Source organism: Onychomys torridus, chromosome 3, assembly GCF_903995425.1.
Source record: "Onychomys torridus chromosome 3, mOncTor1.1, whole genome shotgun sequence".
Classification (NCBI taxonomy): domain Eukaryota; kingdom Metazoa; phylum Chordata; class Mammalia; order Rodentia; family Cricetidae; genus Onychomys; species Onychomys torridus.
The window spans coordinates 143,636,479-143,708,567 of NC_050445.1; the positions used below are offsets into that span (position 1 = coordinate 143,636,479).

The 72,089-nt window shown below is 37.5% G+C and overlaps 2 protein-coding genes and 1 pseudogene across 2 annotated transcripts; all 3 read right to left on the reverse strand.

Moving 5' to 3' along the window:
* The window catches only part of LOC118580504, a 6,805-nt pseudogene extending 871 nt beyond the window's left edge, over nucleotides 1–5,934 (reverse strand).
* A 20,784-nt stretch (nucleotides 5,935–26,718) lies between these two features.
* LOC118580503 (NKG2-A/NKG2-B type II integral membrane protein-like) lies at nucleotides 26,719–33,371 on the reverse strand. Its single transcript, XM_036182270.1, has 6 exons — nucleotides 33,197–33,371; nucleotides 32,760–32,861; nucleotides 28,992–29,042; nucleotides 28,376–28,524; nucleotides 27,128–27,228; nucleotides 26,719–26,836 (listed from the first exon to the last, which is right to left on the reverse strand). The coding sequence occupies exons 1-6, from the start codon at nucleotides 33,369–33,371 to the stop codon at nucleotides 26,719–26,721; spliced, it is 696 nt and encodes a 231-aa protein (XP_036038163.1).
* A 20,088-nt stretch (nucleotides 33,372–53,459) lies between these two features.
* On the reverse strand, nucleotides 53,460–60,295 carry LOC118580501 (NKG2-A/NKG2-B type II integral membrane protein-like). The gene is given in 6 exon segments (XM_036182269.1): nucleotides 53,460–53,577; nucleotides 54,062–54,162; nucleotides 55,984–56,171; nucleotides 58,713–58,763; nucleotides 59,684–59,785; nucleotides 60,109–60,295. Coding segments are annotated over 6 exon segments (747 nt in total).
* Nucleotides 60,296–72,089: the final 11,794 nt, after the last annotated feature.

Below are 72,089 nucleotides of genomic sequence, written 5' to 3' on the forward strand. Positions count from 1 at the left end.
CATTTTGGCTGGTTAAATTTTTAGTCTTTGGAGCAACACAGTTCAGCTGAGATTCATTCTGGATGAGAACACAGAAGCTTGCAGTCTGAGGAAACAAGACCAGCTGAGGAACTGGCAACGTGAGGAAGCTGTGGCTTGTTCTGTGTCTCTGATCTTCCAGAATTCACCCCAATAACTGGCCTCAGGTTTGTCCTTATTAATAAGACCTGTTAAGATTCCTGCTACAATTATGTCATAGTACATTTGTTGTCTAATACAAATCACAATATTAAAGTTGAGAACACTTCTTACATTGCCAAAACATTCACATATGTAGCATAAATCTTAAAAGTTCTTATTAATAAAATCAAACATGAGGCCAGTTATTGGGGTGAATGCTGGAAGATTAGAGAAGGAGAACAAGCCACAGCTACCTCACCTTGCTAATTCCTCAGCTGATCCTGTTTCCTCAGATTGGATGGCTCTCAGCTGAACTGTGCTGCTCAAAAGCTTTAATGCTTAACCAGCCAAATGCCTCTAGTTTCTGGTCTTCATGCCTTACATATCTTTCTCTTTCTGCTGGAACTCCCTGGGATTAAAGGTATGTGTCTCCAAGCTGGCTGTATCCTTGAACACACAGAGATCTGCCTAGCTCTGCCTCCCAAGTGCTGGGATTAAAGGTGTGCACCACCACCACCCAGCTTCTGCTATGGCTTGCACTGACCTATTTTCTAGCCACCATTTTTGGCTCTGTATCTAGTGGCTGTCTGTTCTCTGATCCCAGATAAATTTATTAGGGTGCACAATATTTTGGGGAACACAATACCACCACACACATATGTGTTTAATTTTGATCTAGAGTTAACTTTTGAATGTTTATAGTTGGAAGTTTCATTCTTCTCTTAATGGGGGAATTTGACAATAGATTTATGTAATTTAATACTCATTCATGCTAACAACACAATGATACTTACTATGCAAGAAATCTCTGGATGCTGTGCCTAAATTAATCTATTTTTCTACCGTTCCTTAGAATTTGGTTATAGAAGAAAACTAATGGGTTGTCTTGAAGAAATGTTACAAGCACATACACATTTTGTTTTCTGGTGCTGCATTATTCTTTAGCTAAGTACCTGCTGTTGTCTGTCAGCATTCTGATGGGTTAAAATGAGATAGTATTAAGGTTTCTCTTGGTTACTGTGGTAAACAAGGATAAACTTGGAAAAATAATAATGGAAGGCACAGCAACAAATAGTGAAGGTTAGAAAGAAAAAAAGTTGAAAGAGTTTGGCACCTGAAGATGAAGGATATTAGAGAGGCAGGGCACTCCCTGCCCCTCATATGACAGAAGGAAATGACCTTACATGCTTTCTCTGAGCACCCAGTCTACAATAGATTCATGCTTCCTCTGTGTGGAAGGGAGTCTCAACAGCTACAATGGGCAAGACTAAAAGTGCTAGACTAGGCTATCTGTTATCACAGGCCAGCGACTTCTCAGAAGAACTGGTTTGCATGGTTAGCCACAGGGAGTGGGTTTTTTCTCCCTAAAGGACACCAGGGCAGGGCTTTGCATTGGAGTCTCATGAGTACATATAAATGTTCTGTGTAGGAAAACTCTGCACTTGAGAGCATGACTTCCACCCAGGGACACAGTTTTCACAATACATTCACATAATAATGCAGTGCTAGAAAGCTGCAGATATCAGTGCAATAACATGGGTGAACTGCCTCAAATACTACTAGAGAAGCAAAGGTAGCAACGTAAAAATGCATGCAGGCCAATTCCACTCATATATTGCTCAATGGCAAAGATATTTTATGAAAGCAAAAGTCAGGAAAATTGATTTGGGCAGGAAGACCTGATGAGAGTGTGTGCAGGGGAAGGGCATGGAGGAAATGAAAACATCTTCCTAGTGATCTAACTATAAAGACCTGAGCTCAGTTACTTTATGATCAATTTGAACTGCTACTACATGTATAGATTTCTTTGTTTACAGTAAATCTAAGTGGCAAAGTTTATTTCAGAATAAAGCATTTGTATTTGAGTGGCTTTCAAGACATAAAATAACTGGAAATAAATGTTTACTACCCATACACAGTGCAAGTAAAATATTGTAAAATAAAACAAGAAAATATTATGCAGTTATAATAAAATGAAATATGAGGATGTAAGTATATTCTTATATAAGAATATAAGGAAGGAGCAAGTGGCCATGACTTTAATCCCAGTACCCAGGAATCAGAGTAAGGTGAATCTCTGAGTTTGAGGCCAGCCTGGTCTATAAATGAATTCTATGATAGCCAAAGCTGCACAGAGAAACTTTGTCTCCAAAAACAAGAAACAAGCAACCAAAACAAGAATATGGCCAGGTAGTGGTGGCGCATGCCTTTAATATCAGCACTTGGGAGGCAGAGGCTGGCAGATCTTGGTGAGTTTGAGGCCAAGCTTGCTCTACAGAGTGAGATACAGGATAGGCACCAAAACTATACAGAGAAACCCTGTCTCGAAACCCCCCCCCCAAATAAAAAAGAATATGAATGAGGTAACAAATATCACATTGATACAAAGAAAGGTTAAGCAACATTTGACACACGTCAGCTCTTACCTACTCCTCTTCACTATCTATGTAAAGCAGAGTAGAGTTTTTGGATGTGCAGGACACTAACCTGTCATTCCAAGTTTTTTTTAATCCACACCAATGTAATAGCAATTGTGGGAATATGATATCCACTCCTTTTGGCAATGGCCACAGGGTGTGCTGAAGAAAGATTATGGTTTATTATTTAGAAGCAATATAAAAAATAATTTACGTGTTTGGATAGTTTTGAACATCCATGCATAAAATATAGCTATGCACCCCAGATGCTAGTCTATAGAAAACAGAATGCATGCTCAAACACACTCAAGCATAGTATCAACCTCTGACCCACAGTTTATGTGTTCATATAAAGCATATAAACCAAAATCAAATTCTCTCCCCACAAATTTATTCAAAAACCTTGAACATAACCTCTATTCTAGAAGACAAAATTCATTTCTGATGCATCATAGTTTGCCAGTAGTAAACTTAAGCCAATTATCCAAACTGTTGTAGTTATTTTACATGATTACTTCTTACTGCATGACAGAAGAGATTATCATACTTTAGTGATGATTTATGAGAATTTAGTGTTCATGTCTCTAGATAATTCTCTTCCTAGAAATATATTACTATCTCTGCATGGATTAAGTTAGGCATAAAATATAATATGTACAAGCATCAGAACTCTGACAAGCGAGGTGTACCTTTCTGACTTGTAATCAGGAAGAAGTGGATCTTCTCCGTTGCTTCAATATTTGGAGAGTTAAAGTAATTTTTAATAAACTTGACATCTAAAATAATCATAACAATTTTATTCCCTTAGTTGAAAATTTATGTACTATTTAAATTAGAATAATATGAGGTAGATATGAATGTACTCTGAGAATAAAGATAAAGAATAATAGGATAAATGGGTAGATCACTGAATTTACTGTAAAAACAAAAAGAGGAACTGTCGAGGTGAGGTAGCTGTGGCTTGTTCTGCTTCTCTGATCTTCCAGCACTCACCCCAATAACTGACCTCAGGTTTGATTTTATTAGTAAGTACCTTTAAGAGTCATGCTACATCTGGCACCCAATGTTTGTGGAATGAATTTGCAAAAAAGCTGCTTGCCTGTGGCCTTGTGGGCCCTTGCTCAGACCTGAGCTACCTTCAGCCAGTTGTGGTGGCACACTGGTTGGATTTGCTAATGGAGGCAGAGGCAGGAGGTTCCTGAGTTTGAGGCCAACCTAGGAGAAGCTTCGGCCAGGGCCGAGCCACAAAAGGTGGTGGAACCATGGATGCAGAGGCTGCTGCTCTGAGTTGCTGGCTTCTCATTGTGTTGGTGACTGCAATGATGCTGCTACCTGGAACAAAGGGTTTACTGCTGCTTGTTCAGAGAAAAATTGCCAGGATCATCGTGTTACAAGAGAACTTTGGCAAAGATCAGTTTGGAAAAGATTGGCAAGACAAATGGTGGTGAGAAATTGCTGTGAAGATATTCTCTTCTAGGGAAGAACATTCATGGTTCCAAGAGACAGACATTTATCAATTTATCAGACTGTGATTGCTCCAAACCACAGAGGAGGCACACACACACACACACACACACACACACACACACACACACACACACAAGTCTTCAGGGAACCATGGTTATGCCTAACAGCAACTTTGAAATCTTCAAAAGGATAATGGGACCCCCACAAAGAGATGATTCCACATGGACTATGGTAAAGCCATTAAGCTAATTAACACCATGGGAAGATCGACTTTGGACTACAAACTGCTCAGGACAATTTTGAGATGGCTAGCTAAGATGATCCAGCCTGACAGACTACTTGAGCAAGGACTTGAGACAGCCCTGCATTTTCCATTATGCAGAGACTGGACAAATGATACAGGACTTGACAACCCCAAAATTTTCTTTTCAGGATTCCCTAAAGAATTTTCTTTTCAGGATTCACCCCAAGGAAGCAGGAAGTAATTTTAAGAAAACTATGCCCATATTCCCAAGAGGTGGGGTGGGTGTTTTTGGGTCATTCAATGGCTTATGAATAATTGTCATTGTTTATAATGGTTGGTTACAAGTTGTTGATTGTTAATGGTCAGGAAAAAAGCTGAACAAGGAGATTAGCAACAGAATTTGTGTTTGAAAAAAATTAAGAAAAAACAGAATATAGATATGAGGTAGATATGAATCTACTCTGAGAATAAAGATAAAGAATAATAGGATAAATGGGTAGATCACTAAATCTACTGTAAAAAGAAAAAGAGGAACTGTCAAGGTGAGATAGCTGTGGCTTGTTCTGCTTCTCTGATCTTCCAGCACACACCCCAATAACTGACCTCAGGTTTGATTTTATTAGTAAGTACATTTAAGATTCATGCTACAATAATACAGAGTACAATTTCAATTGCTATAATATGAAAATATGGTGAACACTTTGGAGAAAATTAGTTCAATGAAATTCTAAAGTTCAGCATCTTCACAGTACAACCCACTGGATGGGGGCACTTTCAAAACTTAATTTGTTTTTCTCAGTAAAGTATTCTAAAGTGTATTGTTGAAACATAAAGCCATAATCAGTATAATAAAAGCAAACATATTTTGATACCCTGTTATTATAACTTGGACAAAATTAGAACAATCATTCCACATTTAATCCACATATGTACTTGAAAGTAAAAAGTACTTTTCCTTACTATGAAGGAGCATTGAAAGATGCTTTGTTTTTAAAGAGGAAAGCTCCCTTATAATGTCTCAAGAGCATGCTTACATGGAGGGACAACTCTGGTTGTCATCATCAAGGCGACCAATAAGGCAAACCAGGTGATGGCCAGGATCCCAGAGATGAGCTTCTCTGGAGGTGATAAAAAAATCTGCAGAGATAAATGGAAGTGAAGAGAGAGAAAGTGGACACAGATGTTCACAGTGTTTATACAGAAGAGAGCTCAGAGACAGAAGAAACACAGCCCTCAGGACCTCCTCTATGCTGTAATTGGTCTGTAGGAAATATCATTGCAATTTCATTAAACACAATGATCATACATTCTTGCAACAATGTTCTGAATGGAAACTGTGTTCACATCTTAAATTATAACACCATGAGCCAAGTTAGCGCTTCCTTTCCTTCCAGTAAGGAGCCCACTCCTGACTGCATGCCAGCCGGCACCCCAGAGCAGTTACACACTGAAAGGTCCATCCAATGCCTTACTTTTGCAGTGGCAGTGCCTGCTGATCTTGACATGCTTCTGGGAAGCATTTTGAAGGCTGAACTCCATCAGATGATTTCCTGCTGGGTTACTGAAATGGAGCTGCAAGTGCCCCTGGGTTTCCTCTGCTGCTTCCCTGGGTCCTGAGGCATGTTCAGTTCTGAGCAGATGACTCATGACTCACACTACAGCCCAATGACATGTGCTATAGTGATTCTACTTAAGAAGCTACACAATCTGATGCAGTCAACGAAAGGAGGAGCCAGAGAACTGGAGCTTTTGTACAGGTGAAATACCTAAATTTATCTTGGGCTTTGAGTTCATGTGTTATAGTTAAAAAATAAATCTAGAATTAATTCTGGCTTTGAGCCTTATAACATGTGACTGTTAAAAAGTTATTAGCATTTAGAATCTAATAACTCTGCTTATTCTTCTAAAATCTAAGTTCAAGTATATATAATATAGAGCATGTAAGGTAGTTAATACCCAGATTGGCATGTGAAGCTCTCAATCTGTGCCCTCTGGGATAAATCAATACTTTGTTATCCAAGGATCCACAGAGCACAGATTGCAACACTTAAAATCCACACTTTCACCATCAGGTCTCTGGAGGCTGTAGGTTTAATTATATTGAAAATAAAACACAAACTGTAGGTTTAATTATATTGATAAATAAGACACAAACATGAGTGGGTGACTGACTCTCCACAGACAACAAGGACAGAACTTTGAGACAACCTTCCAGTGTGTCCCATGCGCTTGGATTTATCCGAGTTGTTTAGAGCATCCACATTCCAGTTTGATTCCCTGCAGCAGAACTGTGCCTCAGTTGTTCCACATGTAGCATTTGTGGTGTCCCTTCAATGACAGGGCTGGTGGAGACAAGGGAGCAGTGAGAAGCTCCCTCTGTTGCCAGAAAGCCAGGCCTCCTGCAGTGAAGTGTGGAGTTCACAGGAGCCTGTGGGAGCTGAGCACCAACAGGTGAAAGTCAGTCACAGAAACCAAGGACAACAGTGACAGCGAACTGAACAGACTGCACTGTGAGGCTCAGAGTGAGTCAAGAGTGGAAAAGGAGATTTCTCACCAATGTGTCACTGAAGGTTGAACAGGAAATTCTCATACTCGGCTGATTTTGAAATCAGTTTTTCTCATCACACCTTTACAATGTAGGTCACTTTGGGTTCTTGTTGAAAGGACATAGTGGTCAACTAAGTGGGCTGTGTAGTGTGTCATTTTCTGAGTATCTCACAAGAACTGCTATGTGTTCTAGAAAGGTGAGAGAATTAATCACCATGCTTCCTCTTACAAGAGATTCTTAGAAGGTTGTTCTCTTTATAGGAAAACCACTTTTTCACATAATTTATTCTGATTACAGCTTCCCCACCCTCTACACCTTCCAATTCCTCCATATCCCCCCTCCCATCTGAATACAAGTGTCTAACACTTGCCCAGTATGTGGGAGTCTTCCCAGCAGAACAACAAACAAAACAAAACAACAGCAATGAAGATATTCCGGTCAATGTTGAATCATGTATAATTATCATCCCACAATATTACTTAGCTGAAGACACTGCAGCTGCTACAGTCTATTTTCTATGGCTTGTTTACACAAACATCAGAACGTGCAATGACACATTCCTAAGAATGTCATTATCATTCATTGAGTAGCTAATTGTGAAGTTCTCTGCAACCACCACAGCCAGCAGGTTAATGGTGTGAGGGAAACAAGAAGGGAATTCAGCTCAACATGGCTCAACATGACTCAGTAGCCAATGTTGCTTCAAACTTACAGAGTTTGAGCTTGAGTAGCTTTAGGCATCTTCAATTACAGCACAACTCTGAAAAAAAAAATACTTCCTGATGATAATTAACTCAGTCCCCTGTGTACAAAAAATCTTAAGACATCCTCCTACTGGGTTGTCTTGTCCAACCTTGATATGAGAGCTTCTGAATTTATTGCAATTTTTTGTCCTGTTTAGCTATTGTCTCTTAGATGCCTGCTCTTTTCTGAAGAGAAAATTGACTGATAGTGGAGCTGTGGATAGAGGAAGTTGGGGGCAGAGCTAAGAGGAGTGCAGGGAAGGGAAACTGTGGTTAGGATGTATTATATAAGGGAAGAATCCATTTTCATTAAAAAAAAAAGACAATTGGACACCTGTAGCTCCACCTGGGGCCTGGCTGGGGATTTCTGCATCCACTTCCATCAGTTAGTAGATGAGAGTTCCAGCATGACTGTTAGGGTGTTTGGCCATCTGGTCACCAGACTAGGTCAGATCAGGCTTTCTCTCGACCATTGCCAGCAGTCTACAGAGGATGTATCATTGTGGATTTCTGGGGGCCTCTCCAGCACTCTGCCTATTCTTGGTTTCATGTGGCCTTAATTTATCATGGTCTGTTATTCCTTGTTCTTCTTTTCTGTTCTTGATCCAGCTGGGATCTCCTGCTTCCCTAAGCTTTCTTTCCCTCAAACCTTGCCCTTCATTACTCCCACTGTTGTCCAGGTTGTTCATGTAGATCTCATGATGGACTGTAGGAGCTTGAATTTCTGAGCCCACGATTGGAAAAAGCACAGGGACAAATAGCCAAATGAATGGAAGCACATGAATTATGAACCCAAGGCTGTGGAGCCCCCAGCTGGATCGGGCCCTCTGGATAAGTGAGACAATTGCATAGCTTGAACTGTTTGGGAGGCATCCAGGATGTGGGCCTGGGTCCTGTCCTTAGTGCGTGAGCTGGCTGTTTGGAACCTTGGGCTTACACAGGGACACTTTGCTCAGCCTGGAAGGAGGGGACTGGACCTGCCTGTACTGAGTCCACCATGTTTAAATGAATCCCCAGAGGAGTCTTGGCCCTGGAAGAGATGGGAATAGAGGGCAGGGGATGGGGGAAAGGAGGGGGGGGGGATGGGAGGGGAGAGGACAGGGGAACCCATGGCTGATGTGTAACATTAAAACACAAATATAGTAATAAAAAAATGGAAAAAAAAGAGAGACATGACTACATCTAAACTCTTTGTTAAGTACAAGTGACATCTTTCAATAAAAGTAGGTTCTATACATTAAATAAGAAAACAGGCTCAAGATAAAAATCTGGAGGAGCATCCATGTGGCTTTGGCTACACAGACACTGAGAAAGTCACCAGGTTATTACCCACCTTTGATCCCAGCCTTCTGGGTGGAAAACAGTTTATCAAGTTGAAGAGAACACTTTGTGAGATTAACATTACTGGTTCTCCTAGTTCTTTTCTGTGAGCACAAGGATATACATGCCTCCTACAATGAATCTCTCTAAATTTCTATTAATTATACTTTATTTTTATAAATGGAATCTTATTTTTAAGTGTTTCATATATGTACTCCATAGATGTTTAATTAATTTCTCTTACATATTAGTACACTTAAGATTTAAAGCTATCAAATAATGTAAACCTTGCCATTTTTATTAATGATCCATTTCCTTGTTTGATATAGTTATATCTATTACCAGTGTAGACATTGATTTGAAGTTTTAAATTATATAATATATTTTTTATTATATACAATGATATGGGCTTTCACTTTTCTGGCATATAGCTCTATGAAATCTATGTTCAGACAATGACATAACAAAAATATAAAAACTGAGCAAATGATTTAGTATAATAAGAATAGTTAGAATTTATCTTTTTGAATATATGGAAAATTATTTTTTAAATTGTATTAAATTGATAGTTGCATTTTTTGAAATTATCCATCTCTTGGGGTAGTCCTGTTAAAATAACTTTCCTTTGGCTCTTATTAGAGGAATGCTGACACTTAAAGACGATTAATTTGGAAGTAACAAAGATGTATGTTTTACTATGATGGAGAAAGTAATTCATTTTTTCAGGAACTAGCAAAAATACAGTCACCACTTGACTACAACTAATGGAGATATTTGAAGTTCTTCTAAAGATAAATGCTTCTTCCTGTGAGTGTCAGTCTTGGAAATACAAAAAGGAAGAGTGGAAGGGACTTTTGTGTTTCCTTAATTAAATAGTAAAGGGGTGCAATAAGGATTGCAAAATACTGAATTTAAAAGTTTGTTAGCATCAGGAATTATACCATAGTATTTCAGAAAGAAATTATAGAATAAACAGAAAAAGTAGAAAGTTGTTGGAACTTTTGATTGTTTGAAAAAGAGCAAAAATTTCTAATTTATTGGATTTTAATAAGTAAAGAATTCTATTGTAAAATGTGAGACAAATTAAAAGAATATTTAAAATTAAATTAACAAATTTAAGCAAAATTAGCAAATTCATGTACTGGCACATGGTCAATGAAAATATTGTGAAAAGACAAAGAAACAGATAAAGTAGAATTCATGAGATGGGAGTGTCCAAAGTTAAATGAAAATTAGAATTAATTATATAAGAAAGCAAATGGTAAATATCATAGTAATCTAATAACACATTATATAAGGTAAATGGTATTCAAGGTGAATTAGTATGGGTTTATATTTCAACTTTCTTATACTAATAAAAAACTCTCATCATAAGCAAAAGAGAAGATGACAGTAAGAAATGAAAAATGAACCCATAGTGTACTATCATAAGATGACAATAACCATTACTGGAGATTAAAGAGTATTTAATAAAAACAAAATATCCGTACCAACCATTAATAATATTCCATTACCTACTGTGTACATGAAAATAATAAAACATAGAGTTGGAAAACAGAAGTTTAAAGCAGAATAGAATAGGACCTAGATCCTTCTGCACCATACCTCAGTAAGCATCTTAATCAGCACAGTTATGGAAATACTTAACCTGGATAGTAAACACAGAAATTTACTCACATACTCACCTCTGTGAGCCCAGGAGGCTTAGGTTCTTAGATCCACATGGGAAATTTCCTCAGGGCTGTACTAATATTTCAAAGTGTATAATTAGAAAGTTTTTAAAGCTGAGCTCTCTACACAGTAGCCATTGTAGGCACTAGCCGTGCTTGATAAGACATTCAAAGCTATATATGTTAAAATTAATTTAAAAATAAATATAATAAGTTCTTCAGTCATACTAGCCATATCGACAGTCATGTGACAGCATCATTGAAAATTCCTTTCACTTTATTGAGAAAAATCAGTAAATGATCAAAATTTTTAAGCAGGTAGTTTTTAAATATGAAGCATATTTCTAAATAATGATGGGATAAATAGATTATTATAATGGCTTTTCACGATTATAAATTATAAAAATTATAGCAAATTTTCTCTTACAAAAAACTGGATTATTCAAAGGCATTATTACAGAAGAGATATTTTTTAATAAATAATTTTTTCTTTATTATTATGTGTTTTAAATTTTATACATCAGCCATGGGTTCCCCTGTCCTCCCCGCTCCCGCACCTACCCCCACCTTCCCCCCAGCCCCTCCCCTCCATTCACATGTCCTCCAGGATCAAGGCACCCCTGGGGATACATTTAAACCTGGTAGATTAAGTACAGGCAGGTCCTGTCACCTCCTTCCAGACTGAGCAAAGTGTCCCTGTGTAAACCCAAGGTTTCAAAAAGCCAGCTCATGCACTAAGGACAGATCCTGGTCCCACAGACTGGATGCCTCCCAAACAGATCAAGCTATTCAATGGTCTCACTTATCCAGAGGGCCTGCTCTAGCTGGGGGCTCTACAGCCTTTGGTTCATAATTCATGTGCTTCCATTTGTTTGTCTATTTGTCCCTGTGCTTTTTGCAATCTTGGATTCAACAATTCACACTCTTGCAGTCCCTCCTCTTTCTCAACAGTTGGACACCTGGAGCTCCACCTGGGGCCTGGCTAAGGATCTCTGCGTCCACTTCCATCAGTTATTAGATGAGAGTTCCAAGACGACTGTTAGGGTATTTGGCCATCTGATCACCAGACTAGGTCAGATCAGCCTTTCTCTTGACCATTGCCAGCAGACTACAGAGGATATATCATTGTGGATTTCTGGGGACCTCTCGAGCACTCTGCCTATTCCTGGTCTCATGTGGTCTTCATTTATCATGGTCTGTTATTCCTCATTCTCCCTTTCTGTTCTTGATCCAACTGGGATCTCCTGATCCCCTAAGCTTTCTTTCCCTCAAATCTTGCCCTTCATTACTCCCACTGTCATCCAGGTTGTTCATGTAGATCTCATCCATTTCTCTGTCATTGGGTGATCCTTGGGTCTTTCCTAAGGTCCCGTTTTCTAGGAAGCCTCCCTGGAGTTGTGTAGCAGTCTGGTCATCATTGTTTTACATCTAGTATCCACTTATGAGTGAGTACATACCATGTTTGTCCTTCTGAGTCTGGGTTACCTCACTCAGGATGATTTTTTCCAGATCCATCCATTTGCCTGCAAACCTCATGATGTCATTGTTTTTCTCTGCTGAGTAGTACTTCATTGTTTATATGTACCATATTTTCTTTATCCATTCTTCAGTTGAAGGGCATCTTGGTTGTTTCCAGATTCTGGCTATTACAATAAATGCTGATATGAACATAGCTGAGCAAATGTCCTTGTGGTATGATTGAGCATTCCTTGGGTATATGCCCAAGAGTGGTATAGTTGGGTCTTGGGGGAGATGGATTCCCAATTTTCTAAGGAAGCACCATATTGATTTCAAAAATGGCTGTACAAGCTTGTATTCCCACCAGCAGTGGAGGAGAGTTCCCCTTGCTCTACATCCTCTCCAGCATAAGCTGTCTTCTGTGTTTTTGATCTTAGCCATTCTGACAGGTGTAAGGTGGTATCTCAGAGTCATTTTGATTTGCATTTCCCGGATAATTAGGGATGTTGAATAATTCCTTACATGTCTTTCAGCCATTTGAACTTCCTCTGTTTAGTTCTATAGCCCATTTCTTAATTGAACTGTTGGACATTTTGATGTCTAATTTCTTGAATTCTTTATATATTCTGGATATCAGCCTTCTGTCAGATGTGCGGTTGGTGAAGACCTTTTCCCATTCTGTAGGCTGTCGCTTTGTCTTGTTGACCGTGTCCTTTGCTCTACAAAAGCTTCTCAGTTTCAACAGGTCCCATTGATTGATAGTTTCTCTCAGTGTCTGTGCTACTGGTGTTATATTTAGAAAGTGATCTCCGGTGCCAATGCGTTCAAGAGTACTTCCTACTTTCTCTACTCTGAGGTTCAGAGTAGCTGGATTTATGTTGAGGTCTTTGATACACTTGGACTTAAGTTTTGTGCACGGTGACAGATATGGATCTATTTGCAGCCTTCTACACATTGACATCCAGGTATGCCACTACCAAGCTGTTTTTATTACAGTAGCTCTAGAGTAGAGCTTGAGGTCGGGGATTGTGATGCCTCCAGAGGTTGTTTTATTGTACAGGATTCTTTTGGCTATCCTGTTTTTTTTTTTTTTCCATATGAAGTTGAGTATTATTCTTTCCAGATCTGTGAAGAATTGTGTTGGTAATTTGATGGGAATTGCGTTGAATCTGTAGATTGCTTTTGGTAAGATCGCCATTTTTACTATGTTAATCCTGCCTATCCATGAGCATGGGAGACCTTTCCATTTTCTGACATCTTCTTCAATTTCTTTTTTTAGGGACTTAAAGTTCTTGTCATATAGGTCTTTCACATGCTTAGTTAGAGTAACCCCAAGGTATTTTATATCATTTGTGGCTATTGTAAAGGGTGATGTATCTCTGATTTCCTTCTCAGCCTGTTTGTCTACTGTATATAGAAGGGCTACTGATTTTTTTGAGTTGATCTTGTATCCTGCAATGTTGCTGAAGCTTTTTATTAGCTGTATCAGTTCCTTGGTTGAATATTTGGGGTCACTCATGTATACTAACTAACATGTCATCTGCAAATAGGGAGAGCTTGACTTCTTCCTTTCCAGTTTGTATCCCCTTAATCTCTTTATGTTGTGTTATAGCTCTGGCTGGAACTTCAAGTACTATATTGAATAAGTAGGGGGAGATGGGACAGCCTTGCCTTGTTCCCGGTTTTAGTGGTATTGCTTTGAGTTTCTCTCCATTTAATTTGATGTTGGCTTTGGCTTGCTGTAGATTGCCTTCCTTATGTTTAGGTATGTTGCCTGTATTCCTGATCACTCCAAGACCTTTATCATGAAGGGGTGTTGGATTTTGTCAAATGCCTTTGAAGAAGAGAGATTTTAATATGAACACAAATCCATAAAAAAACACACTCATATAAGCAAAACAAGATGAAATTCTTAACAAATGAAACAGAAAGTAGACAATAATTTACTGTATAAAATTATGACCAAGAACAAAATTGCAACAAAAACTGTCAATAAGGACCAAAGTTATTTTCATTGAAGAGACAGAAGGCCAAGCTTTGTGATACACACCTGTAAAATCTGCTCTCAAGAGACAGAATGATTGGTGACAGTTCTATGTAAGTCTGTGCTACATAGGGAGACACTGTCTCCAAAACAAAACAAAGGGTTGTGGGATGGTTAGGCAGGTGAATGTATTGCTACCAAACATTTTGACCTGAGTTTGATCCCTGACTTCGACATGGTAGAAAGACAGAACCAACTCCTCTATACTCACCCTCCTCTGACTTCTGTACATGTGAAATGGCATGTACATGTGAGTGAGCATGTGTGTGCATACACACACAGGCACACACACACAGGATGTAAATAAATGTGAAAGAGAATTTATAAACAAAAGAAGAAACAGAAGAGACATGAATCTGATTAAAGGCCCCTTAAAAAGTATAAAGAGGGTATAAACATTTTACTTCTGTATTTAAAATTTTTTCATTATATGTTTTATAGACCTAAGATATTGAAACTGTATTAAGAAATCATTTCAGGAACATAACCAAATTCATTTCATGTGGCCACAGTCAACCTGATACCCAAACCACTAAAGACTCAAGAAAGAAAATTACAAGCCAGTTTCCCTCATGAACATGGAAGCAATAATGTATTCAATAAAATACTTGCAAACTGAATTCAAGAACATATGAAAAGATCATCCACCAGGATCAAGTAGGCTTCTTCCCAGAGATGGAGGAATGTTCAACACACAAAGATCTGTCAACCCTATAAACAAACTGAAATGAAAAAAAAATCCACATGATCATCTCATTAGATTTAAACAAATCTTTGACAAAATCAACACTTCTTCATGCCAAAAGTCTAGAGATATCAGGGATACACAGGACAGAGTATAATAAAGGCAGTTTTCAGCAAACTAGTATCCAACAATGAATTAGAAACTCAAAGAAACTCTGTTAAAATCAGGAAAAAGACAAGGCTGTCCCCTCTCTCCATATCTGCTCAATAGAGTACTTGAAATTCTAGCTAAAGTAGTTAGACAATAAGAGGAGACCAAAGGGATACAATTTGGAAAGGAAGAAGTCAAACTTTATCTATTTGCAGATGATATGATCATATACGTAAGTGACCCCAAAAGTTCTACAAGGGAACTCCTACAACTAATAAACACCTTCAGTGAAGTTGCTGGATACAAGATTAACTATAGAAAATCAGTAGCCCTCCTACATACAAATGGCAGATGGAATGCGAAAGAAATCAAGGAAACAACACCCATCACAAAAGTTTTAAATAATATAAAATACCTTGGGGAACTCTAACCAAGCAATTGAAAGACCTGTATGACAAGAATTTCAAGTCTTTGAAGAAGATTTCAGAAGATGGAAAGTTCTCCCATCCTCTTTTATCAGTAAGATTAACAGTAAAAAATGACCATCTTACCAAAGCAATCTACAGATTCAATGCAATCCCCATCAACATTCCAACACAATTTATTCCAGACCTTGAAAGAACTATACTGAAAAGAACTTCATTTGAAACAGCAACAACATAAAAACCCAGGATAACTAAAGTAGAACCAAACATAACTGGCAAAAAAAAAAGTCAATGAAATGATTCTTAATAACATTCTACTATACTCATAGACAGGAGCCTGGCATAATCACCATCAGAGAGCCTATATCATGCCAAACATTAGTCAGAACTTAGTGAATCATTCTGAAGAAGGGAAGAAGGGATTGTAGGAGCCAGAAGGGTCAAGGACTGCAGCCAAAAATTTTCTCTAGTTTTCTGGAATCTCTCCCACCCACATCTCATAGCCATTTGGTCTTAAATAAACACACACAGGCTTATATTATTTTAAAACTATGACCATGGCAGGCTTCTTGCTAGCTAGCTCTTATATCTTAAATTAACCCATTTATATAAATCTATAGTTTGCCTTGTGGCTTGTGGCTTTCCAATAACTTTATATCTTGCTTCTCCTGGTGGTGGCTAGCTGCGTCTGCCTTGCTTCTCCTTTCCCTTCCTGTCTATCTGCTTGGATTTCCTAACTGCCTCTAAGCTACCTTGTCATAGGCCACACAGCTTTATTTATCAACCAATCAGAGCAAAACATATTCACAGCTTTGGCTGCTGACTCCACCCACTTCAGCTTTCCAATATGGCAGAACTACGTTTACAGCCAGCTCATTGCTGACTCTGTGAGCATTGTGCAGTTTGGAAATGCCTCTGTACTGCAGCAGGAATCTGCAGCCATGCCACTTAGCTTTTGATGGTTGGCAGCCAGCTCCATCTCACAGGCAGCTATCACGAGACAAGTTTGCTCTGCTACTGGCATGAGACTGTGAGACTAGGAAGCCCAGTGTGGCTCTATTTCTGTGCATTCAGAATCATTATGCTTTCTTAGATCTATATGGCTCAGTGCCCAGTGGTGAGCGCCAAATGTAGCTGGAAGTTTTCTGGTGTCACTGCCGGCCAGCTGTTGGGACAAATCTCTCCCATTGGTGTCCCCCAAGTCAACACACAGAGCCTTATATTAATTACAACTGCTTGGCCATTAGATCAGGCTCATTACTGACTAGCTCTTACACTTAAATTAATCCATAATTCTTATCTATGTTTAGGATTGTGGCTTGGTATCTTTCCTCAGTTCTGCCTTGTCATCTTGCTTCTTCTGTGTCTGGCTGGTGACTCCTGATTCAGCCTTTCCTCTTCAGTGAATTCTCCTCATCTCTTGTCTATACTGACTATCTGGCTACTGGCCAATCAGCATATTATTAAGTCAGGATTAAGCAAAGGATGCCACAAGTAAAACCATAGAATCAAATAACCTGGAATCAAGGGATCACTGAAACCGAACCAACAATCAGGAAACCTGCATGGGACTGACCTAGGTCATTTGCATATATGTTACAGGTGTGTAGCTTGGTCTTCTTGTGGGACTTTGACACTTTTGCCTACTTTTGGGACCCCTTTTCTCATACTAGTTGCCTCATTCATCCTTAATATGAGGGAAGGTGGCTATTGTTATATCAACTTGATATACCATGTTTGGTTGATATCCCAGGAAGACCTGCCTTTCTGAACAGAAACAGGAGGAGTGAATGGGAGGGGAGGTGCTGAGAAGGGAAGAAGAAGGCTATGTACACATATATGGAAATGTAGTTGTAGTAGTATTTTATTTGTGCTCTAACAAAGTTTATCTGAGGATCAGAGGAAAAAGCCAGCCACTATAGTAAACACAGAGTTCAGGCAGTGGTAGCACACACCTTTAATCCTAGCATTTGGGAGGCAGAGAGTCATCCAGATCTCTGTGAGTTCAAGGCCACACCGGGAATAGAGCCAGGCATGGTGGCACATGGTGCCTTAAATTCCAATACTAGTTAACCATAAAGGTCTGGAGGTCTGTACAGACAGATAGGAAGTGACAGAGCTGGGCAGGAAGAGGAAGTGATGTAACTGGGCAGCGAGAGAAAATGAGAAGGCAGACTAGAAAGGCATATAGGGGTTGGTATATAGGAAGTGGGTTCCATTGGATGCTGAGGTGTCTGTGAGGTGAGGCTGGCTGTGGCTTGTACTTTTCTTCTGATCTCTCAGGTTTCACCCCAATATCTGGCTCCAGGCTTTTTATTAATAAATTTAGCAATTTGACTTACATGTAGGGAATAAATGAGTAACCTAATTGTAGTAGGAAACTCAATGTGTAATCTGCAGCTTCCATCAAAGCAATTCTACAAAGTCCTATGACAGCACATTGAATGGCAAATTTGAAATGCAACAGTGCTGCAAAACTTTCCTAGGATATATGTAATCTGTTACAAAATTTAGTATTATAAAGAGTATCTTGAGCAAAAAGATTCAGATACAAAAGCAATATTTGAACTTTTGTGTGCTTATTATACTTCAATAATTGTTTCTGAAAAATCCATTATTGAGAACACTTCTTATACTGCCAAAGCACTCACATATGTGTTTAATTTTGATCTAAAAATTTTATTTAACTTTTAAATGTTTATAGTTAGAAGCTGTATTCTTTCATTAGTGGGGAATTTGGCAATTGATTTATGTAACTTAACAGACACTTATTGTAACAACACAAACATAACAGAGATTTAATCAAATTTCCAGAAACTTTCCACGAAGTTCACTGGGTGCTATGTTCAAATCAATTCTTCTACTGTTTCTCCTCATTCAGCATTAGTAGGAAGGTTATGGTTTTCTATTGAAGAAATGAGTGATGCAGTGGACAGAATTCTGATTTGGGGGTACCATACTAACATTAATTAGCTGATCCTCCACTCTTGTCTATCACCATAGGGGTGGATTACTGAAGGTAGCATTAAAGCTTCTCTTGGCTACTGTTATACATACAAGGGCAAACTTGAACAGCAGTTTTAAAACACAAGCAAAAATTCTGAAGACCTGAAACAAAAAGCTGAAAGGGCATGACACCTGAAGATGAGGGACTCCAGAATGGCAGGACATCTTGTCTCCTTTGTCCATAGAAGGAAATGACCTTACATGTTCTCTCCCAGAACCCAAGCAGCAACAGGTGGATTATCTGAGCTCCCTCCTCCATGTGTAAGAGAGACACTGGTTAGCAGTACTCAGGAAGACTGAAAGCACCTAATGGGGTGACTGTCCATACAAAGTGCTTCTCCTACTTGTGGAAGGATACCAGAGTGGGAGCTGGTGTAGGAGATCCCATGAGTACAGATGGCATGTACATGCCTCTGTCTTTGAAGGTGTGACACTCACTCCTTCCCTCCAGGAACACCAGATAGAGTGGGTTTTAGAATGTTATGCTTACATAACAGGTCAGTGAAAATTAGCACACTGCAGATCAGTGCAGTAAAATGGATCAATGATTTGCTCTAAGACCATGAAAGAGTCATAGTGGTGGTTCTCAACCTTCCACATGCTGCAAAACTTTAATATAGTCCCTCATGTTCTGGTGACTGAAGACCATAAAATTATTTCTGTGTTGACTTTATAACTATAATGTTACTATTATGAATCATAATGTAAATATCTGATATTTCCTATGATCCTAGGTGACCCCTATTGAGGGAGAGTCATTCCACTCTCAAAGGAATTGCAACCCATGATATGAGAAACACTGAGTTACATACAGGATGTCTATGTAACAGTGTATACATATGTTCAGGTCCTTGTCTTATAAAATTCAAAGGCATGTGTGGCTAACTATAGCAAAAGTCAGAAAAAGAGTTTTATGCGAGAAGACCTGATGAGAATATGCAGAGGGAAGGGACATGAAGGAAATGGAAATGACTACTTAATTATCAGACTATAATTACCTCTACCTAGTCACTTTCTGATCATCATTAACTATCATACATGTATAGATTTTTTTTGTGTATGATAAAATTAAATGGCAAAGTTAATTTCAGACTAAATGCACTTGTAAAAGAATGGCTTTTATAAAACAAAAAAATAAATCTGGAAATTGATATTCACCATCAGTACACAAATATAAATAAAACATTGTAATATAAAATAATGAAATATTATACTGAGTTGTAAATACGTGAAACGTGTAGGAATATGAATGAGGTCTACACACATCCCATTGACAGGAAGAAACTTAAGCAATGATTGACACACAGCAGCTCTTTCTTACCTGCTCCTCTTCACTGTCTATGTAAAGCAAAGTAGAGTTTTTGGAAGTGCAGGACACTAAACTGTCATTCCAATTTTTTTCTCCACATCAATGAAATAGCAATTGTGTGAATAGGATATCCACTCCTTTGGACAATGACCACAAGAGTGTACTGAAGAAAGATGAATTTAATAGTGAAAATTAATGTTTTCCTAGGTTTGAACATCCATGTAAAATATGTATCTACATAGCCTACAGTCTGATAAACATAAACAAAATGTACAGTCAAGCACAAAAGAAAAGAGTCTGCCCTTTGGCTCTGTGTTTATTTGTCTATCTAAACTAAACAAACAAGTCTTTATCCTTCATATTTTTCAGAGTCACTGAACATAAGCTCTATTCTAGAATAGTGAGTTTGTGTCTATATTATCATAGTCCACCAGTAGGAAGATTAAGCCAATTATTAAAAATTTATGGTCATTTTATTTGAATATTTCTTATTGTGAGACAAAGAAGTTATCATCCTTAGTATTTACTGATGAACATGTAATGTTCACGTTTCTAGATTATTTTTTCCTAGAAATCTACTATCACTGTTGCATAGCTTTAGTGGGACACAGAATATAATGTGTACAAGCATCAGAACTTTGACAAGAGAGGTGTACCTTTCTGGGTTCTATTCAGGGAGGAGTTGATCTGGGTCTTTCTTTCAGGATCTGGAGAGTTAAAATATTTATGGAGCCTAATGATTAGAATAGGTATATACATTTTTCTTTTTATTTTATAAATGATGATTCAGGTTTTTATGATAATTTTGATATGTGATAATTTTCAATGACTGTATGCTTCACGGGTACAGAATAGTATTTTGTCATATGTATAGTGATTCACTATACTGCTTTTATTTAGTTATTGCCATTAGTGTTTAAAATGAGATGCTATTCTTTAGTATGAATGTCTCAATAGTTCTGAGAAGTCTTTAAAATTTTAAAGAAACATCTATTTTGTGCTTGAAAATGTTAGTTGACATTACACTCACCCATGGAATAGACATCAATAACAAGCAGAGGGGAGTCTCTTATCTGTTACTTCAGATGTGTTTATGGCCATGAAACCTCTGGAAGACTGAGATCAAACAAATCTAAGTATTTATTTTCTAAAGTCCACAAAAATAAATTTTATAGTAACCTGTTATAGTCATTGACCACATAAAAACCTTTTTTGGCCGAGGTGGTGTCTTAGTGGCATAGCACTTGCCCAGTATGTGGGAGGATTTCCAGCAAAGCAACAAACAAAACAAACCAACAGCAATGAAGACATTCCAGTCAATGATGAATCTTGTCAATCTATCATCCCACAATATTACTTAGCTGAAGACAGTGAAGCTGCTACATTTTGCATATTTTCTCTAGGCTGTTTACACATACATGAGAATGTGCAATGACACATGCCTAAGGATGTCATTGTCATTCATTGAGTAATTAATTGTGAAGTCTCTGCAATCACCACAGCCAGCATGTTAATGGTCTGAGGGGAACAAGAAGGAAATTCAGCTCAACATGGCTCAACATGACTCAATAGCCAATGTTGGTTCAAACTTCTAGAGTTTGAGCTTGACTAGTCTTAGGCATCTTCAATTACAAGCACAACTCTGAAAAAAATGCTTTCTGATAAAAATGAAGTCAACCTCATGTGCACATCACAACTGAAGACATTTTCCCCCTGGGTTGTCTTGTCCAACCTCGATATGAGAGCTTTTGCCTTTTATTGTATATTGTTTTGTCCTGCTTGGCTGTTGTCTCTTGGATGCCTGTTCTTTTCTGAAGAGAAAATGGAGGGGTAGTGGATCTGTGGGAGAGAGGAGGTTGGGGGCAGAGCTAAGAGGAGTGGAGGGAAGGGAAATTGTGGTTAGGATGTATTATATAAGAGGAAGAATCTATTTTCAACTGAAAAAAGAGACATGACTATATCTAAACTCTTTGTAAAGTGCAAGTTATATCTTTCAATAAAAATAGGTTCTATAGGCCACACAGACACTGAGAACGTCACCATGCTATTACCCACCTCTGATCCCAGCTTTCTCAGAAAACAGGTTATCACGTTGAAGAGATTAACATTCCTGGTTCTTCTAGGGCTTATGTGTGAGCACAAGGACCTACATGACTCCTACAAAAAAATCTATTTAAATTTCTATCTATTATACTTTATTTTTATAAATGGAACCTTATTTTATGTGTTCCACATATATTCACTATACATTTTCAATCAATTTCACTTACATATTAATACAATTAAGATTTAAAGCTGTGAAATTCTGTAAACCATTCTATATTCATTAATGTTCATTTTCCTTGTGTCATATAGTTATATCTATTACCAATATAGACATTGACTTGAAGTTTTAAATTATATAATCATCTATATCTATATTTATCTATGTATCTCTCTCTATATATAATAGAGAGCATATTTTTATATTTTTATTATATACAATGATATGGGCTTTCACATTTCAGGAATGTAGCTCTATGAAATGTATGTTCAGACAGTATATAACAAAAATATAAAAATCAAGCAAATGATTTAATATAGCAATAATAGTTAGATTTTAACTTTTTAATATATGGAAAATATTTTTTTAATTGTATTAAAACAATAGCTGCATTTTTTTTTCCAAATTGTCCATTCAGGATAGTCCTTTTAAAATAACTTTCATTGGCTCATATTAGAAGAATGCTGAAACTTAAAGGTGAATAATTTGGAAGTAACAAAGAAGTATATCTATGTTTTATTATGATGGAAAAAGTAATTTACTTTTCAGGAACTAGCAAAAATACAGTCACCACTTTACTACAGCTAATGGAAACAAACTTTTGAAGTTCTAAAGAAAAATTTTTCGTCCTGTGAGTGGACTGTCTTGGAAATACAAAAAGGAAGATTAGAAGGGATTATTGATGTCGTTAAATAGATCATAAAGGGGTGCAATAGTGATGGCAAAATATCAAATTTAAAAGTTTGTTAGCATCAGGAATTACATCAGAGCATTTCAGAAAGAAAATATAGAATAAACAGTGAAAGTAGAAGGTTGTTGGAACTTTTGATTGTTTGAAAAAGAGCAAAATTCCTAATTTATTGGATTTTAATGAGTAAAGAATTCTACTGTAAAATGTGAGGCATAAATTAAAGAATATTTAAAGTTAAATTAACAGATTTAAGAGAAATTAGCAAATTCATGTAATGGCACATGATCAATAAAAATATTGTGAAAAGACAAACAAACAAAAAAGTTAGAGTTCATGAGATAGTAGTGTTCAAAATTAAATGAAAATTAGAATTAATTATATATGCAAGCAAATTATAAATGTAGTAATTTAACACATATTAAATATAAATGATATTCAAGTTAAATTAATATGGATATATTTCAACTTTCTCATATCAATAAGAAACTCCCATCATAAGCAAAAACAAAGACAAAAGTAAACAAAATGAAAAAGGAACCAATAGTGTACTATCATAAGATCACAATAACCATTATTGGAGAAGAAGAAGAGTATTTAATAATGATGAAATTACCATGCCACCCACTAATAATATTTCATTAGGTATTGTGTAAATAAAAATAAATGAATAAATAATAAAACATAGGCTTGAAAGACAGGAGTTTAATCGCGAATAGAATAGGACCTAGATCCTTCTGCATCATACCTCAGTAAGCATATTAATCTGTGAGGTTATGGAAATACTTAACCCAAATAGTAAACACAGGAAATCACTTACATACTCACCTCTGTTCGCACAGAAGGCTTAGGTTCTTAGGTCCACATGGAAAATTTCCTCAGATCCATAATAGTATTTCCAAGTGTATAATTAGAAAGTATTTAGAGATGAGCCCTCTACACAGTACCCATTAATGCCACTAGCTGTGCTTGCATAAGACATTCAAACTGTAGCTATTTAAGATAAATTAATTTAAAAATAAATATAACATAAAATAAGTTTTTCAGTTATACTAAGCAAATCCACAGTCATGTGTCAACATCATTGAAATTCCTTTCACTTTATTGAAAAAAAAAAATCAGTAAATGACCAAAATTTTGAAGCAGGTAGTTTCTAAATCTGAAGCATATTTCTAAATAATGATGAGACAAACAGAGTATCACTATGGATTTTCACAATTATGAATACTAATATAACAAATTTTCTCTTGCAAAAATTGATTTATTCAAAGGCAATATTACAGAAGAGAGATTTTAATGTGAACATGAATCTGTAAAAAATTACAACCAGAAAAGCAAAACAAGATGAAATTCTCAACAAATGAATCCGAAAGTAGACAATAATAAACTTTACAAAATCATGACCAAGAATTAAATTGCAACAAAAGCTGTCAATAAGGACCAAAGTTATTTTCATTGAAGAGACAGAAGGCCAAGCTTGGTGACACACACTTGTAAAATCCGCTCTCAAGAGACAGAATGATTGGTGACAGTTCTATGTAAGTCTGTGCTACACAGGGAGACACTGTCTCCAAAACAAAACAAAGGGTTGTGGAATGATTCAGCAGGTACACGTGTTCGCCACCAAACATTTTGACATGAGTTTGAACCCTGACTTCCACATGGCAGGAAGAGAGAATCAACTCCTGTTAACTCTCTTCTGACTTCTGTGCATGTGCAATGGCATAGGCATGGGTGCACACATGCGCATACACACACATACAAGCACAATACATATAAATGTGAAAGGGAATTTAAAAATAAAAGGAAGAATTAAAAGACACTTGAAACTGACTAAAGTCCCCTGAAAAAGTATTAGGAAGGTGTAAATATTTTATGTCTGTATTTAAATTTTTTTCATAATAAGTTTTACAGGCCTAAGATATCAAAACTTTATTAAGAAATCAATTCAGGAACATTGCCAAATTCATTTCATGTGGCCATAGTCACCCTGATATCCAAAGCATTAAAGACTCAAGAAAGAAAGAGAATTACAAACCAATTTTCCTCATGAACATGGAAGCAATAATGTATTCAATAAAATACATGCAAACTGAATCCAAGAACACATATAAAAGATCACCCACCAGGATCAAGTAGGCTTCATCCCAGAGATGCAGGGATGTTCAACATTCAAAAGTCTGTCAATGTAATCCACTATATAATCAAACTGAAAAAAAAAAAAAAAACAACCTCACATGATCATCTCATTAGGTGCCAAAAACCCTTTGTCAAATCCAACAACCCTTCATGATAAAAATCTTGGACATCTTGGGGATACAGGGGACATATGTAATTATGACAAAGGCAATTTTCAGCAAGCTGATATCCAATACAAATTAAATAGAGAGAAACTCAAAGCAATTACGTTAAAATCAGGAAAAAGCTGGACAGTGGTGGCACACATCTGAAATCTCAGCACTAGGGAGGCAAAGGCAGGTGCATCTCTGTGAGTTCAAGGTCAGCCTGGACTACAGAGCACATTCCAGGAAAGGTGCAAAGCTACACAGAGAAACCCTGTCTTGAAACAACACACACACACACACACACACACACACACACACACACACATACACAAACACACACACACACACACACACAATCAGGAACAAGACAGGGCTGTACCCTCTCTCCATATCTGTTCAATATAGTACTTGAAGTTCTAGCTAAAGCAGTTGGACAACTGAAGGAGATCAAGGGAATACAGATCGGAAAGGAAGAAGTAAAAGTATTACTATGTGAAATTGATATGATCACATACATAAGTGACCCTAAAAATTTTAAACACCTTCAGTGAAGTGGCTGGATACAGCATAGCTATGAAAAATTGGTAGCCCTCATAGATACAAATGACAGATGGACTGTGAAAGAAATCAAGGAAACAACACTATTCATGATAGCTTTAAATAAATAAAAAATACCTTGGGGGTAACTCTAACCAAGCAATTGAAAGATTGTATGACAAGAATTTCAAGTCTTTGAAGAAGATATCAGAAGATGGAAAGATCTCCCATGCTCTTGTATCAGTAGGATTAACATAGTAAAAATGACAATCCTACCAAAAGCAATCTACAGATTCAATGCAATCACTGTCAAAATTCCAACACAATTTATTCCAGACCTTGAACGAACAATACTCAACTTCATATGGAAAAACAATAACAACAACAACAACAGGTAACTAAAATAGAACCAAACATGACTGGCAATAAAAGTCAATGAAATGATTCTTAATAATATCCTGCTATACTCATAGACAGGAGCCTGACATAATCACCATAGAGAGCCTCCATCACAGCCAAACATTAGCCAGAACTCAGTGAATCATTCTGGATAAGGGAAGGAAGGATTGTAGGAGCCAGAAGGGTTAAGGACACCACAAGAAAAACCATAGAATCAACTAACCTGGACTCACTGAGTCTGAACTGACAATCAGGGAGCTTGCATGGGACTGACCTAGGTCCTTTGCATCTATGTTACAGGTGTGTAGTTTGGTCTTCTTATGGGACTTTTACACTTTTGCCTACTTTTGGGACCCCTTTTCTCATTCTAGTTGCCTCATTCATCCTTAATATGAGGGAAGGTGCCTAGTGTTATATCAATTTGATGTGCCTGGGTATTTGGTTGATATCCCAGGGAGACCTGCTTTTTCTGAACAGACACAGAGAAAGAGTGAATGGGATGGGGGATTAGGAGAGGAGGAGGAAGGGTATGCACTTCTATGTAGAAATGTAGTTAGTAAATGAGTAACCAAAGTGTACTAAGAAAACTCAATTTGTAATCTGTAGCTTCCTGCAGCAATTCTACAAAGTCCTATGACAGCACATTGAATGGCAAATTTGAAATGTCACAGTGCTTCTGTACAAATTCTCTTGGGAGATATGTATCTGTTCTAAAATTTAATATTATAAAGAGTATCTATAGCAAACTGATTCAGATACAAAAACAAATTCAATGGTTGTTTTTGAAAAAAATGTATTATTATAACAAATAATAAAATTCACTTCAAGATGTACACAACCATAAATCTATTTTCAAGATATGAAATGTAAAACTACCTGGCTGATTCCAAGTGCAGTTGTTTTAGTTTTTGAAATTACGCTTACAAACATATATATGTAAAGCTGTGCAGTCATCTGTTGTGAAACCAGGATTTGACAGCATGACACAGTTATGTTCCATATTGGAAAACCCTGTTATCCTGTAATGGTGGAAACACAAAATTCAGATATACTGTATGTGAATAATCTACTAAGTGAGTTTATAACATAAGCAATTGCAAAAGAAGGATCTCATGCAAGTTGGCAAAGTGTGGTAAGCACTGATTATTACACAAGCCAAGTAGCCTATCATTCAGATTCACATGAGCAGTTCACAAAGGTCAGCATCATTCTGACTGTTCATAATTCAACTTCACTTACTGACACCATTTTTCTGAGGTATTGTTTGTATATTTATTTTCTTGTCTATTACATCACTCATGAAATCTTACTTTGGTTTGAATGTTGAGTCTTTTTTCCAAACCCAGAGCTGATCTTTGCTCTTCCTAAAGACTCCAGTCCAAGAGACCAATGAGAGTGATTGCAGAAAGTTCTACCAGAGAAACAGGGAATTTCCATAAGTTTGAAAGTTCTTACTATTTTTTAAACAAAGTGTATTCTGTCATAGTAGAGTTATTGTCCAATACTAATCAACACATTAAAGTTGAGAACACTTCTTTTACTGCCAAAACACTCACGTATATATTTAATTTTGATCTAAAAGTTTTAATTAACTTATAAATGTTTATATTTAGAAGCTGTATTCCTTCATGAGTGGGGCATTTGGCAGTTGTTTCATATAATTCAATCTATATTAATTCTAAAATTGAAAACCATAAAATTATTTCTGTGTTGAATTCATAACTCTAATTCTACTTATTAAGAATTATAATATAAATATCTGATATTTCCTATGGTCCTAGGTGACCCCTATTGAGAAAGAGTTATTCCACTGTCAAAGGAATTGTAACCCATGATTTGAGAAACACTGAGTTACAGGATATCTATGTAACAGTGCATATATATGTCAGGTCCTTGTCTTATAAAATTCAAAGGCATATATGGCCAACTATAGCAAAAGTCAGAAAAATGATTTTGTTCAAGAAGACGTGAGGAGAATATGCATAGTGAAAAGACATGAAGGAAATGGATATGTCTGCCTACTTTTCATTATATGATTATAATTACCTCCACCTAGTGTCTTTCTGATCACTGTTCCCTATCAGACATGTATATATTTTATTGTGTATGGATAAATTTAAATGGCAAAGTTAATTTCAGACTAAATGCACATGTATAAGGGTGATTTTCTCTGGGCAGTGGTGGCACATGCCTGTAATCCCAGCACTCAGGAGGCAGAGGCAGGTGGATCTCTGTGAGTTCAAGGCCAGCCTGGTCTACAAAGTGAGTTCCAGGCCATCAACAAAGCTACTAGAAACCCTGCCTTGAAAAACCAAAAAAAAAAAAAAACCAAAACAAAACAAAAAGAATAACTTTCATAAAATAAAAAAATAAATCTGCAAATAAATATTCACCACCAGTACACAAATACAAATAAAACATTGCAAAATTAATCAATGAAATATTATACAGAGTTGTAAGTACATTAAACATGTATAAGAATATGAATGGACTCTACACACATCCCATTGACTGGAAGAAACTTAAGCAATGATTGACACACAGCAGCTGCTTCTTACCTGCTCCTCTTCACTGTCTATGTAGAGCAAAGTAGAGTTTTTGGAAGTGCAGGACACTAAACTGTCATTCCAAGTTTTTTTCTCCACACCAATGTAATAGCAATTGTGGGAATAGGATATCCACTCTGAACAATGACCACAAGGGTATGCTGAGGAAAGATGAATTTAATAGTGAAAATTAATGTTTTCCTAGGTTTGAACATCCATGTAAAATATGTATCTACACAGCCTACAGTCTGATAAATATAAACAAAATGTACAGTCAAGCACACAAAGAAAAGAGTCTGCCCTTTGGCTCTGTGTTTGTCTATCTAAACTAAACAAACAAGTCTTTATCTTTCATATTTCTCAGAGTCAATGAACATAAACTCTATTCCAGATTAATGAGTTTGTGTCTGTCTTATCATAGTCCACCAGTAGGAAGATTAAGTCAGTTATTAAAAATTTTCTTATTGTGGGACAAAGAAGTTATCATCCTTAGTATTTACTGATGAACATGTAGTGTTCACGTTTCTAGATTTTTTTTCCTAAAAATCTACTATCACTGTTGCATAGCTTTAGTGGGACACAGATTATAAAGTGTACAAGCATCAGAACTTTGACAAGAGAGGTGTGCCTTTCTGGGTTCCTGTCAGGTAGGAATTGATCTGGGCTATTTCTTCAGGATCTGGAGGTTTAAAATAATTCTCCTGAGATACCACCTTACACCTGTCAGAATGGCTAAGATCAAAAACACAGAAGACAGCTTATGCTGGAGAGGATGTGGAGCAAGGGAAACTCTCCTCCACTGCTGGTGGGAATACAAGCTTGCACAGCCACTTTTGAAATCAATATGGTGCTTCCTTAGAAAATTGGGAATCCATCTCCCCCAAGACCCAGCTATAACACTCTTGGGCATATACCCAAGGAATGCTCAATCATACCACAAGGGCATTTGCTCAGCTATGTTCGTATCAGCATTGTTTGTAATAGCCAGAATCTGGAAACAACCTAGATGCCCTTCAACTGAAGAATGGATAAAGAAAATATGGTACATATACACAATGGAGTACTACTCAGCAGAGAAAAACAATGACATCATGAGGTTTGCAGGCAAATGGATGGATCTAGAAAAAATCATCCTGAGTGAGGTAACCCAGACTCAGAAGGACAAACATGGTATGTACTCACTCATAGGAGCATACTAGATGTAAAACAAAGATGACTAGACTGCTACACAACTCCAGGGAGGCTTCCTAGAAAACGGGACCTTAGGAAAGACCCAAGGATCACCCATGACAGAGAAATGGATGAGATCTACATGAACAACCTGGATGACAGTGGGAGTAATGAAGGGCAAGATTTGAAGGAAAGAAAGCTTAGGGGATCAGGAGATCCCAGCTGGATCAAGAACAGAAAGGGAGAATGAGGAATAACAGACCATGATAAAAGAAGACCACATGAGACCAGGAATAGGCAGAGTGCTCGAGAGGTCCCCAGAAATCCACAATGATATATCCTCTGTAGTCTGCTGGCAAATGTGGTGGGTATTGTGTGTACCCCAAAATAAACATATCTGGGGTCAGAGAACAGACAGCCACTAGAACAAAGCCAAAAATGGTGGCTAGAAAATAGGAAGAGTAAGCCCTAACAGAAGTTGGGCGGTGGTGGTACACACCTTTAATCCCAGCACTTGGGAGGCAGAGCCAGGTGGATCTCTGAGTTCAAGGCCACTTTAGAAACAGCTAAGCATGGTGACCCACACCTTTAATCTCAGAAACCCAACCTTTAATCCCAAGGAGTGGGGGCAGTAAGAGAAAAGTATATAAGGCATGAGGACCAGGAATTAGAGGAGGAGAAAAGCATGTAGTTAAGCATAACTGGAGAAGTATTCAGGCTTTGGAGCCACACAGTTCAGCTGAGATTCATGTGGAGGAGGACTCAGAAGCTTCCAGACTGAGGAAAAAGGATCACCTGAGGACCTAGCAAGGTGAGATAGCCATGGCTTGTTCTGCTTCTCTGATCTTCCAGCATCCACCCTAATAACTGGCCTCGGGTTTGAGTTTCATTAACAAGTACCTTTAAGATTCATGCAGTAGGCAATGATCGAGAGAAAGCCTGATCTGACCTAGTCTGGTGATCAGATGACTAAACACCCTAACAGTCATCTTGGAACTCTCATCCAATAACTGATGGAAGTGGATGCAGAGATCCTCAGTCAGGCCCCGGGTGGAGCTCTAGGTGTCCAACTGTCAAGAAAGAGGAGGGACTGCAAGAGCGTGAATTGTTGAATCCAAGATTGGAAAAAGCACAGGGACAAATAGCCCATTGAAAGAAAGCACATGAATTATGAACTAAAGGCTGTGGAGCTCCCAGCTAGATCAGGCCCTCTGGATAAGTGAGACAATTGAACAGATTGATCTGTTTGGGAGGAACCCAGGCTGTGGGACCTGGACCTGTCCTTAGTGCATGAGCTGGCTGTTTGGAACCTGGGGCTTACACAAGGACACATGCTCAGTCTGGAAGGAGGGGACAGGACCTGCCTGTACTGAATCCACCAGGTTTAAATGAATCCCCAGGGGAGTCTTGATCCTGGAGGACATGGCAAGGGAGGGGAGGGGCTGAGGGGAAAGGTGGGGGTGGGTGCGGGAGGGGGAGGACAGGGGAACCCATGGCTGATGTATCAAATTAAAACACATAATAAAAAAATGATAGAGAAAAGATTAAAAAAAAAACAAAAAAAATAAAATAATTCTCATGAAAGTAAACATTTAATATATTGCAACAATTTTGGTTTCTTAGACTGAAGCTGATGTACTATCTTAATTGGGGCACAGTGGAATACAATTGAAATTGTCAAAAAATAATATGGTGAAAACTACTTTACTGAAAGACCAAATTTAAACATTTTTTAAAATCATATAACCTATGTAAAAATCTCTTTCAAAACAGTATCTAAGTAAAGAGTTTCCAAGGTTCTAAACTATGTTGAGTTCTGAAATCACTGATAAAGTCAAAAGTAAACATTCCATATATTGCTCTGATATTCATGATATTGACAAAAATCATAACAACCATTTCACATTTAATCCAAATATATACTTTAAATTTTAAATTAAAAGCTACTGTTCTTTTGTTCTTTCGGCTTTTTTTTCTGATATACTTTTTTCAATTTATTTATTTTTAAAAAGGTTTTTTTTTTCATTTTACATACCTATCCCAGGTCCCCCTCCATTTCTTTCACCCACCCCTACCCAATTCTACCACCATCCACTCCTCAGAGAGGGTAAGACCTTCTTTGGTGAGTCAACAAAGTCTGGCATACTAAGTTGAGGCAGGAACAAGCTCCTCTCCCTCATAGAAGCAATATGTACTTAATAATAAAAATTAATTTTATGTTTGCATAGTTTTGAACATCCATGTATAAAATATAGCTGTGCACCCCAGAATCTGGTTCATTATAAACAAAATGCACACTCAAACACACTCAAGCAGTTCATCAAGCTCTGGTCCACAGTTTATATGTCCATATTAAGAATATTAAACCAAAACCAAATTCCATCCCAAGTTTTTCTTCACAATTACTGAATACAACCTCTATTCTAAAAGACAGAATTCATTTATGAGGCATCATGGTTTGTCAATAGGAAACTTAAGCCAATTATCAAAATTGTTACATGGTTATTTTACATGATTATTTATTTCACAACAAAAGGGATTTTCATCCTTTAATGTTGATTTATGAGAATTTAGTTTTCATGCCTCTGGATTATTCTCTTCCCAGAAGTATATTACTGTCATTGCATGGCTTAAGTTAGGCACAGATTATAATGTGTACAAGCATCAGAACATGTACAGTTGAATTGTACCTTTCTCACTTGTAATCAGGAAGAAGTGGATCTTCTGTTTTGCTTCAGTAGCTGGAGAGTTAAAGTAATTCTTAGTAAATTTGACATCTAAATAATCATAACAATTTTAATCCTTTAGTTTGAAATTTATGTACTATTTGAATAAGAGTAATACAGAATACATTTGCAATTGCTATATTATGAATGATATGGTCAAAACTTTGGGGAAAATTAGGTCAATGAAATCTTAAAATTCAGCATCTTCACAGTACAACCGACTAGAGGGGGGGCACTTTCAAAACTTAAATTGTTATTCTTAGAAAAGTATTCTAAATTGTGTTGTTGAATTATAAAATCATAATCTCTATACTTAAAAGTGCACGTATTATAATACCCTATTATATGTAATTTTGACAAAATTAGGACAACCATTCGACATTTAATCCATATATGTACTTGAAAGTAAAAGCTATTTTTCCTTAATAGGCAGGAACATTAAAAGATACTTTGTTATTAAAGAGGAAAGCTGCCATATAATCTCTCAAGAGCATGCTTACATGGAGGGACAACTCTGGTTGTCATCACCAAGGCGACCAATAAGGCAAACCAGATGATGGCCAGGATCCCAGTAATGAGCTTCTCTGGAGGTGATAAAAACTCTGCAGAGATAAATGGAAGTGATGAGAGAGAAAGTGGACACAGATGTTCACAGTGTTTATACAGAAGAGAGCTCAGAGACAGAAGAAACACAGCCCTCAGGACCTCCTCTATGCTGTAATTGGTCTGTAGGAAATATCATTGCAATTTCATTAAACACAATGATCATACATTCTTGCAACAATGTTCTGAATGGAAACTGTGTTCACATCTTAAATTATAACACCATGAGCCAAGTTAGCGCTTCCTTTCCTTCCAGTAAGGAGCCCACTCCTGACTGCATGCCAGCCGGCACCCCAGAGCAGTTACACACTGAAAGGTCCATCCAATGCCTTACTTTTGCAGTGGCAGTGCCTGCTGATCTTGACATGCTTCTGGGAAGCATTTTGAAGGCTGAACTCCATCAGATGATTTCCTGCTGGGTTACTGAAATGGAGCTGCAAGTGCCCCTGGGTTTCCTCTGCTGCTTCCCTGGGTCCTGAGGCATGTTCAGTTCTGAGCAGATGACTCATGACTCACACTACAGCCCAATGACATGTGCTATGGTGATTCTACTTAAGAAGCTACACAATCTGATGCAGTCAACGAAAGGAGGAGCCAGAGAACTGGAGCTTTTGTACAGGTGAAATACCTAAATTTATCTTGGGCTTTGAGTTCATGTGTTATAGTTAAAAAATAAATCTAGAATTAATTCTGGCTTTGAGCCTTATAACATGTGACTGTTAAAAAGTTATTAGCATTTAGAATCTAATAACTCTGCTTATTCTTCTAAAATCTAAGTTCAAGTATATATAATATAGAGCATGTAAGGTAGTTAATACCCAGATTGGCATGTGAAGCTCTCAATCTGTGCCCTCTGGGATAAATCAATACTTTGTTATCCAAGGATCCACAGAGCACAGATTGCAACACTTAAAATCCACACTTCACCATCAGGTCTCTGGAGGCTGTAGGTTTAATTATATTGAAAATAAAACACAAACTGTAGGTTTAATTATATTGATAAATAAGACACAAACATGAGTGGGTGACTGACTCTCCACAGACAACAAGGACAGAACTTTGAGACAACCTTTCAGTGTGTCCCATGCGCTTGGATTTATCCGAGTTGTTTAGAGCATCCACATTCCAGTTTGATTCCCTGCAGCAGAACTGTGCCTCAGTTGTTCCACATGTAGCATTTGTGGTGTCTCTTCAATGACAGGGCTGGTGGAGACAAGGGAGCAGTGAGAAGCTCCCTCTGTTGCCAGAAAGCCAGGCCTCCTGCAGTGAAGTGTGGAGTTCACAGGAGCCTGTGGGAGCTGAGCACCAACAGGTGAAAGTCAGTCACAGAAACCTAGGACAACAGTGACAGCGAACTGAACAGTCTGCACTGTGAGGCTCAGAGTGAGTCAAGAGTGGAAAAGGAGATTTCTCACCAATGTGTCACTGAAGGTTGAACAGGAAATTCTCATACTCGGCTGATTTTGAAATCAGTTTTTCTCATCACACCTTTACAATGTAGGTCACTTTGGGTTCTTGTTGAAAGGACATAGTGGTCAACTAAGTGGGCTGTGTAGTGTGTCATTTTCTGAGTATCTCACAAGAACTGCTATGTGTTCTGGAAAGGTGAGAAAATTAATCACCATGCTTCCTCTTACAAGAGATTCTTAGAGGGTTTTCACTACTTCTGAAAAAGACTTTTTCATATAATATATTCTGATTACAGCTTCCTCTCCCTCTACACCTTCCAATTCCTCCACATCTACCCTCCCCTCTGACTCCACAGTCTAGTTGTTTCTCCTTAAGAAAACAAACAGGCATCTAAGGGGTTATAATATAATATAATATAATATAATATAATATAATATAAATGAAAAGCAAATAAATCATAACAGAAATAGAGGACCAAACAAGAAAAAGAGCCAAAGAAAAAGCACAGTAAGTACATGTACATGCAGAGATACACACATTATCACATAGGAATTCCAAAAAAAAGCCAAAACTAGACACCATAATATATATGAAAAAGGACCTATAAATTCAAATCCAACAAAACAAAAGAAAACTAAATCTGACTTAACATTATGAGTCAAAGAACCTCCAAATGTGCCATCCAGTTTGTTTTGTGTTGACCATCTACAGCTTAGATTGGGGCCTATTTAAGAATGTTTTTTTTTCCTCAGTGTGACTCCTTTGGAGAAAATTAAAATTTCATTTGCAAGTGGCCCCCAATAGAGGTAGCCTTCAGGTTAGGTAGGGGTCATGTGTCCACTTCTCCCTTCAGTTCTAGTATTTCTCTCTGGTGCAGTCCCATGCAGGTCCTGTGCATGCTGCCACACAATCTCTGTGAGCTCATGTGTGTGCAAGCCCTGTTGTGTCTGGAAGGCCTTGATTCTTTGGTGTCTTCCATCCACTCTGGCTCTTACACTCTTTTTGTCTTCTCGTTTGCAGAGTTCCCCAAGGCCTGACTGGAGAGATTTGATGGAAATATCCTATTTAGGACTGAGTGTTCCAAGGTCTCTCACACTCTGCACATTGTCCAGATGTGGGTCTCTGAATTTGTTCTCTTCTGATGCAAAGAGAAGATTCTCTGAAGATGGCTGAGCAAAACACTTATCTATGAGTATAGCATAATGTCATTTATGAGTCATTTTATTGCTACTTCTTTTAGCAGAACACGAATGTTTGATTTTCCCCCTGGTCTCTGGTCTAGCTACTCTCATGTTCTTGGTCATCAAGCAGCATTGTGTATGAGTTTCATCTCATGGAGTGAACCTTAATCAGATATTGGTTGTTATTCTCACAAGCTTTGTGCCACTATTTGCTCCAGAATATCTTGCAAGCAGGTCACTCTTTTAGCTGGGTTGGTGTTTACTTTTCTTTTGCAGTAGCAAGCAGTATCTTCTAGTATCATGAACATTAGTCAATAGAAGTGAAGTCTGTATATAGGAACCAGCCCAACCTCCTCACATTCAATGAGATCTGTGTGTCTTGTTTTCTGCAATAAAGCCTCACTGTCAGTTAGCAGAAAGCCATCCATAGCCTTGGCAATAGCTTGGGTTGTTTGGGTGTTTGCTTGGGTAGATTTTTAAATCTCTCTCTTCCTCTATCTCTGCTAGATGCTGCCACACCAAGTATAAATGATATTATATACATTTTTCTCTGCATAGCCATATTGTATCACATATATCATGGAAAAATCATGAAAACATTATAAAACTCATAGTAACATTATCAACTGAGATTAACTTGATGCTAGTGTAATCAATACATTTTTCAAGTTCTAATGACTTGTGCAAAACCCCACAAAAATGTCACGTAACATTTTTGTTAAAATTCTTGAAGTGACTACATTTTGTTTTATTTTCATAAATATGTTTCTTTACAATTCCTTTAATGAAAATAATTATGTTTAGTGGGTAAAATATTATTGATATTATCAGTGTTATACTGTGTCAGTATGACAGCAATTAGAATATTAGATAAGTACATTTATTATTCAACTATTTACTCTTAATGTAACTATATTTTAATAGGAATATATAGTTTTTTTTTAATTAGGAGATTTTCTATTCATTTTACATATCAACCATAGATTCCCTTGTCCTCCCTCCTCCCACCACCCAGGCTTCCCACCCACCCCCATTCCCACCTTCTCCAAGGCAATGTCTCCCTGGGGAGTCAACAGAGCCTGGTACTTTCAGTTAGATCAGGTCCAATTCCCTCCTCCCTGCACCGAGGCTGAGCAAAGTGTCTCAGCATAGGCACTAGGTTCTAAAAAGGCCAGATCATGCACTAAGGACAGGTCCAGGTCTCACTGCCTGGGGGCCCCCCAAACAGTTCAAGCTAAACAACTGTCTCACTTATCCAGAGGGCTTAATCCAGTTCCATGTGGGTTCCTCAGCTATTGGTTCACAGTTCATGTGTTTCTACTAGTTTGGCTACTTGTCTTTTTCCAATCATGGTCTCAATATCTCTTGCTCATATGATCCCTCTTCCCTCTCTCATTGATTGGAGCCATGGAGCTCCACCTGGGGCTTGTCCATGGATTTCTGCATCTGCTTCCATCAGTCACTGGATGAGAGTTCTATCCATGACTGTTAGAGTGTTCGACCATCAGATCACCAGAGTAGGTCAGCTCAGGCACCGTCTTGACCATTGCCAGTAGTCTATAGTGGAGTCATCTTTGTAGATTCCTGGGGACCTCTCTAGCACTCTGCTTCTTCCTATTCTCATGGTGTCTTCATTTATCATGGTATCTCTTTCTTGTTCTTCCCCTCTGTTCCTGTTCCAGCTGGGACCTCCTGCTCCAATAAGCTAGATTTCCCCTGACCCTTGCCCTCCATTTCCCCCCTTACCCCCAGTTGACATATGTAGATCTCATCCATTTCTTTGTTGTTGGGTGATCCCTGTGTCTTTCCTAGGGTCCTCTTTACTTGCTAGCCTCCCTGGAGCTATGAGTGGCAGTCTGGTTATCCTTTGCTTTACATCTAGTATCCACTTATGAGTGACTACATACCATGTTTGTCTTTCTGAGTCTGGGTTACCTCACTCAGGATGATATTTTCTATTTTCATCCATTTACCTACAAACCTCATGATGTCATTGTTTTTCTCTTCTGAGTAGTACTCCATTGTGTATATGTACCACATTTTCTTTATCCATTCTTCAGTTGAAGGACATCTAGGTTGTTTCCAGCTTCTGGCTATTACAAATAATGCTGCTATGTACATAGTTAAGCATGTGTCCTTGTGGTATGATTGGGTATTCCTTGAATATATACCCAAGAATGTTATAGCTGGGTCTTAAGGAAGATTGATTCCCAATTTTCTGAGAAAGCACCATACTGATTTCCAAAGTGGCTGTACCAGTTTGCATTTCCACCAATGGTGGAGGAGTGTTCCCCTTGCTCTACATCCTCTCCAACATAAACTGTTTTCAGTGTTTTTGATCTTACCCATTCTGACAGGTGTAAGATGGTATCTCAGAGTCATTTTGATTTGTATTTCCCTGATGATTAAGGATGTTGAGCAATTTCTTAAATGTCTTTCAGCCATTTTAGCTTCTTCTGTTGAGAATTCTCTGTTCATCTCTCTAGCCCATTTTTAAATTGGATTGTTTGGTATTTTGATGTCTAGTTTCTTGTGTTCTTTATACATTCTGGATATCAGTCCTCTGTCAGATGTAGGGTGGATGAAGATCTTTTCCCATTCTGTAGGCTGTTGTTTTGTCTTATTGATAGTGTCCTCTGCCCTGCAAAAGCTTCTCAGTTTCAAGAGGTCCTATTTGTTAATTGTTGCTCTCAGTGTCTGTGCTATTGGTGTTTTATTTAGGAAGTGATCACTGGTGCTAGTGCATTCAAGACTACTTTCTACTTTCTCTTCTGTCAGGTTCAGAATAACTGAATTTATGTTGAGGTCTTTGATCCACTTGGACTTAAGTTTTGTGCATGGTGACAGATATGGATCTATGTGCAGTCTTCTACATGTTGACATGCAGTTATGCCAGCACAATTTTTTAAAGATGCTTTCTTTTTTCCATTGCACAGTTTTGGCTTCTTTGTCAAAAATTAGGTGTTCATACATATGCGGATTAATGTCAGGGTCTTCAGTTTGGTTCCATTGGTCCACATGTCGGTTTTTATGCCAGTACCAAGCTGTTTTCATTACAGTAGCTCTACAGTAGAGCTTGAAGTCAGGGATTGTGATGCCTCCAGAGGTTGCTTTATGTACAAGATTCTTTTGGCTTTCCTGTTTTTTTTTGTTTTTCCATATAAAGTTAAGTGTTGTTCTTTCCAAGTCTGTGAAGAATTGTGTTGGGTTTTTGATGGGGATTGCATTGAATCTGTAGATTGCTTGTGGTAAGATTGCTATTTTTACTATGTAAAAACTACCTATCCATGAGCATGGGAGATCTTTCAATTTTCTGATATCTTCTTCAATTTCTTTCTTCAGAGACTTAAAGGTCCTTCACTCGCTTAGTTAGAGTTACCCCAAGATATTTTATATTATTTGTGGCTATTGTAAAAGGTGATGTTTCTTTGATTTCTTTCAGTGCCCATTTGTCATTTGTATATAGGAAGGCTAATGATGTTTTTGAGTTTATCTTGTATCCTGCCACATTACTGAAGGTGTTTATCAGCTGTAAGTGTTCCTTGGTCAAATTTTTTGGGTCACTTATGTATACTATGATGTCATCTGCAAATGGTGAAAGTTTGACTTCTTCCTTTCCAATTTGTATCCCCTTTACCTCCTTTTGTTGTCTTATTGCTCTAGCTAGAACTTCAAGTACTGTATTGAATAAATATGGGGAGAATAGACAGCTTTGTCTTGTTCCTGATTTTTGTGGAATCACTTTGAGTTTCTCTCAATTTACTTTGATGTTGGCTGTTGACTTGCTGTAAATTGCCTTTATTATGTTTAGGTACATTCCATGTGTTTCTGATCTCTCCAAGACCTTTATCATGAAGGATGTTGGATTTTTGTCAAATGCCTTTTCAGCATCTAATGAGATGATCATGTGTTTTTTTGCTTTCAGTTTGTATATATGGTGTATTACTTTGACAGACTTACATATGTTGAACCAACCTTGCATCTCTGGGATGAAGCCTACTTGATCATGATAAGTAATTGTTTTGATGTGTTCTTGGAGTCTGTTTGCCAATATTTTATTGAGTATTTTTACATCAATGTTCATGAGGGAGACTGGTCTGTAATTCTCTTTCTTTGTTGCATCTTTGTTTGGCTTGGGAATCAGGGTGATTGTAGCCTCATAGAAGGAGTTTGGTAATATTCCTTCTGCTTCTATTGTGTGGAACAATGTAAAGAGTATTGGTATTAAATCTTCCTTGAAGATCTGGTCCTGGGATTTTTTTGATTGGGAGACTTTTAATGGCTGTTTCTATTTCCTTAGGGGTTATTAGTGTATTTAGATGGTTCATCTGGCTTTGATTTAACTTAGGTATGTGGTAACTATCTAGAAAATTGTCCTTTTTTTTTTTTTTTTAGATTTTTCTACTTTTGTGGAGAAGAGGTTTCTGAAGTATGACCCGATGATTCTCTGGATTTCCTCATTGTCAGTTGTTATGTCCCCCTTTTCATTTCTGATTACTAATTTGGATGCTTTCTTTCTACCTTTTGGTTAGTCTGGATAAGGGCTTGTCTCTCTTGTTGATTTTCTCAAAGAACCAACTCTTTGTTTCATTGATTCTTTGTATTGTTCTCTTTGTTTCTATTTTATTGATTTCATCTCTCAATTTGATTATTTCCTAGCATCTATTCCTCCTGAGTGACTTTGCTTCTTTTTGTTCTAGAGCTTTCAGGTGTGCTTTTAAGTCACTAGTGTGAGATTTCTCCATCTTCTTTATGTGGGCATTTTAGTGCTTTGAATTTTCCTCTTCACACTGCTTTCATAGTGTCCCATAAGATTGGTTATGTAGTATATTCGTTTACATTGATCTCTAGGAAGTCTGTAATTTCTTTCTTTATTTCTTCCTTGACCCATTGGGGATTCAGTTAAGCATTATTCAATTTCCATGAGATTGTAGGCTTTCTGTAATTTTTGTTGTAACTTTAAACTATGGTGGTCTGATAGAATATAGAAGGTTATTCCAGGTATTTTTTTTGTATCTGTTGTGATTGAGTATGTGATCAATTTTAAAGAAGGTTCCATGGGGTGCTGAAAAGAAGGTATTTTTTTGTTAGGATGGAATGTTATGTAGATATCAATTAAGTCCATTTGAGTCATAACATCACTTAAGTGCCTTATTTCTTTATTAATTTTCAATCTGGCAGATCTGTCCAGTGATGAGAGTGGAGTGTTTAAGTTTCCCACTATTAATGTGTGGGGTTTTATATGTGGTTTAAACCCTAGTAATGTTTCTTTTACATATGTGGGTGCCCTTGTGTTAGGGGCATAAATGTTCAGAATTGAAACTTCATCTTGGTGGATCTTTCCTATGATGAGTATGTAATGTCCTTCTTGATCTCTTTTAATTGATTTTAGTTTGAAGTCTATTTTATTGGATATTAGGATAGATACACCAGCTTGCTTCTTAAGACCATTTGATTGGTAAGACTTTTCTTAGCTTTTTGTTCTGAGATAGTGTCTATCTTTGAAACTGAGGCGTGTTTCTTGTATGCAGCAGAAAGATGGGTCCTGTTTTTGTATCCATTCTGTTAGCCTGTGTCTTTTTATAGGTGAATTAAGTCCACTGATATTAAGGGATATTAATGACCAGTGATTGTTAGTTCCTGTTATCTTTTGGTGGTAGTGTGCATATATTTCTCTTTTTTGGGATTTACTGCTATGGGGTTATCTATTGCCTGTGTTTCTGAGGGTGTATCACACTTCCTTAGGTTGGAATTTTCTTTCTAGCGCTTTCTGTAGGGATGGATTTGTGGTTAGATATTGTTTAAATCTGGTTTTGTCTTGGAATGTCTTGATCACTCTGTCTATGGTGACTGAAAGTTTTGCTGGGCATATTAGTCTAGGCTGGAATCCATGGTCTCTTAGTGTCTGCATTACACCTTTCCAGGTCCTTCTGGCTTTGAAAGTCTCCATTGGAAAATCAATTGTTATTCTGATGGATTACCTTTATAAGTCACTTGGCCTTTTTCTTTGCTGCTTTTAATTTTCTTTCTTTTTTTTGTAGGTTTAGTTGTTCGATTATTATATGGTGAGGGGACTTTTGGGGGGGACTAGTCTGGTGTTCTATAGGCTTCTTGTATCTTCATAGATATTTCCTTCTTTAAGTTGGGAATGTTTTCTTCTATGATCTTGTTGAATATATTTTCTGTGCCTTTGAGTTGGTATTCTCCTTCTTCTATCCCTATTATTCTTACATTTGGCCTTTTCATGGTTCCTGGATGTTTTGTGTTATGACATTGTTGGTTTTGGTATTTTCTTGATTGATGAATTTATTTCTTCTTTTGAATCCTCTACACCAGAGATTCTTTCTTCTATCTCTTGTATTCTGTTGGTTATGCTTACCTCTGTTTTTCATGTTCATTTACTCAGATTTTCTTTTTCCAGCATTCCTTTGTTTGCATCTTCTTCATTGTTTCTATTTCCCGTTTATGGTCTTGAACTGTTTCCCTCACATGTTTAATTGCTTTTTCATGGGTTTCTTGGTTTTCTTGAAGGGATTTTATTGATTTCTTCCAATTTTTTGTTTGTCTTTTGTTCAATTTCTTTTTTTCTTGAAAGGCCTCTAGCATCTTCATGATGCTATTCTTAAGGTCACTTTCTTCTGATTTTTCTACAGTGTGATGTTCAGGTGTTGCTCTTGGAGGAGGGCTAGGTTCTGGTGATGCTGTATTGCTCTTTATTTTGTTGCATGTAATTTTGCCTTGATGTCTGCCCATCTCATCCTCTAATAGGTACAAGAGTTGCCTGTGTCTGAACGAGTTGCTATTGGTCCACTCTGTGCTTGTTGTGTCTGTGTCTGCTCTTGGGTCAACCCAAGCTTGTTGATTCTGTGACTCACAGTGCCACACTTGGTCTTATCAGGGCTCTTGGTCCAGTCAGAGCTGACAGAGTCTGTGTTTCAGGAAGCCTCTCTTTGTCCAATGAGAGGTGGCAGATTCTACATCTCAGAAAGACACTCTTGGTCTAATGAGGCATGGTAGATTCCCTGTCTCGGGAGGTTACTCTTGTTCCAATGAGGGCTGGTGGTTTGGTTTCAGTGCCTCAGGGAGTGGCTGGGTTCTCAGACTGATGGATATGGGGGCAGGGCATGTAGATTGCAGGGTCTGGTGGGGGGGGGGTCTTGGTGTGTGTATGTGGGGCTTCCCCAGGTGTTCTGCCTGCTGGAGGGCAACTGGGACAGAGTTTGGAATATTTAGTTTTAAATGACACAAATTCAAATATAACTATGTAGTAAATAAAGTAAATCAAAAATTCTCACCTATGTGACACAGAAGAATTATCTCAATATTTTAAGGTTTGTTTTGTGTCCTTTATCATGATCCTATTTGAAGGTTTTATCTGCCACTGAGAAGAATCTTCATTTCTTATCTGTCAATATTATAGTAGTAAAACTTTTCCATATTCTTGTACATGTGTTTCTTTACTTATTTACAAGTCTCTGAATATATATTTCCCTTTTTGGCTTCATAGTATTTCATTTATGTTTTATATTGCTGAGGTATAATTGACTATTTTCAGATCATGAATGAAGGACTCATATGCCCACAACTTGTTTATGTCACAAAGGTGAGAAAATCGGTTGCTCTATATCTTCTACATTGAGGCAGGTTCTCTGGGTGACCCCAGAACTCACTGACATGGCTGCTCTAGTTGCCCAGCTTACTCTAATAATCTCTGATGTCTGCCTCCCATACTCTGAGATTACCTGCTGTGAACACACTTCTCAAGAATGTATATGTTTGCTGGAGATCCAAATGCTGGTCCCCAGCCATGCACATCAAGTATGTTTGCCATTAATCTACCCCACCTCAAGCCTATAAAGCATAGTTCTTATGGGGGCAGGAAATCAAACTCTCAATTCAAATTTTCTTTCTACACTAATGTGACAACAACTACTGTAAGATGTTAACCACTCCTTTGTATCACAATGGCATAACAAAGATTAAAAATTATCTTCCAGTAACAGAATTTATATCTAATGACTTTGAATTTACAGAATGATACACAGCCATGTACAAATTGCAGTCTTACACATTCATAGGCTGTTACATATCAGACAGCACACACACTAAATACACACATGCACAGAAAAATCAGGCACTCATTCCTAAATCTGTATCCATATGATGAAAACAAAGAAAAACTTACTCTACATATGTCCCAAAAACCACAGCACAAAAATCACTCTTTTGAAACAGAACAATTATTTAAATCCTGCCAGGTAGAAACAGTAGAAAATTTGAGGCAAGCTATACCAAAGGACATACCGACTTTAAAGTTTTTCTTTTATATTGTATAAGAATAAATGTTTTCCTAAAGTCTTTACTTGTGAAGATTTATCGACTAATTCATATTGTTTATTACACCTAAATGTCATGATCACTTTTGAGTAGGCTGAGATCAAGACAAAATAACACCTGTGCAAATATTGTAACTTTGGAAATTATTGTGTACTTTGCTGAGGTTTATTGAAGAGGCAATGTTCTGTGCTTAATTACGATAGTTGGAAAAAGTAGAGGCTATGTGAAATAATTATTATTTCTACAAATCAGAATTTTAATTTCTTTATTTGAAATCTTTTCATATTAAAATATAAAATAAAATTAATTTATGTGGAAAAATTATCACAGAAATGAACCTTTGGGGAGAAATTATTATAAATATCTAAATACTTCTAAAAGTTCAAAACTGATCAAACTTTGCAATATTTAATGTAACCACTTACAAATATTAATTAGCATCTTTTTTTTTTTTTTTTTGAGACAAAGTTTCTCTGTGTAGTTTTGCGCCTTTCCTGGAACTCGCTTTGGAAACCAGGCTGGTCTCGAACTCACAGAGATCCACCTGCCTCTGCCTTCCGAGTGCTGGGATTACAGCCATGGTCCACCACCTCCTGGCTAATTAGCATCTTTATAAGGGCTAATTTTCAAGAGGCATGTATTTGAGTTACAAAATAACACATAGACATTAAAATCACTGCAATATCTATATTATTGTACTTTTAATAAATTCAGAATAAACATTTGACCAATTTTAAAATTATGCAAATACAAAAATACATTAAATGTGTCCTCTGATGATTATGTACAAAGAAATATATACAGAGACTTTCATCTGTCATAATGAAAACATCCCTATAATCATCCCAAAACACTCTTACAAGTATTAACCATGTTTGTTACCACTTAGTAGAATGTTTAGAGAGAGCAGATTATTCTTTGGATTCCAGCCACAAGTTCATCTGAAGGGAACAGGAAATCTGCAGCGGAAATGGAAACAATGAGAAAGATGGAGGGAGACAGCTCCACATGGTGTTACATGTGCGTGGAACAGAAAAGATAATCTTGGACCAAAATGCCACATCCACACATGTAATTTTCTTTTTGGAATAGACATTTGCATTTTAAATAAATGTGTTGCTCCATGAATGCTTTGTAAAAAGCTAGATATGCTAGCAGTGTATCTGTATATGTGTATATATATATATTTTACTATACCAAATTTTAAGGCTGGATTATCACATGTGAATGAATCTGAACTTCAGCTCATCATTCAAGTGCATATCCTCACACAGGAAAGTGAGTGTATATTTTATTTGAGCCATGGATATTCTTGTCATTTCCTTCAAGGAGCTGTGGAGCACTTTGAGGACGAAATTCCAGACAGGCTACTTCCTGTGAAGTCACTGGATTATAGCTGCAACTGCCCTTCATTTCCTGTGCTTATCCTTGGGTTCCTTGGCCTGATTCCGTGCATAGTAATCTCTTCACCTCTGTGGCAGGAGGTGTCAGGAATTATGCTTTAGGTAAATGTACTTTAGAAGTTAATTTCGTACATTTTTCATAAGCTTATATAATATGGGAAGCTTAGGAGCATCCAACTGGGTGAGATGTAGAGTGAACACTCCTTATCTTGCAGCTAGATGCAAATATCTAGTTCAAATATCCACAGAACTTTGAATTGTAGCTCACTGCAAAAGTAAGTTTTAACCCATGTCTGGGTTCAACAAAAATTTATACTTAGGACCATGAAACACAATAGATTGGTAAAAATTAAAGAAAGGAGTGAAAGCATAGTATTCTGGTTGGCTTTTCTGTTGTGAGAAAACATTTGACCAAAAGCAACTAAGTAAGGAAAGGATTTGTTTCAGCATATCCTTCCAGGTCACATCCATCACTGAAGGAAGCCAGGGCAGGAACTGAAGTGGAAAGCAGGGAGGAACACTGCTTGCTGCTTCCATCTCTAGCTTTCTTATAGAGGCCAGCACTATGTGGCTAGGAATGGTACTATAGACAAGGGACTGGAGATGCCCACATCATCCATCACTCAGTATAACCTCTCACAGTATTAATCACAAGCTTATCTGATCAAGACAAATCCTCACCTGAGACTCCCTCTTCCCAGGTTCTGTAAAGTTTACAATGAAAAAGTAATCAGGACACCTGTTTTAGTGGCTTAGAGCTATAACCCAAGCTTCTTGGGAAGCTGAGACAGAGGTGTCTTAAACTCAATGGCAGCCTGGTCTACAGAAATTCATGCTTGTTCTAGGAATAAAACTATGTAAGACCTGTCCCCAAAACAGACATCTGAAGTACTGATCTGGAGTAAAGCCCTTGTCTGGCATTTGATTTGCGGTATTAAGGAAATGCTCATATGTAAAAATACACTAATCTGAAGCAAGACCACATAAATGTCTTAATTAGAATGTCTAGAAAATTATTGAGCCTAATAATTAGAGTAGGTGTATTCATTTTTCTTTTTATTTTATAAATGATGATTCAGGTTTTTATGATAATTTTGATATGTGATAATTTTCGATAACTGCATGTTTCACAGGTACAGAATAGTATTTTGTCATATGCATAGTGATTATTTCACTATACTGCTTTTATTTAGTTATTGCCATTAGTGTTTAAAATGAGATGCTATTCTTTATTTTGAATGGCTCAATAGTTCTGGGAAGTCTTTAAAATTTTAAAGAAACATCTATTTTGTGCTTGAAAATGTTAGTTGACATTACACTCACCCATGGAATAGACATCAATAACAAGCAGAGGGGAGTCTCTTATCTGTTACTTCAGATGTGTTTATGGCCATGAAACCTCTGGAAGACTGAGATCAAACAAATCTAAGTATTTATTTTCTAAAGTCCACAAAAATAAATTTTATAGTAACCTGTTATAGTCATTGACCACATAGAAACCTTCTTTGGCCGAGGTGGTGTCTCAGTGGCATAGCACTTGCCCAGTATGTGGGAGGATTTCCAGCAAAGCAACAAACAAAACAAACCAACAGCAATGAAGACATTCCAGTCAATGATGAATCTTGTCAATTTATCATCCCACAATATTACTTAGCTGAAGACAGTGAAGCTGCTACATTTTGCATATTTTCTCTAGGCTGTTTACACATACATGAGAATGTGCAATGACACATGCCTAAGGATGTCATTGTCATTCATTGAGTAATTAATTGTGAAGTCTCTGCAATCACCACAGCCAGCATGTTAATGGTCTGAGGGGAACAAGAAGGAAATTCAGCTCAACATGGCTCAACATGACTCAGTAGTCAATGTTGGTTCAAACTTCTAGAGTTTGAACTTGACTAGTCTTAGGCATCTTCAATTACAGCACAACTCTGAAAAAAATGCTTTCTGATAAAAATGAAGTCAACCTCATGTGCACATCACAACTTAAGACATTTTCCCCCTGGGTTGTCTTGTCCAACCTCGATATGAGAGCTTTTGCCTTTTATTGTATATTGTTTTGTCCTGCTTGGCTGTTGTCTCTTGGATGCCTGTTCTTTTCTGAAGAGAAAATGGAGGGGTAGTGGATCTGTGGGAGAGAGGAGGTTGGGGGCAGAGCTAAGAGGAGTGGAGGGAAGGGAAATTGTGGTTAGGAAGTACTATATAAGGGAAGAATCTATTTTCAACTGAAAAAAGAGACATGACTATATCTAAACTCTTTGTAAAGTGAAAGTTATATCTTTCAATAAAAATAGGTTCTATAGGCCACACAGACACTGAGAAAGTCACCAGGCTATTACCCATTTAAAAAAAAAAAAGAAAAGGGGCAGTGCTGTGGATATTGCTCTGTATAAATAAAATGCTGATTGGCCAGTAGCCAGGCAGGAAGTATAGGTGGGACAAGTAGAGTAGAGAATTCTGGGAAGGAGAAGGCTGAGGCAGAGAGACCAGCCAGCTGCTGCCATGACAAGGGAGATGTATGTAAGGTACTGGTAAGCCACGTGGTGGCAAAGTACAGATTATTAGAAATGGGCTGAATATAATGGTAGGCCTGAAGTAATGGCCAAGCAGTTTAAATAATATAAGCATCTCTGTGTTATTTTATATGTGGGTTGTCGGACTAACAGAGCTTGGCAGGGGCTGGAGAGAAGGTCTCCAGCAACACCCACCTCTGATCCCAGCTTTCTTATTGGAAAACAGGTTATAACATTGAAGAGAACACTTTGTGAGTTTAACATTCCTCGTTCTTCTAGGGCTAATCTGTGAGCACAAGGACATACATGACTTCTACAAAGAATCTATTTAAATTTCTATCAATTATACTTTATTTTTATAAATGGAAATTCATTTTATGTGTTGCATATATATTCACTGTACATGTTCAATTAATTTCACTTACATATTAGTACAATTAAGATTTAAAGCTGTGAAATACTGTAAACCATGATATATTCATTAATGTGCATTTTCCATGTGTCATAGAGCAATATCTATTACCAATATAGACATTGACTTGAAGTTTTAAATTATATAATCATATCTATATTATAGAGTACATATATTTATTATATACAATGATATGGGCTTTCACTTTTCTGGCATGTAGCTCTATGAAATGTATGTTCAGACAATGATATAACAAAAATATAAAAACCAAGCAAATGATTTACTATAGCCATAATAGTTAGATTTTAACTTTTTAAACATATGGAAAATATTTTTTAATTGTATTAAACAATAGTTGCATTTTTTTCAAATGTCCATCTCTCGGGGTAGTCCTGTTAAAATAACTTTCCTTTGGCTACTATTAGAGGAATGCTGACACTTAAAGATGATTAATTTGGAAGTAACAGAGAAGTAAATCTATTTTTCAGGAACTAGCAAAAATACAGTCACCACTTGACTACGGCTAATGGAAACAAACATTTGAAGTTCTAAAGATAAATTTTTCTTCCTGTGAGTGACAGTCTTGGAAATACAAAAAGGAAGAGTAGAAGGGATTATTGATGTCGTTAAATAGATCATAAAGGGGTGCATTAGTGATGGCAAAATATCGAATTTAAAAGCTTGTTAGCATCAGGAATTACATCAGAGCATTTCAGAAAGAAAATATAGAATAAACAGTGAAAGTAGAAGGTTGTTGGAACTTCTGATTGTTTGAAAAAGAGCAAAAATTCCTAATTTATTGGATTTTAATGAGTAAAGAATTGTACTGTAAATTGTGAGGCATAAATTAAAGAATATTTAAGTTAAATTAACAGATTTAAGAGAAATTAGCAAATTTATGTAATGGCACATTGCTGTGGATATCACTCTGTATAAATAAAGTGCTGATTGGCTAGTAGCCAGGCAGGAAGGATAGGGTAGGCAGGACAAGGAAGAGGAAAAGGCTGGGAACAGGAAGGCTGGGAGGAGACACTGCCAGCTGCTGCCATGAGAAGCAACATGTAAAGACACTGGTAAGCCACAGGCCATGTGGCAAAGTATAGACTAACAGAAATGGGCTAAATATAAGAGTAAGAGCTAGACAATGGTAGGCCTGAGCTAATGGCCAAGCAGTTTAAATAATGTAAGTGTCTGTCTGATTATTTTTTATGTGGGTTGTGGGACTGCTGGGGCTTGGTGGAACCTGGAGAGAAGCTCTCCAACTACAACATATGATCAATAGAATTATTGTGAAAAGAGTGTTCAAAATTAAATGAAAATAGAATTAATTATATATGCAAGCAAATTATAAATGTAGTAATTTAATACATATTAAATATAAGCTAAATGGTATTCAAGTTAAATTAGTATGGGTTTATATTTCAACTTTCTCATATTAATAAGAAACTCTCATCATAAGCAAAAAGAAAGACAAAAGTAAAAAAATGAAAAATGAACCAATAGTTTACTATCATAAGATCACAATAACCATTATTGGAGAAGAAGAAGAGTATTTAATAATGATGAAATTGCCATGCCAACCACTAACAATATTTCATTAGGTATTGTGTAAATAAAAATAATTGAATAAATAATAAAACATAGGCTTGGAATAGAGGAGTTTAATCGCGAATAGAACAGGACCCAGATCCTTCTGCACCATACCTCAGTAGGCATATTAATCTGTGAGGTTATGGAAATACTTAACCCTAATAGTAAACACAGGAAATCACTTACATACTCACCTCTGTTAGCATAGAAGGCTTAGGCTCTTAGATCCACACGGGAAATTTCCTCAGATCTAGACTATTATTTCCAAGTGTATAAATAGTAAGTATTTAGAGATGAGCCCTCTACACAGTACCCATTAATGCCACTAGCTGTGCTTGCATAAGACATTCAAACTGTAGCTATTTAAGTTAAAATTAATTTAAAAATAAATATAACATAAAATACGTTTTTCAGTTATACTAACCATATCCACAGTCATGTGTCAACATCATTGAAATTCCCTTTCACTTTATTGAAAAAAAAATCAGTAAATGACCAAAATTTTGAAGCAGGTAGTTTCTAAATCTGAAGCATATTTCTAAATAATGATGAGACAAACAGATTATCACTATGGATCTTCACAAATATGAATATTAAATATAACCAATTTTCTCTTGCAAAAATTGATTTATTCAAAGGCAATATTACAGAAGAGAGATTTTAATATGAACATGAATCTGTAAAAAATTACAACCAGAAAAGCAAAACAAGATGAAATTCTCAACAAATGAATCAGAAAGTAGACAATAATAAACTTTACAAAATCATGACCAAGAACTAAATTGCAACAAAAGCTGTCAATAAGGACCAAAGTTATTTTCATTGAAGAGACAGAAGGCCAAGCTTGGTGACACACACCTGTAAAATCTGCTCTCAAGAGACAGAATGATTGGTGACAGTTCTATGTAAGTCTGTGCTACAGAGGGAGACACTGTCTCCAAAACAAAACAAAGGGTTGTGGAATGATTCAGCAGGTGCACGTGTTTGCCACCAAACATTTTGACATGAGTTTGAACCCTGACTTCCACATAGCAGGAAGAGAGAACCAACTCCTGTTAACTCTCTTCTGACTTCTGTGCATGTGCAATGGCATAGGCATGGGTGCACATGCACACACACACACACACACACACACACACACACACACACACACATGCACAATATGTATAAATGTGAAAGGGAATTTTAAAATAAAAGTAAGAAATAAAAGATACTTGAAACTGGTTAAAGGCGCCTGAAAAAGTATTAAGAAGATGTAAATATTTTATGTATGTATTTAAATTTTTTTCATAAAAAGGTTTACAGACATAAGATATTGAAACTATATTAAGAAATCATGGCTGGGCAGTGGTGGTACACGCCTTTAATCCCAGCACTCGGGAGGCAGAGCCAGGCAGATCTCTGTGAGTTCGAGGCCAGCCTGGGCTACAGAGTGAGTTCCAGGAAAGGCACAAAGCTATACTGAGAAACCCTGTCTCAAAAAACCAAAAAGAAAAAAAAAGAAATCATTACAGGAACATTGACAAATTTATTTCATGTGGCCATAGTCACCCTGATATCCAAAGCATTAAAGACTCAAGGAAGAAGGAGAATTACAAATAAATTTCCCTCATGAACTTCGAAGGAATATTGTATTCAATAAAATACATGAAAACTGAATCCAAGAACACATCAAAAAGATCACCCACCAGGATCAAGTAGGCTTCATCCTTGAGATGCAGGGATGTTCAACATACAAAAGTCTGTCAATGTAACTCACTATATAGACGAACTGAAAACAAAACAAAACAAAACAAAACAAAACAAAACAAATCTTATATGATCATCTCATTAGGTGCCAAAAAAAATTTGACAAATCCAACATACCTTCATGATAAAAATCTTGGACAACTTGGGGATACACAGGGCATATGTAATTATAATAAAGGCAATTTTCAGCAAGCTGATATCCAATAACATATTAAATAGAGAGAAATTCCAAACAATTATGTTAAAATCAGGAACAAAACCGGGTAGTGGTGGTGCATATCTGTAATCTCAGCACTAGGGAGGCAGAGGTAGGCAGATCTCTGTGAGTTCAAGGCCAGCCAAGGCTACAGAGCATGTTCCAGGAAAGGCACAAAGCTACACAGAGAAACCCTGTCTTGAAAACACACACACACACACACACACACACACACACACACACACACACACATACCCACAAAACATTAGGAACAAGACAGGGCTGTACCCTCTCTCCATATCTGTTCAATATAGAACTTGAAGTTCTAGCAAAAGCAGTTGGACAACTGAAGGAGATCAAGGGAATACAGATCGGAAAGGAAGAAGTAAAAGTATTACTATTAGAAGTTGATATGATCACATACATTAAGTGACCCTAAAAATTCTACCATGGAACTCCTACAAGCTAATAAACACCTTCAGTGAAGTGGCTGGATACAGCTGATAAACACCTTCAGTGAAGTGGCTGGATACAGCATAACTGAAAAATCAGTAGCCCTCATAGATACAAATGACAGATGGACTGTGAAAGAAATCAAGGAAACAACACCATTCACGATAGCTTTAAATAATATAAAATACCTTGGGGTAACTCTACCCAAGCAATTGAAAGATTGTATGACAAGAATTTCAAGTCTTTGAAGAAGATATCAGAAGATGGAAAGATCTCCCATGCTCTTGTATCAGTAGGATTAACATAGTAAAAATGACAATCCTACCAAAAGCAATCTACAGATTCAATGCAATCCCCATCAAAATTCCAACACAGCTTATTCCAGACCTTGAACGAACAATACTCAACTTCATATGGAAAAACAATAACAACAACAACAACAACAACAAGAGGTAACTAAAATAGAACCAAACATGACTAGCAATAAAAGTCAATGAAATGATTCTTAATAATATCCTGCTATACTCATAGACAGGAGCCTGACATAATCACCATAGAGAGCCTCCATCACAGCCAAACATTAGCCAGAATTCAGTGAATCATTCTGGATAAGGGAAGGAAGGATTGTAGGAGCCAGAAGGGTTAAGGACACCACAAGAAAAACCATAGAATCAACTAACCTGGACTCATATGGACTCACTGAGTCTGAACTGACAATCAGGGACCTTGCATGGGACTGACCTAGGTCCTTTGCATCTATGTTACAGGTGTGTAGCTTGGTCTTCTTGTGGGACTTTTACATCTTTGCCAACTTTTGGGGCCCCTTTTCTCATTCTAGTTGCCTCATTCATCCTTAATATGAGGGAAGGTGCCTAGTGCCTGGGTATTTGGTTGATATCCCAGGGAGACATGCTTTTTCTGAACAGACACGGAGAAAGAGTGAATGGGATGGAGGATTAGGAGAGGAGGAGGAAGGGTATGCACATCTATATAGAAATGTAGTTAGTAAATGAGTAACCTAAGTGTACTAAGAAAACTCAATATGTAATCTGCAGCTTCCTGCAGCAATTCTACAAAGTCCTATGACAGTATATTGAATGGCAAATTTGAAATGTAACAGTGCTTCTGTACAAATTCTCTTGGGAGATATGTATCTGTTCTAAAATTTAATATTATAAAGAGTATCTTGAGCAAACTGATTCAGATACAAAAACAAATTCAATGGTTGTTTTTGAAAAAAATGTATTATTATAACAAATAATAAAATTCACTTCAAGATGTACACAACCATAAATCTATTTTCAAGATATGAAATGTAAAACTACCTGGCTGATTCCAAGTGCAGTTGTTTTAGTTTTTGAAATTACGCTTACAAACATATATATGTAAAGCTGCACAGTCATCTGTTGTGAAACCAGGATTTGACAGCATGACACAGTTATGTTCCATATTGGAAAATCCTGTTATCCTGTAATGGTGGAAACACAAAATTCAGATATACTGTATGTGAATAATCTACTAAGTGAGTTCATATCATAAGCAATTTCAAAAGAAGGATCTCATGCAAGTTGGCAAAGTATGGTAAGCACTGATTATTACACAAGTCAAGTAGCCTATTCTTTAGATTCACATGAGCAGTTCACAAATGTCAGCATCATTCTGCCTGTTCATAATTCAACTTTACTTACTGACACCATTTTTCTGAGGTATTCTTGTTTTTTTATTTTTTATTTTGTTATTGTTTGGTTTTTTAAGACAGGGTTTCCCTGTGTAGCTTTGTGACTTTCCTGGAACTCACTCTGTAGCCCAGGCTGGCCTCGAACTCACAGAGATCCTCCTGGCTCTGCCTCCTGAGTGCTAGGATGAAAGGTATGCACCACCACCACCACCGGGCCTGAGGTATTCTTTGTATATTTAATTTCTTGTCTATTGTATCACTCATGAAAACTTACTTTGGTTTGAATGTTGAGTCTTTTTTCCAAACCCAGAGCTGATCTTCGCTCTTCCTAAAGACTCCAGTCCAAGAGACCAATGAGAGTGATTGAAGAAAGTTCTACCAGAGAAACAAGGAATTTCCATCAGTATGAAAGTTCTTACTATTTTTTAAACAAAGTGTATTCTGTCATAGTAGAGTTATTGTCCAATATAAATCAACACATTAAAGTTGAGAACACTTCTTATACTGCCAAAACATTCATATATGTGTTTAATTTTGATCTAAAAGTTTTAATTAACTTATAAATGTTTATAGTTAGAAGCTGTATTCCCTCATTAGTGGGGAATTTGGCAGTTGATTCATATAATTCAATCTATATTGGTTCTAAAAACCCAAACATACCATGGATTCAAACAAATTTCCAGAAACTATGCATGAAATTCTCTGGGTGCTATGCTCAAATCAATTTTTCTGCGGTTTCCTCCAGTTCAGTTTTAGAAGGAAGGTTATGGTTTTCTATTAGAGAAATGAGTGATGCAGTGGACAGAATTCTGATTTGGGGGTACCATATTAACATTAATTAGCTGATCCTCCACTCTTGTCTATCACCATAGGGGTGGATTACTGAAGGTAGCATTAAAGCTTCTCTTGGCTACTGTTATACATACAAGGGCAAACTTGAACAGCAGTTTTAAAACACAAGCAAAAATTCTGAAGACCTGAAACAAAAAGCTGAAAGGGCATGACACCTGAAGATGAGGGACTCCAGAACGGCAGGACATCTTGCTTCCTTTGTCCATAGAAGGAAATGACCTTACATGTTCTCTCCCAGAACCCAAGCAGCAACAGGTGGATTATCTGAGCTCCCTCCTCCATGTGTAAGAGAGACTGGTTAGCAGTACTCAGGAAGACTGAAAGCACCTAATGGGGTGACTGTCCATACAAAGTGCTTCTCCTACTTGTAGAAGGACACCAGAGTGGGAGCTGGTGTAGGAGATCCCATGAGTACAGATGGCATGCAAATGCCTCTGTCTTTGAAGGTGTGACACTCACTCCTTCCCTCCAGGAACACCAGATAGAGTGGGTTTTAGAATGTTATGCTTACATAACAGGTCAGTGAAAATTAGCACACTGCAGATCAGTGCAGTAAAATGGATCAGTGATTGGCTCTAAGACCATGAAAGAGTCATAGTGGTGGTTCTCAACCTTCCACATGCTGCAAAACTTTAATACAGTCCCTCATGTTCTGGTGACTGAAAACCATAAAATTATTTCTGTGTTGAATTCATACTGTAATGTTACTATTATGAATTATAATGTAAATATCTGATATTTCCTATGATCCTAGGTGACCCTGGTTGAGAGGTCCATTCCACTCTCGAAGGAATTGCAACCCATGTTTTCAGAATTACTGAGTTACATACAGGATGTCTATGTAACAGTGCATACATATGTCAGGTCCTTGTCTTATAAAATTCAAAGGCATGTGTGGCTAACTATAGCAAAAGTCAGAAAAAGAGTTTCATGCGAGAAGACCTGATGAGAATATGCAGAGGGAAGGGACATGAGGGAAATGGATATGTCTGCCTAGTTTTCATTATATGACTATAATTACCTCCACCTAATGTCTTTCTGATCACTATTAACTATCAGACTTGTGTAGATTTTATTGTGTATGGTAAAATTAAATGGCAAAGTTAATTTCAGACTAAATGCACATGTATAAGAATGACTTTTATAAAATAAAATAAGTAAACATGGAAATAAATATTCACCATCAATACACAAATATAAATAAAACATTGTAAAGTAAAACAATGAAATATTTTACTGAATTGTAAATACGTGAAACGTGTAGGAATATGAATGAGGTCTACACACATCCCATTGACAGGAAGAAACTTAAGCAATGATTGACACACAGCAGCTCTTTCTTACCTGCTCCTCTTCACTGTCTATGTAAAGCAGAGTAGAGTTTTTGGAAGTGCAGGACAGTAAACTGTCATTCCAAGTTTTTTTCTCCACACCAATGTAATAGCAATTGTGTGAATAGGATATCCACTCCTTTGAACAATGACCACAAGAGTGTACTGAAGAAAGATGAATTTAATAATGAAAATTAATGTTTTCCTAGGTTTGAACACCTATGTAAAATATATATTTACACAGCCTACAGTCTGATAAATATAAACAAAATGTACACTCTGTAGATGTAATCGTAACAAATAACTGACCTCAGGTTGGATATTATTAATAAGACTCTTTAAGATTCCTGCTACATCTGGTGCCCAACGTTCGTCTTATGAATTTGCAAAAAAGCTGCTTTCCTGTGGCCTTGCGGGCCCCAGCTCAGACCCAAGCTACACTAAGCCAGTTGTGGTGGCACACTGGTTGGATTTACTGAAGGAGGCAGAGGCAGGAGGATCCCGAGTTTGAGTCCAGCCTGAGAGGCTTGCTAAGGAGAAGCTAAGGACAGCTGGGTACTAGCTACAAATGGTGACAATGGGACCATGGAGGCAGTGACTGCTGGTCTAAGTTGCCAGCTGCTTCTCATCATGTTGGTGACTGTGGTGATGCTGCTACCTGGAACAAAGTGTTTACCCTGCTTGTTCAGAGAAGAATTGCCAGGACCATTGTGTTACAAGAAAGCATCAGCAAAGGTCAGTTTGGAAAAGTTTGGCAAGACAAATGGTGGGGAGAAGTTGCTGTGAAGATTTTTCTCTTCTAGGGAAGAACATTCATGGTTCCAAGAGACAGACATTTATCAGACTGTGGTTGCTTTGAACCACAAAAAAAAAAAAAAAGTCTGCAGGGAACCATGACCACGCCTAACAGCAACTTTGAAATCTTCAAAAGGATGATGGGACCCCACAAAGATGATTTCACAGGACTATAGTAAAGCCATTAAGCTGATTAACACCAAGGAAAGATTGACTTTGGACTACAAACTGCTCAGGACAATTTTGAGATGGCTAGCTGAGATGATGCAGCCTGACAGACTACTTGAACAAGGACTTGAAACAAGCCCTGCACTTTCTCATTATGCATCGACTAGACAAATGATACAGGACTTGAATATAAACCCCAAAATTTCTTTTCAGGAGTCCCTAAAGATGTCTTCGCCACTAGAAAGCAGGAAGTGATTTTAAGAAAATGACTCCCACATTCCCAAGAGGTGGAGTGGATGGCTTTTTGGTTGTTTAATGAGTTATGAACATTGTAATTGTTTATGATGGTTGGTTACAAGTTGTTGATTATTAATGGTCAGGAAAAAAGCTGAACAAGGAGATTAGATTTCGAGTTTTTGTTTAAAAAAGAAAAAAGAATATAGATATGAGGTAGGTCATTGAATCTAATCTAAAAAAAAGATAAAGAAATAATAGGATAAATGGGTAGATCATTGAATCTACAATAAAAAGAAAAAGGGAAAAATACAAAAATGACAAAAGGTAGATTACTGAATCTATTATGAAAAGAAAAAAGAGAGAATATGGATATAAGATAAAAAAGGAGACTATTTAAGCTACTTTTAAAATGGAACTACTTATTTTACATAGGATAAGTAATGAAATTTTTTTTGTCTGTGTTTATCAAATGGTACTGGACTGGCCATTGTTAATATATATAATGGAGTTTTTATCTGAATCTGTCAAATGTTAATGGACTAGAAAATGTTAATGCAATTCTTGACTGTATATATTGTATATACTTATTGGATAGTTTTTCTTGTTTTAGTTATAAGCTTTTTTAAATTTTAGACAAATAGGGGAAATGTGGTGATATTGTGTTCCCTAAAATATTGTGCACCTAATAAATTTAGCTGGGGTCAGAGAACAGAACAGTCACAAGACAGACATAGAGGCTAGAAAATTGTGGCACTCACACCTTTAACCCAAGCATTCCAGAGGCAGAAATCCCTCTGGATCTCTGAGTTCAAGGCCACATTGGAAACTGCCAGGCCTAGTGACACACACCTTTAATCCCAAGAAGTGAGCCTTTAATCCCAGGGAGTGATAGCAGAAAGCAGAAAGATATTTAAGGCGTGAAGACCAGAAACTAGAAGCATTTGGCTGGTTAAGCTTTTAGCTTCTAGCAGCAGTTCAGCTGAGATCCATTCCTGTGAGGACTCAGAGGCTTCCAGACTGAGGAAATAGGATCAGCTGAGGAACTGGCAAGATGAGGTAGCTGTGGCTTGTTCTGCTTCTCTGATCTTCCAGCATTCACCCCAATACCTGGCTCCAGGTTTGATTTCATTAATAAGACTCTTTAAGATTCATGCTATAGCACTCAAGCATGCAAAGAAAAGAGTCAGCCCTATGGTCCTGTGTTTATTTGTCTATCTAAACTACTAAATAAATCTTTACCCTACACATTTTTCAGAGTCATTGAACATAAGCTCTATTCTCGAATAGTGAGTTCATTTCTGTCTTATCAAAGTTCACCAGTAGGAAAATTAAGCCAAGTATTAATAATTTCTTATGGTTATTTTATTTGAATATTTCTTATTGTGGGACAAAGAAGTTATCATCCTTAATATTTACTGATGAATATGTAGTGTTCACATTTCTAGATGATTTTTTCCTAGAAATCTGTCACCTTTGCATAGCTTTAGTCAGACACAGAATATAATGTGTACAAGCATCAGAACTTTGACAAGAGTGGTGTACCTTTCTGGGATCTAGTCAGGGAAGAGTTGATCTGGGCCTTTGCTTCAGGATCTGGAGAGATAAAATAATTCTCGTGAAAATAAACATTTAAAATATTGTGACAATTTCAGTTTCTTAATCTGAAGTTGATGTACTGTTTTAATTGGGATACAGTGGAATACAATTGAAATTGTCAAAAAAGTAATGTGGTGAAAACTACTTTAATGAAAGACCAAATTTCAACATCTTTTACCATGTAACCTATGAAAAAAATCAGTTTCAAAACAATTTCCACATCTCAGTAAAGAGTTTCCAAGGTTCTAAACTGTTTAGTCATGAAATCATTGATAAAGTCAAAGGTCAACATTTTATATAATTGCTCTGATATTCATGATATTGACAAAAATCATAAGCATTCCACATTTAATACAAATACATATTTTAAAATTTAAATTAAAAGCTACTGTTCTTTTTGTTTTTTCAGATAAACATATTTTTAAATTTTATCTTTAAAAAAAGTTTTTTTTTTATTTTATTTAAATCTTACATACCAATCCCAGTTCCCTGTCTTTCACCTTCTCCCACAACCCCACCTTCCCCAATTCTACCTTCATCCACTTCCCAGAGAAAGTAAGGTCTCCCTTGGGGAGTTAACAAAGTCTGGCATACTAAGTTGAGGCAGGACCAAGCCCTTTTCCCCTGTGTCAAAGCTGAGCAAGGTGTCCTACCCTAGGAATGTGTTCCAAAAAGCCATTTCATGCACCTGGGATAAGTCCTGGTTCCACTGCCAGGGACTCCCCAAACAGATCTAGTCACATAGCTGTCACCTACATTCAGAAGGCCTAATTTGGTCCCGTACATGTTCCCCAGCTGGCTGTTCTTGATCAGAAGTTTTGAAAGGCACTTCCAGGCCTTAAAGTGGAGAGTTCCTTTATAATCTTTAAAAACAAACAAACAAACAAACAAACAAACAAAAACAAAAACATGCTTACATGATGTGGCAATTGTAGTAATTATAACCACAGCGACCATTAAGGCAAAGCCAATGACGCCCAGGATCCCAGTGATGAGTTTTTCTGGGGGAGATGGAAAACCTGCAGAAAGAAACGCAGAGGATGAAAAGGTGGATGTTCACAAGGTTTGCATACACAGAAGAACCACATACACAGCGAATCAAACAGAAAAACTCTGACCCCATGTCCTCCTCTATGCTGTTATCGTCTGTAGGCAACATCATCACAACAGAATGATCCGTAAATTCTTGCAACAGAGTGAAATCCATGCTCACAAATTATAAAAGCATAGGTCAAGTTGCACTTCCAGTCCTCACAAGGAGGCCATGGCCGCCTCTGCGCCCATCCTTTCATGCCCCTGGCATCCTAGCGTAGTTACAGTGAGGGTTCATTCAGTGTCTCACCTTTGCAGAAGCAGTCCTTGCAGATTGGGAGACGCTCTTGAGGAGCATTGTGGAAGCTGAATTCTGCATAGGTGATTTCCTGCTCAGTTACTGAAATGGAGCTGCGAGCGCTCCTGGGTTTCCTTTTCTGGTTCCTTGGGTCCTTCGCCACATTCAGTTCTGCATAGGTGACTCTTTCGTTACTCATCTCAGCAGCCAAATGAGGCCAGGGCCTGTACTATGCCAGCTGCTCACAAAAAGGTACACGTTCTGATGCAGCCAAAAATGGGTGGAGTTTGCAACATTGGAGTTCATTTTGCGGCTGAATTTTTTTTTTTATATTATTTTTTTGGGGGCGGGTTTCGAGATAGGGTTTCTCTGTGGTTTTGGTGCCTGTCCTGGAGCTCGCTCTGTAGACCAGGCTGGCCTCGAACTCACGGAGATCCGCCTGGCTCTATGTCCCTAGTGCTGTTATTAAAGGAGTGTGCTATCGCCGCCTGGTGCGGTTAAAATTTTTAATCTAATAACAAATAAATAATAAATATTTTGAAAGATAATTCACTTTTGACGAAATATTTTTGATAGGATAATAACTCGGTGAGTAATAAGGATGCCTACAAACAAAAGAAATGTTTTACAAATTAAATTTAGTTTTCACAGGACTAACACCACAAAATGTCTGATGCTTACATCAAAGATCCCTGCAATGTAACAGAAAACAATGTTGCATAAGTTTTTGTAATTTAATTTTTTTATTGTTCTGAGGATTTTACTTATGAGTACCATATTTAGATCATTCCCATCCCTCTCTCTCCCCTCCAGCATGTCCCATTCACTCCACTCTCTGTTGAATTAATGACCTCCTCTGTAATAATGATTGTTATATATACATGTGTGCTTGTATATACAGCAACCTGCTGAACTTTGATAATAAATTGAAATCCAATAATGAGTAAGAACTGAGTGCTCTAAATGGGTAGTGTAGGAAGGTTGATACTCATATATGCACATAAAACCAGCAATTACTTTCAATAGCTAATTTATTTATAAAAGTAAATTGCACATTATTAAGTTTATTTTATTTGGGTAAATAAGTTCAGAGAAATGACTAATAATTTGAAGATATTGTAATTACTAGAAAATGCTGTGTCAGAAAAATCTTGGATAAAATAAATGGTATTGGAAATACTTGAAAAGTGATTTTAATATCTCTTTTATTTAAAGAAATAATTATCTAAAATGTGAAACCATAACATGGTAAAATTGATTCAAACTAGAAATGCTATTGGCACAAACTTCCCCCAAGAGTCTGAGGCTATCAAAATCAGTGTCATTTTAGTCACATACATGCCATTGTAATAACAACATAATTGATAATTCAGTCAATTAGACCTGGAATCAATACGATCTAGAATTAATTCTGGCTTTAAAATGTACATGTGACCTTTGTAAAGTTACTAATAGCCCAGTGCATTCATCTAAAATATGAAAAAGGTATGTAAGGCAATTAATACTCACCTCTGGCATGCAGAGCTCTCAACTAATGTTAACTATTTAAAGGATTATTTTAGTCTCAATTTCTACTATGATTGTTCTTCACCACTCAGTGAGAGTCCTTTTAAGGATCTGTGACATCCATATGCTGCTATCCACAGATCCACAGAGCACAATTGGAACACTTAAAATCCTCACTTCATCATCAGGTTTCTGGTGGCTGTGGCTTTAATTTTATTGATAAAGAAACACAAGTGGGTGACTGACTCTCCACAGACAACAAGGACAGAACTTTGAGACAACCTTCCAGTGTGTCCCATGCACTTGGATTTATCCGAGTTGTTTAGAGCATCCACATTCCAGTTTGATTCCCTGCAGTAGAACTGTGCCTCAGTTGTTCCACATGTAGCATTTGTGGTGTCCCTTCAATGACAGGGCTGGTGGAGACAAGGGAGCAGTGAGAAGCTCCCTCTGTTGCCAGAAAGCCAGGCCTCCTGCAGTGAAGTCAGTCACAGAAACCAAGGACAACAGTGACAGTGAACTGAACAGGCTGCACTGTGAGGCTCAGAGTGAGTCAAGAGTGGAAAAGGAGATTTCTCACTAACGTGTCACTGAAGGTTGAACAGGAAATTCTCATACTCGGCTGATTTTGAAATCAGTTTTTCTCATCACACCTTTACAACATAGGACATTTTGGGTTCTTGTCAAAGGGACAAAGTGGTCCTTTAAGCGTTCTGTGTAGTGAGGTCTTTTCCAACTGTTTGCATGTGTGCAAGGTGAAGAGGTCAGGCAGGGAGACTGGCCATGCATGGAGTTCATTGGCTTCTACAGAAATAATTATCCTGAAAAGAGAAATTTAGATTTGTAAACCTGGATATTACACTAGAATACTGTTTTATCCCCCTTTCCCTCCCTCCTCTCTCTCTCTCTCTCTCTCTCTCTCTCTCTCTCTCTCTCTCTCTCTCTCTCTTCCTTCCTAATTTTACTAGAGTTACAACCTTAGGCTGCTCATGCCAACTATACACAACATTATAACACATACACATACACACACAAACACTCTGTTTGTGTATGTGTATGTGTGTGTGTACACACAGAGAGAAACATGTAATATTTCAAATATTGATTATATCATGATGGAAAATTTAAAATTCATAGGAATATTACCAATATATACAATGCTATCTATTACCAATTTTCTGAGCAGTGATCCAATTTTCATCTTCTTATGGCTGGCACAGAAAAACATCATTGCACACTCATCTTCTCAAACTCATGTGTTTGTTTGTTATCTTGTGATTCCCAATTTATTTCATTTCATGTGTTTCCACTTCATGTATGTCTGTGTACTGTGGGCATGCCTAGAGTGTCTTTGGTGGCCAGAAAAGAACATTGGATCTCCTTAGACTGGAGTTACAAAGATTGTATACCACCATGTGGGTTCTAGGAATTGAACCTGGATTTTCTAGGAGACCACCCAGTGTACTTAATCTCTGAGCCATGTCCCCAACACCCCTATATTTTATTTCTAGGATTCTCTTGACAAAAAAATTGAGCTCTTTTTCTTTCTTTCTTTCTTTTTTTTTTCCTTTTTTGAGATAGGGTTTCTCTCTGTAGCCCTGGCTGTCCTGGAATTTGCTCTGTAGACCAGACTGGCCTCAAACTCAGAGATCTGCCTGTCTCTGCTTCCCAAGTACTGAGATTAAAGGTGTGCATCCCCACTGCCTGGCTACATTATTGATTTTTAAGCTGTGCCAGTTTACCATGGATTAGAATTATAAATAGTCATTCATTATTTATTCATTCATCTTCAATCATAACTGTTTATATTTTAATAGAAACATACTGTTTTAAATAACAAAATCCAAGTCAAACTATGTAGGAAAATAGATTGCATTTAAAATTCTTACCTGTGAGATATGAACAGGTTGTAGGGGGTATTGCAAGGAGGCCTCCCACTCATATCCCCTGACATCAACAGTAATTCTGCAGCCATCCACAGGTAAAGGGGCATCTGCAGGAGAACTGAGATTTCCAACTTTCCTATGGAACTTGATGTCACAGACAGATCCTTTGAAAGGGGATTCTCATTTACGTGGCAGTTTTGTTGAATGTTGTCTTAGTTCCAGAGTTAGAAATGGCCTTAGTCCCCTATTAGCCCCACCAGAACTCTTGCTAGGTGCTGCTAGTTACCAAAACCACCTGCTTTGAGATTCCAGCTTCTGCTTGACACCAGTCTTACATCCAAATGGATTGCTTGCTAGACATGCCCGCATGCATCTCCAGAGCAGGTTTAATGAACTCAGCCCCACAAAAAGACACTTAAATGGCCAGGCATTGTGCACTTGCCTGTAATACTGGCAAAGCCTGGAGGCTACACTCGAGTTTAAATGATCCTGCTAGTTTGCATAGGGTTTGTATCTGCTATGACTTGTGTTGGAACATAGTGGCCAGTGTTGGATTAAAAAGGGCCAAGGAAAAACACTCTAACTCTGACTTGACCCCAAGACCAGAGCCAAGGAAAAACACCCTGACCTGACTTGACCCCAGGACCAGGGCTTGAAATCCCACCAACTCTGACATCCCTAAGTACAAAATCCCACCTATCTCAAGCCATTCTGTAAAGCTCTGCACCACCCCTCAGGGAACCTTATATAAGCTCTATATTCTGTTCAGTTTGCTGCTGCTTCTCAACCTGGATTTTTCCTTCCCAATAAACCTCTTGAGTGAAGTTTGTATGTGGTGTGACACTTTTATAGGACCTGAGCTGTGACACTTTCACTGGAGCAGAGTCCAGTTGTAACATCTTTCACAACAGTGGAGTAGAACTTTACCACTTTGCCTGGGGAAACTTTCCCCTAGTAGAGCAAAGCTGTAACATTTTTTCCCCCTGCGGAAACTTCCTCACCAGAGCAGAATTGTCACATTTGCACTGAGGAAACCTTTTTCCAGAGCAGAGGTATACACTTACAGTAACTTTATGGTATTCCTTGGCTCCTGCCTGCTGGGATAACTTTCCATCTGAGCTCTAACTCTTCTTACAGCCTGAATAAAAACATAGGAGAATCTTGGGAAGGCAATTGTATCACGGGATCTGTTTTCATGATGGAATTATTGTAGTTCCCATGAGACTAGATAAGTTTCCTTCAGAGCAAGCTATCACAATGTGAATGTGGCATCCTTGTCTTGCTCTCTGGCTTCTGCTCTCATGATGAGACCAGTCATTTCTACATACCAACTGGTACTGCATATGACTCAGACCAGAAGACAAACAATTGGTGACACCTTCCCAGCAACCAGAACCACAAGGGGGAAATAAGACAGAACAAAATCTTTTATCTTTATGAATTAACCAGCCACAGGTATTATCTACAGTGACAGAGACGAGATTAAAAAGATTAATCTCAGCCCAGCCTGTCACAACTGCAGCTTGGAAGCTTCCCTGCACACCTAGGAACACAGAAGACATACTCAGTTTATAACCTGTTGAATGTAGTCCCATTATGTGTCATTAAATGTCCCTATGGTGCAGCTCCTGCCTCTCTGGACTATTATCTGAGAGCTAGTCTGAGAAGCCAGGAACCCACCAAAGGGCACGACTGTCCATGACCCCAAAGACAGGTGTAAAGAAAATGACTCTTACTTGTAGATAATGGAAAAGAGCCCCATGACTCACTTCAGTGGCCCATGAACAGGGTCAGGTTATCTGCTAGGACTCAACACTTGACACAATGGAAGCCCCCAAACACCAAAATAATTACATCTACTCACACTACTAGTAAAAGAATCACCACATGCACACCCAAGCTATATGATCTCAACATCAGCGAACTGGAACATCAAGATGGTCATGAATTATATATTTCTTTGATACAAATATCACACAGTTTTAAATTTTTAAATACTATGAACTATATTAACAAAATGAAGAATAAAAAGCAAAAGATAATATTATCAATAGGTGCTGAATGAAGCCTTGATGAATTCAAGTATTTTCTTTTTTTTAACAAATGTGCTAATTTATTTATTATTATTGGTGCATTGGTGTTTTGCTTATATGTATGTCTGTGCGAGGCTGTCAGATCCCCTGGAACAGGAGCTACAGACATTTGTGAGCTGTCATGTAGGTGCTGGGAATTGAACCTTGGTCCTCTGGAAGAACAGCCAGTGCTGTTAACCACTGAGCCATCTCTCTAGCCCTTTCAAGTATTTTTATGATAAAATTTCCAACCAATTATGTACAGGAAGACTATAACTTGGTACAATCAATCCACAATAAGCCAGCTACTTGACAAGCCTTATTAGAATCATATTCAACAGAGAAGTGTCATAGAATATTAAAGATATGTTACATTTATTTATGCTGTGGAACATTTGTTTAGTCAACATGTGTTGTAGTTTTATGTTGCATTTGTTTAACTCTGTGGATCTGTGTTACTGTGCCTGTCTAAAACACCTGACTGGTCTAATAAACAGCTGATGACCAATAGCAAGGAAGGAGAAAGGATAGGCGGGGCTGGCAGACAGAGAGAATAAATAGAAGGAGAAAAAGAGAGAAGAGAGGAACAAAAGGAGAAGAGAATGTGGGAGAAGGAGACGGACATACCCTGGGCATGAAGTGAGGCAGCTGCCAGCCAGCCAAACATGAGAAGCAAGAAAGTAAGATATACAGAAGGAAAGAAGAGAAAAACATCCTGAGGAAACATGTAGATAAAGCAAAACAGTTTAATTTAAGTGAACAGAGCTAGCTAGAAAGGAGCCTAAGCTAGACTGAGCACTTATAACTAATAAGTCCCTATGTCATGATTTGGGAACTGGTTGGTGTCCTAAAAGAAAAAGCCTGGTACTCTAAAGCCCTCTGTTTCTCTCTAGACACGTGATCACTCAGAATAAAACCCCATTGCCCTGTCTTCATTGTAGCTGAATCCAGCTGTTTGGCCAATAAAGAATTTAACAGATGCAACATGGTCAGGGTCTGCCTCTGCTGCTTGAAGTACTTGATATTCTTCTTCAATTTGATATTCTGCCTCTGTGGCTGGGGTGGGCATCTGGCTGTCCATGTCCCAAGGCAACTTTGCCACCTTCTCTCCCAGTTTCCATTCAATGTCTGCAGCCAACTACAGAGAAGTTAGTTTTCTCTCTAATTTCAACAACAGACAAAGGCATTCACTCTCATCATCTCTACCTAGCAAAGTAGTATTAACTCCTAGATAAAGATTTAGACAAGAGAAAGAAATAAGAGTTGTCACCATCTGGAGCATTTAAATTGAATCAGCTGTCTTTTCATGTTACATGATCTGGGCATGGAAGCCTAAACACATCACCACCACCACCACCACCAACAAAAAGCTTAGGAGGAAGTAAATATATTAAGTAAAAAGTGTAGTAATGGAATAAAAATTCAGTAGTATTTTAATTTTGAAATAAAAATTGAAAAAGGAGTAATATACAGTAAGATAAAAAAGAAGAAATGTAACACAGTGTTATGAGTTATGAATGCTAGGGTTAAAATGGTGAGGTTGGGAATAGAGGAAAATTAGTAAGAGATGGTTTGTGGCTGCATATGAGATCGCAATTGTGACAAGATAAGAGTAAGGACAGGGCTATAAAAACAAACACACAACAAAGCTGATCTCCACAAGGTCTATGAAACACTGCACTCCAAACCAAGGAACACACTCACAACATTACTGAGGGCTAGAGAGATGGCTCAGTAGTTAAGAGAACTGACTGATCTTCCTGAGGATATGGGCTCAATTCCCAACACTGATGTGTCAGATCATAACCGTCTGTAACTCCAGTTCAGGGAAGATCTGATACCATCTTCTAGCCTCCAAAGACACTGTGCACATGTAGTTTATAGGAAAAATATGCACACAAAACACCTATACACACAAATTAAACAAATAATAAATAAATAAAAATTAAAAACAATATTACTACCCTTTTTCTTTGTAAACATTTCAACTTAGTAGTGTGAAGCTTCGCACTGTCAACTTGACACAGTGTAGAATCCCCTGGAAGGGACTCTCAGTGAGGAACTGTCTACATTAGGGTTGCCAATGGGGCCACCAGAGAGGGATTCTCTTAGTTGGGCTAATTGACATAGAAAGTGAGTGTGAGGAGGTAGGCTATGGACTGAATGAAAAGGGGAAAGCCATTGAGGACCATTGTGCATGCATTAATTCATTGCTGTCTGCTTTAGAGTGTGATTTAGTTCAATTAACTGCTTCAAATTCCTTCCACATTCAATTTGTAATGATGGACTATAAGCTGACGTTATGGGTCAATAAACCCTTCTACCTTGAGTTAATTTTCTCTGGGTATTTTATCATAACAACAGAAAAGAAACAAAGACAGGTAATTATATCATTATCCATAGTCTTGCATGTAGTCCATCTAACTAAAAAAATGGAATTGTGGGTAAAAATAACTTCTTGGCCGGCCTCTGCTTATTCTGAGAAAGAAAGCACCCCAGACTGCCCCAGGAGTGGACAAAAGGAAGACATGTGGTAGACCAAGGCTTACAATTCCAGTTACTAGAGGCTGGCCCTTGCCACTGCTTGACTTGGTCTGCCCTCTGATTTTGGTACTGTACTGACTTTCTGCATTTACCATCTCACCTGTTGGAATAAACCTTGATGACTTTCTCTACCTTTCCCTCACCCTGAATTCTCCTATGGCAGCATAAAAAGCTAGATGACTGCTGCAGTCAGGATGTGAGGGAATGTAGGAGGAGGCCTGTTTGTTTTTTCTTATCTACCACTCTTGGGAATAGATTTAACTGAAGATGAGATATTTTTGTCATTGTTTCCCAAATTCCATATACACTGAGGATGTCCTCTACTCCCACCTCCACCTCCCAAGTGCTGGGACTAAAGGCATGGCATGATGTTTTAATTAGGATTTCTATTGATGTGATGAAATGTGATGACCAAAATCAACTTGTAGAAAAAGAGTTAATTTGGCTTACACTTCTACATCATGGTCCAGAACAGGAACTCAAACAGGCCAGGAACTCAAACAGAGAAAGAACTCCAATGGGGCAGGAACTTGGAGGCACAAACTGATGCAGAGGCCATGGAGGGTGCTGCATGCTACTGGCTTATTCAGCTTGCTTTCTTATATAACCCAAGACCTACAGCTCATGGATGGCACCACCCATGATGGGCTGGATTCTCTGCCATGAATCACTAACTAAGAAAATGCCCTATAGGTTTGCCTACAGACAAATCTTATGGAGACATTTTCTCAATTGAGGCTCCTTTATCTCTAATGACTCTAGCTTATGTCATGTTTACATAAAATCACAAGCACACATGGATTACCACACTCAGTTCCTGGTGTTTAGGACTGAACTCAAGGCTTCATATATGCTAGGTAAGCTCTCTACTAAGCCCTGCTTATACATATTTTGTCCTTTACTCTTAGAAGACATTCCTATTTCTTGTGGATAACTTTAATTTTTCTTTTGTATATTAAAAATTCCATAAGTTCCTACTTCATGCAAATGAAATAAATCATGTATAGGCCTATCCCAATCCTAAAGAAAATATTCTTTGAACTTTAAATGCAGAGAACACATTATGAAACATTTAATTGAAGAAGCATCTCATAAAAAATAAAACATAGGCTAATTATTCAGTAGTGTTTTCTTCTCTTCTTCATGATGTTGTGATGTTGCCAGGGAAGCTCTGGCCACACCATGATGTCTGGATGTCTCAGCTTCTATACTTTGGAATGAAACAGACTTTAGTTGATTAATTAATATGTGCTCTCAGGTATTTTGTTATAGTAACACAAAATAAAATATTACTTTAGATAGATGAGGTTTCTAGAAGGAAGAAACTATAATAAAAGAAGAGTTGTATCTAAAACCAGACTTCCCTTTAAGTGATGCTGATAGGTCTCCTCATGGCATTACTCCAGAACTAAAGAAAGATCTGTATGTGAACAAACCATTCAATAATTCTAGATCTCTAATGAGATAATTATGGGGTGCTGGAAAAGCAGCTAGGGCTTTGTCCAAGGGATATAAATGCTCTATCATTGGGCAATATCTCCATCCCAGTCACTAATATGTTTTTGATATTATTTGTACCTAATTTTGTCTAGTTTTAACCATCTCTTTAACAAGTGAATCAATTTACATTACTAATGTCCACATTAATAATACATTTTGGTCAGGAAATAGTTCCAGGAAACGACTCAAATTTGTGTGTGTGTGTGTGTGTGTGTGTGTGTGTGTGTGTGTGTACAGACATACATACTTTGGGGGGTGTTATGAGGACAATGAGCTACACAACGGTGTATATTCAGTTCTTACTTTGCACCATGTATGAGGCTATGCACTGAAGCTATAATAACTAATAATAATGCACAAATATATCTCATTCTTACAATGAAGGTGATGGTCATGAGATGGTAAATGACAAAAAGCTAAATTAGCTAAGAAGGTAATACAGTGCCTGTATTAAAAAACATCATACTGTGGGCTTTCATGCAGTCCCTTACTCACAGCAGAACCTGGGAATACAGGTTTGTGATTCCACTCTTTTAAATAGGAAATGTAAGAGCATAATGTTTGTACTATAACTTGAAAAGGGTGACTCATGAGTTAGATGAGCTTAGATATTGGAACAGAGTCTACAGGGAAGCCAAACAGCTAATGTCAAACCCTGGTGTGAGAAGAGAAGAATAGTATTGAATGACAATGGCCACCATGAGCTCTTATATTTGAATTCTTGGTCTTCAGTTGGTAGACCTGTTTGGGAAGCATTAGGAGGTATAATTTTCCTGGAGGAGATTTGTCACTGGAGGTAGGTTTAGAGGTTTCAAAACACCAAGTCATTCCTAGCTAGCTGTCTGCCTAGTGCTTGTGGATCAGATGTAAGATTTCAACTGCTACTCCAGCACCATGCCTGTCTGCCTGTTGCAATGGTCCCTGTCAAGATGGTCATGAAGTCTAACCCTCTGGAAGTGTGAGCCCCAGATTAAAGGCTGTCTTTTATAAGTTGCCTTGGTTATGGTGTTTTGTCACAGCAATCCAAAAGAAACTAAGACACAGAGTTGAAAGAACAGCCAAGGCTGCTGTAGTGAAGTGAATGATGGATTTGGGGATGCAAAACCAGAGGAGAGAGGAGACTGAGAGACAGGTTTCTTTTTTATTATAAAACATTAGAAGATATTTAGCAGGGAGATTTTCAAAGGCAGTTTCTTGTTTTAAGTAGTCACTTTGAACATTCTGTGATATTAGAATGTTTAGGCTGGGGTACAGGGAGTTTACTCCGGAAGTTCTTGGAGTTATCCAAGGAATGCACAACCATGGTTTCATCTTGATTAGATGGATTGGTGCAAGTGATATGGAACCAGAATCTAGACATAGTTTGAAAATGTGAAGGAAAAGTCAAACAGTTCTAATCATTTTTTTTTTTCCAGCAGCTGTAAAGATGTCTTTACCAGTGACTCTGATCAGGAATATCGAAACTTCATTCTCAGATTTGAACTCGAGTTTATTGTGTGTTTTGATATCTATGGTTACATCATATAGGCAATTTGATATACAATTAGGATGTTCTGATGAGGTGATATAAATTTAGTATACCGCAATGTTTTAGTTACACTGACACTATCAGGTGATAATACTATGAAAGTGTGACCATTCGGTTATCTTAGGTCTGACACTTTGGACACCTAATTGTGCAAGATATTACAATGGTGAGTTTAACCCAAAATGATTCTGAAAAAGATAAAGTGATGGGAGATGAACCACATGAGTGTAGCTTACAGCGATAAGATGCAACACATTGAATGTTTCAAAGGGGCAAAATAATAAGCCTGAGGCTGGTAACCCCGGTGATAATCATTTTTGTTAGTTGATTTTCTTAATTATTTCCATTAGTTTATGTACACTGGAAAGCAAATAAGAATTTTGTGCATTTCCTTATGTCTGTTACATGATTTATTATATGTTACATATTCTTCTTTTTTTTTTTTGTTTTTTGAGACAGGCTTTCTATGTAGCTTTGTAGCCTGTCCTGGACTAGCTCTGTAGACAAGGCTGGCCTGGAACTCACAGAGATCCACCTGCCTCTGCCTCCCGAGTGCTGGGATTAAAGGTGTGTGCCACCACTGCCTGGCTATATGTTACATATTATATACTTTGCCTATCATGCAATATTCATGGTCTCTATATATTATCACTGCTCAGCTTTATAAAACATTAACTCTTTGTTTTATGTTTAAGATTTTAGGTTCAGATTAGAAAAAGTAATTCATGCTAGAAACACCAACAGCCTTCTACACTGGAAATGAGACCAGCAGTGCAGCCTTGTGCCCTTGCCTGTTGCTCTGAGTCACAGGGAACTGGTGATATTTTTATGTCCTGGTTCAATGTGTCATAACATAGATTTGCTGCATTTAGTCATTTCCCAGAAGTTTCACAAATTTTAAAAGAATTTTTGTGAAAAGTTCCTTAAATTATAATCTATGACCCTTGGCCTTCAAAT

Excerpts from the sequence above, each read along its gene's own strand:
- LOC118580503 (XM_036182270.1), bottom strand. The coding sequence starts at position 33,371 with ATGAGTCATCTGCTCAGAACTGAACATGCCTCAGGACCCAGGGAAGCA. Across the intron at positions 32,862-33,196 it reads CAGGCACTGCCACTGCAAAA|AGTTTTTATCACCTCCAGAG; the intron begins GTAAGGCATTGG and ends TTATCTCTGCAG. Across the intron at positions 28,525-28,991 it reads CCTGACAGGAACCCAGAAAG|CATACCCTTGTGGTCATTGT; the intron begins GCACACCTCTCT and ends ATCTTTCCTCAG.